The following is a 58,890-nucleotide window of genomic DNA, read 5'->3' as shown; positions in this document are numbered from 1 at the left end:
ATCTACCGTCAAGAAACAGCCATATTTTAACAAAAAACATGAACTAAAAATGACTTCAAACACGAAAATAACCAATTAGAATGTCTCTCACAGACTATTAGAATAAAAAGCACTTACAAATTATGCTGTACTGGACATTTCGGGCCGATCACTGTGGACTACACGCGGACTCGTCGGAGATTCCCGGCCCAGAGTTAGACACGGTTCAGACTCATCGGATCATGACAAAACGTACATTGCGCAGCAAGAACAGATGTCCCCGATGGTCAAGAGGAAGGAGAGGATCCTCTCATTGTCACTCACGTGGAAAAGAAAGCGGTCCGTCGTGTCTTCGGTCCGCCGAAGCTCGTGGTGACATGTATGGTTGGCCACAACAAAGGAAGATCACCGGTGTGTAGGCGGTGATCTTCTTTCGGAAGCTTTTGGAAAATACATACTTCGATATGCGTAAAAATATTTTTCGTTGCGTTAGAGAGTGAAACATGTGAAGTCGTGGAGGCCGGCTTCACGCTCGAGCCGAGATTCGATCGTTTAAGATCAGGAAAAATAAAAAAATAAAAAGAACTACTCGCTTCAGAAGAGTCTCTTTTTTTGTGCTCTTAGCGCATACTTTTTTTAGCGGCACACGAAATTAAGAATACGTATCTACGTCTATTATTACCTTTTTAAACTCAAATCGACCAGCCGCCCTGAGCGCCCGAAAACTAGTTTTGGCTTCCAAGTAAGCGGTTAGATCAAAATATAAAGAGAAATAATTCCGTTTAAATTCAAAAGCTTTTACGCCTATTGTAGAATTTTATTAGCTTTCGGAAAATATATACTTCGATATGCGTATAATTATTTTTGTTGCGTTAGAGAGTGAAACAGGTCCAGCTGTAGAGTCCGGCGCGCGCTCGAGCCGCGATTCGATCGTTTAAGATCAGGCAAAAATAAAAACTAAAAAGAACTACTCGCTTCAGAAGATTCTCTTTTTCTGTGCTCTTAGCGCACACTTTTCTTTAGCAGCACACGAAATTAAGAGTCCTTATTTACGTTTATTATTACCTTTTTTAAACTTCAATCGACCAGCCGCCCTGAGCGCCCGTGAACTAGTTTTGGCTTCCAAGTAAGCGGTTAGATCGAAATATGAAGAATAACTCCGTTTAAATTCAAATGCTTTTTACACCTATTGGAGAAGTTCATTAGTTATCGGAAAATATATACTTCGATATGCGTAAAACTATTTTTCGTTGCGTTAGGGAGTGAAACAGGTAAAAATGTAGAGTCCGGCGCGCGCTCGAGCCGCGATTCGATCGTCTAAGATCAGGCGAAAATAAAAACAAGTACTCGCTTTAAAAGAGTTTTTCTTTCTGTGCTGTTAGTACACACTTTTCTTTCGCGGCACACGAGATTAAGAGCCTGTATCCACGTTTATCATTGCATTTTTTAAACTTAAAATAAGAACACAAGAATTTAAAAGCAAGTTGTTTGAAACAACCGTGGCTCTAAAAACAAAAACGCTGCAACTGGAAAACACAACACTTTGGAGTATGGGCTCCCATAGGCTCAAAACCACGCGAATATATCCTTTACATACGCGAGCGATGTGCAATATTTAGGAAGGTCACTCGTGCCCTCAAAAGCAATGAAATACAATGTATTTTCTTTTTTTCACCGAAACAAAATAAACGACATCCGACTGTGACTACAAGGAGCCAATTTCGACTGCACAACAAGAAAAAAGACATACTCTTTGCAAACATGCGCGATGCAGAAGCACTCGGTACTCACATATTTCTTGAAAAGAGAGACACGGGAGTTGGAAGTCATCGAGAGACGGCCGTTTTGCAGGGATGAGTATGGCCCTCAAACGGGCCGTTTGTACAGCAGGGAGATAGCTCCTGGGTGTTACTTGGAACTGGTGTACTTGGTGACAGCCTTGGTGCCCTCGGACACCGCATGCTTTGCCAGTTCACCCGGCAGCAGGAGCCTCACAGCTGTCTGGATCTCCCGAATCGTGATGGTCGAGCGCTTGTTGTAGTGAGCCAGCCGATACGACTCTGCTGCGATGCGCTCGAAGATGTCGTTCACGAAGCTGTTCATGATCGACATGGCCTTGCTGGACACTCCGGTGTCGGGATGGAACTGTTTGAGCACCTTGTAGATGTAGATGCTGAAGCTCTCCTTCCTCTTGCGCCTCTTCTTCTTCTTGTCGGTGGCACGCACATTTTTCTGTGCCTTGCCCGCCTTCTTCACTGCTTTTCCGCTCGGTGGGGGGCATCCTCGCGCTACTTGTCTTCGGGCGAAGATCGACGCCGTTACTCGCAAAAAGATGGCGAAACAACAACTGGGGCAACCTGAACTCGTCGGCGGGTTTTTTCTTTTTTATAGGTCAGTCAGTCAGAGTATTGGGAGGAGGAACTCAAAGGAAGTGTTGCTGAGCCGGAAGCTCTATATGTCACCTTTCTTTTGGGGTAGGGGATGTGGAGTGAAAGGTAAAGATAGGAGAAGGGTGGTTGCCCCAGAGTCGCGCCGCAAATTCGCGCCGCCGCGCAACGCAAGCCGCACGAAGAAGCCCCCCCGGCCGAGAAGAGCGGCCGGCGAAGTGCGCTTCTTCGTAGAAGTTGAGGCAGAGTCTTCTCTGATTCTTGAGTTAGTCTACTGTTTTCACAGCATTCTGAAAAATGTGCTCCGATTGGCTAGCATTCTAGAGCGCGGGAAACAGTGCACTGTTATTGGAGATCGCCCAAAATAAAGCTTCGCGATTGGTTCCTGCGCGAACCAATGAGCAAGCAGTTGAAAGTTGAAACTACAATTTTTTGGGAGAGGAGTGCTATGAAGCAGAGGCAGTGCAAGGCGAAAACGCGCTCTTGCAGCGCCCCCCAAGCGGAAAGGACTGGCACTTGCTTTGATATTCTGCTTCTCGATGCGCTGACTCCCTCACTCACTCAGTGTTTGTTGGTTTGTTCGGTTGTCCACTTCTCACCTCCACCAAGATGTCTGGGCGCGGAAAAGGAGGCAAGGCAAATGGCAAAAGCAAGAGCCGTTCCAGCCGCGCGGGGCTCCAGTTTCCCGTGGGAAGGATCCACCGACTACTGTGAAAGGGCAACTACGTGGAGCGAGTAGGTGCCGGTGCCCCCGTCTACTTGGCGGCCGTACTCGAGTACCTGGCTGCCGAAGTGCTGGAGCTGGCAGGAAACGCGGCCAGGGACAACAAGAAAACTAGGATCATCCCTCGACACCTGCAGCTGGCCATTCGCAACGACGAAGAGCTCAACAAGCAGCTGTCCGGCGTTACCATCGGGCAAGGAGGTGTCTTGCCCAACATCCAGGCCGTCCTCCTTCCAAAGAAGACCGAGAAGAAGGCGTAAATCATCCCGCGGCATCCGCTACAAAAAAACGATCCTTTTCAGGACCACTCATGACTTGAGTACAGGATACTCATTTCCGTGCGCTAGTCTTCTGTGTCTCTAAACGCTCGGGTTAGTGCATTTCAATTTTGTTTTTGTGGGATGTCGACAATGTTTCTTTTTCATCGCCTAAAGGCCTTGAATGCCACTCTTAGGCAGTCTCCTATGCATAATATTTACGCTGCGTTTAATTCAAAAATTCTTTCACGTGTGCGAATTGCGTCAAGCGACCGAACAAGACTTGCTGTCGGGCGCAAAGGCCAGCATTGCTTGTTATTTGAACTCGTAAAACCACCGCTGCACTGCCTCGCTTTGAGAGGATTTGAAGCTGTTTCTACGAGAGTCAACAATCGCAGCAGCATTTCCCCGAAAACGGCAGAGGGCAATAAATGTTGTGGACATCCCTCAAAAACAGATACTTACTCTGCGGGGTTTTGTTAGTCAAATCTATAATCGTGATATTCGCTGATTGCTAGAAAATTAACCCTGTAATGTCTCGGGAGAGGGTTTTTTCTTGTTTATTTTTTTCATTCAACAACACTTTAGAAAACAAGGAACACATGAAGGAATCGTTGGAAGCAACTGCGAACGGAGGACTTGGCACCATGCAAACTAGTTCGAAATGAGAGAATAAATAGAAAGTACTCACAGCTTTTGAACTCCTGCACTTGGAACAAGTCAGCATCGGAGATTGAGACACTTGAGGACGTCGCTTTACACAGGTCCGAAAAGCATGTCTGATGTGGCCCTGAAGAGGGCCGTTTTTGTGGCTTTGCCTGCCGCTTCCAAAGAAGCGACATTAAGCGCGTTCACCGCGGATGCGACGAGCCAGCTGGATGTCCTTAGGCATGATGGTTACCCGCTTGGCATGGATGGCACAGAGGTTGGTGCCTTCGAAGAGACCGATCAAATAGGCCTCGCTGGCCTCCTGCAGGGCCATTGCAGCCGAGCTCTGGAAGCGGAGGTCCGTTTTGAAAACTTGGGCGATCTCCCGCACGCCTCTGTAAGGGCAGCTTGCGGATGAGCAGCTCAGTCGACTTCTGGTAACGACCAATCTCACGCAGCGCGACCGTGCCCGGCCTGTAGCGATGCGGCTTCTTGACTCCACCGGTTGCAGGAGCACTATTCCGGGCGACCTTCGTAGCCAGCTGCTTGCGCGGCGCTTTTCCTCCCGTGGTCTTGCCGGCAGTCTGCTTCGTACGGGCCATTCCGAAACGTTGGGACAATAAAACGAGAGAGCTAGCAAACAGCAACAACCTCGACTCCTGACGACCAACTGCCAGTAGTAGTAGTAGTGAGCGTTGAAAAATAAAAATTGTGGATAGGAAAAAGAGTCAAAGTTGTACGCGCACGATGCGCATTTGTCACTGACTCTTGGGGATAGGGTGAGGGGAGAATAGTGGGGGTGAGTGGGTGGGACAGGGATAGAAATAGAAAAGGGGTTGGGCATCAGGAACGCTGTCTCACCGTCTCGCAGCTCGCCAGTTCTTCGTCCGATGAACGCGCTCAAACTTATAGTGGGGGAAGGGAAAAGGGTCTCCAGCTCTGGTGGCTGGCACCGCGCGGTGTCCGGAGATCAAGGCGATCTCCGGGGGCGACCGCGCCGTGTGGAGGGAGGCATCGACTTTGCTGCGCCGGCGCCTCGAAGAGACCGTCTCTTCGACGCGCGCCGGAGCTGTTATTCGGTTGTGGGTTGGGAGGGGGTACCGGAGCGCTCCTGACCCCCGCCGTCTGCGGGCGCCCGTAGCGATCCCAGCGGGAGGGAGAAGAACCTCTCAGCCAGCCAACCGCAGCCACCTGGTGGAGGGGTGGACAACTATCCTCGCCAAGGCGCGTCTGGCAACCGAGGGGAAGGAGGTGACCCCAGTTCAGCTCCCGTAAGTGCAAAGTGCTGAAGTGGGGGCCTACAGAGAATGTAGAGGGGGCTTTGGACACACCGCTTGTACTGCAGGGGGAGACTATGCAGTGTGTCACGGACTACAAGTACTTGGGTGTACACCTGTCCACGGGTAGGAACTACATCCAAGCACATGAATCGGCTGTCCGAGCAAAGGCCATGAGGGGAAAGGGAGTGCTGGCAGCAACGTCCATGTGGGCTTTCGACCGCTACGAGGTTGCTCGTAGCCTGTGGAAGATGGTGATGGTGCCCGGACTGACTTTTGCGAATCGGGTGCTGTGCACGTCGTCTCAGACTCGGGAGTTCCTAGAGGTTCGACAGCGGGAGGCGGGACGGATGGCACTCGGGGCACACAGGGGGACTCCAAACGAAGGGGTGCAGGGGGACCTCGGATGGTCTGCTTTTGAGTCGAGGGAAGCGGTGGCTAAGCTGATTTACGAGAGGCGTCTTCGCGGCCTCGGAGAGGAGCGATGGGCCAGGAGGGTGTTTAAGTACCTCGTGTACAGGAGTGTAAACACGCGCCTGACCAAACGGGTGGCCAGGCTCGCGGGGAAATATGAGGTACCACCGACCCTGCTGGACGGCCGGCCGCTCCGAGAGGGGGTTACGGACCTCAAGAAGCACGTGCGGCAGGTCGAGACGCAAAGGTGGACGGAGTCGGCCACACGAAAACCATCAATGACTGTGTATGCTGCCTCGAAGCGGGAGATCGAGCGGGAGCAGCTGTACGATGACTCCAGGGGCAGCAGCTTGCTTTTCGAGGCACGCACGGGAACCCTCAAGACCAGGCTGATGAGATCGCGATTTGACGCTGGGGCCCCAATCGCCTGCGTAGCCTGCGGAGCAGCAGAGGAGACAACCGAACATCTGGTGCTGCAGTGCAAGGCCCTCAGCCCGTGCCCCCAGGTGGACCATCTGCCGGACGCGCTGGGCTTCCGGACGGCGGAGCGGGGGGATAACGGCGAGGAACACGTCGAGACCACCAAGCGCCGACTAGAGCAGTGGTGGGAGATTTCTTGGTGGCTGTGGAAGAGGGAGAGGCGAGCTGGGCCGGACGTGCAAGCGCAAGCCGGACAACCGATTTTTTCCGCCCAAGTCGACCTGCCCCACACCGTGGACCCGACCGAAGCTCCAACACATCAAGAACTCGGCTAGGCTTGGCTAGAAACCAGGCTGAGCAAGCCTTTTTTTTTTTGCAGGCCATCGCCGGAACTTCTGGCGAGCGGCCACCCGTTACAAAGGGGACGCCACTAAATCCAAATCCAAATCCAAATCCAAAACACATCGTGTCGGGGAGGCCGACCGCCGTCGCCCGCTTTCGGCCTCCATCTTCCGCTCTCCTCTGGGTCCGGTTGGGAGAGGAGGTCGCGGTGCAGGCAGCTCGGTCTCTCTCTCCCATCTCTTGCAGCCCGGCTGTGCTTGTTGGGGGCGAGGGGCCTCTTGCTTATCTCCTCTGGAGCCGGGTGCCGTTGTTTCCAGTCTGGCGTGGTCTTTTGTTTCCTCGTCGCCGGCCTGTCAGGTTCGCTCCGCGCTCGGTCGTCCGTGCGGCCGTTCGGGCAGTTTTCGCCGATGGTCGCGCGTCTATAGCACTTCGGTGAGTCCTGTGTTTACCAGGAAATCGATGAGTGCCCTGAGCGCCTTCTTTTTTCCCTCTGCAGGTCCTGTGGGTCTGAGGATTACTTCAAGTGCTTTGGTTGGGAGCCCCAGTGAACGGAATGTCGCCAGCATCGTTTCCCGCTCCTCGGAGTACTGTGTGCTCGGCATCTCCGAGCTCTCCGCAGCTGTCGCAGTCCGGGTCGTCACGTCGTCTAAACGTGTGAAGTTGTTCAGCCGTCCAGGCGCTCCCCGTACGGAGTCTGTGCACGATCGCAGCCACCTGTCTTCCCAGGGAACGTGGAATTTTGGCCGGTCTGTCTCCGGCTGCCAGACGATCGTCCGGTTGCCGTGCCGCGGTGTTCCTTGCGACCAGGAGCTTGGCATCGTCGAACTTTGCGACCCCGATCACCGGAACGCCTTCCCCGTCGTGTGCTCTGTCAGCCAGGGTGTCGGCAGCCTCATTGCCTCCAATCCCGCAGCGCGCCGGCGCCCATTGGAAGTTCAGGCAGTGGCCCCGCTCCGACAGACGTCCTGCCGTCATCGCAACTCTTCTGGCCAGTGGTGGGGCCTATTCCAACTCTGCCAGTCGCGTCAGTGCTGCCCTGAAGTCCGAGCAGATAATCCAGCTCACCGGGTCCTCCACCGTGTCTCCGATGTGGACAAGAGGAGCCACCGGAAGTCCCGGCGCCGCGAGCTCCGCCGTCGTGCTCGACGCATGGAAGTCGAGTTTGCCGCTGAGACTCTGCCTGTCGTCTTCCAGCACCACTGCAGCCGTGGATGATCCGTCGGACGGCCGCACCGAGCCGTCTGTGTAGACTCTTTTGCAGCCCGGGTAGTTGTGCTCTAGACGGTGTTCGGTCAGCTCCCTCGCCACCGCAGCGTTGACCCTTCTTCGGGACGTCATCCCCTCCACCCCGAGGGCAACCCGGAGCGGCTCTGGGCCGTGATGCAGCGCTGGGAGTGGTGGCAGTGGTGGTGGTTTGTATACGATCTCGTCCAGCCTGTGTAGCATCTGTCCCAGCTCCGACTCCGGTATCCCTCGGATGCTCTGCAGCAGTGAAGTGGCCGACGTGCAGCTGCTCATTCGGATGAGGTGTCTCAACGCCCGATGCTCCAGTTGGTGTTCGACTGTGGCCGCGTTCGCCTCGACGAGTGTAGGGAGTGATGGTGCTCCCCTCGGGATCCCGAGGCAGATCCGCAGTTCTACCCTTTGGGCTCTTTCGAGCATCTCCAGATGTCTCGGCAGCAGTGAGGCCAGGGGGAGTGCGTAGAGGGGGCGTGACAGTATCAGACCGTGATACAACTGCAACATCATGGCTTGTGACGTGCCCCACGAGTTGCCGCAGAGCCTCCGGAGGATATTAGTATGCTGCCGCATTCCCCTCAATGCCTGGGTCGCCGCCGGGCCAAAGGATAACCGCGAGTCGAGCTGCATCCCCAGGTAAGTCATGATGTTCTTTCTCTTTACTTGCTTGTTGTTTATGAAGATTTTGGGCTGGAAATGTCTTGTATTTTCCGCGTACTTCATGAAGTTGGTTTTTTCCGCGGATACTTCCAGTCCCAGTTGTTTGAGATGATAGACGACGTTGTTGAGGACTCGCTAGAGCTCCTCAACGGCCTTCTTTCTCTTGTACGGTGTTGAGACCGCCCACAGTGCCACATCGTCCGCGTAGACAGCCATGTGGATCTCGTGTTCCGAGTATTGGTCGCGTTGCATCCCCTGGGGCAGTGAGGAGATTGCAGCGCGGAAAAGGAGGGGGCTCAACACACTGCCCTGAGGGACACCTCCTGTTGTTGTTTTGGGGTGACTGCAGTGACTCCCCACCTTCACTCGCGATGTACGTCCGGCGATAAAGGCCCTAATGTAGTCGAGCGGGCGGCCGACAACTCCCAGTCGCCGCAGAGCCCTGATGATTGTAGCCTGAGGGATGGCGTCAAAGGCTTGCCTGATGTCCAGCAGGACGACCACCGCCGAATCGCCGCGCTCCCTCGCCTCCTCCAGTGAACTGATCAGATCTCCGATGGCATCAGCGGTGCATCTTCCCGGTCTGAAGCCGTTGAAACAGTCGGGCAGGGCGTGGGTTTCCTCGAGGTGGTAGAGGAGCCGTTTGTTTACCATTCTCTCCAACGTCTTGCCGAGGCAAGACGTCAGAGAGATCGGCCGGTTTGACTTCGGGTCCTTGCCCGGCTTGAGGAGTGGTATGATAGTGGCCTCCTTCCAGTCTCCGGGAATGTCCGCTGTGCGCCAGACTTCGTTGTTGATCTTGAAGAGAGAGGCGAGAGAGTCCGCGTCTAGGTTCTTGATTGCCTGCGACGTCACCCTGTCTGGTCCCGGCGCCGTGCGGCGCATGGTCGTTGCATTGATTGCGTGTTTTAGTTCCCTGATGGTGAAGTCCTTGTCTTGGAACCTCATCGGGGGGGGCGTGGTGGTACCTCATTGGTGCCCAGCCTGGTGGCTAGGGACCCAGCACAGGGCGGGCAGGGATGGCCAGAAATATGTCGGCGAGGAGTTCCGCCATCGCTTCTTCTGTGAGCTGCAATTTAGCTGCCATGCATAACACCGGGCGTGTCGGGCCGTCCGTCCTTGCCAGGGCCCTCGCCATCTTCCATGCTCTCCCAGCGCCCTTCGGGTTGCCGAAGGAGGCGCAGACAAGCTGCCATTGCCTTCTTGCCAGTTTTTTCCCCTGTCGCCTAAACTTCGCGTCCAGGTGCCGGTACTCCACGATGTCTTGTGTTGGCGTTGTGCGCCAGGATCTCCTCTGCGCCTGCCTTCTTTGCGCCCATAGTCTCACCCACTTGAGGTCAGGGTGTGGCCTGAAGCAGGGCACCGAGATGGTTTTGGTGGACTCCTCGAGGGCCTCCTTTATCAGCTTGGTGGTGAGGGGTTGTCTCGAGGCGGCCGCTGCCTTTAGCCGACTCCGGTATTCGTCCCAGTTGGTTACTGAGCACCTCTTTTGGGGGGCGCGGCCCGGTTTTCCGATGATAATGGGCCGGTGGTCGCTGCCTCCGCTGTCCGAAGCCGGAGTTGCCGTAATTCTTAGTCCTCTTGTTGCCAGCGTGAGGTCTATGATGCTTTCACTTGCGCTAGGTCCCACGTATGTTGGGGTCCCTTGTGTTAAATTTACGAGGTCCAGGTCGTCGAGGACCGCCTGTAGGGCCGCTCCCCGCTGCGTTGTCCTCCCGTCCCCCCACGACTCACTGTGAGCGTTGAAATCTCCGCAGATTATGCCCTCGCTGTCTGTGTAGATGCGCCTGCGTATCTCCTGCACATCTCGAGGGTTCCATTGCGAGCCGGCGACCCGCGGGGGGACGCAGGCAGACACCACCACGATGGGGCGACCCTGTATAGTCACCGACGCTGCCGCGTATTCTGCCAGCTCTCCGCAGAGATCGTCGAGGGTTATACGGTACTGCGGCAGTTCGTTCTTGATGAGCAGGGCCGCGCGTGGGTGTGCTCCCGGTCTTCCAGCTCTGCTTGTGTACAATGCATAACGCGATAGGTGAATTTTGTGGCCGGGGGCCTTGGGCTCTTGGATGGCGATAATTTGGTAGTTTTTACTGATTCCGGGTCCCTCGTTGAGTAGTTTTAATTCTTGGATGTGCGCCTGTATGCCGTTGATATTCCACTGTAGTATGCTTGGTATGAGCGGTTGGGTTGTTTGGTTGATTCTAATTTTTGTAGGCATGATTGGGTTGGGAGGTTGAATGCTGAGTTGGGTTGATTTAGGTTGACACGAGGCGGCGGATTAATTGGGCAGACTCCTTCACAGCTTGGCCAGTTTCCTCCTCGAGTAGTGACACCAGCGCGTCAACAATCCTCATTAGTTGTGCGACGAGCTCGTGCAGTTTCTCCTGTCGCTCGTCGTGGCCCCTGCCCCCTTGGGTTGGCTTCACCACACGCGGGTGGCTTCCCCTGACACCGTTTCTGTCTCCTTGGTGACGGCGCTCACCTCTCTCTCTCCTCCCTCGCGTCGGGGCTCCTCCTCTCCCGGGGGATTCCCTCGTTTGTTGTTGTACTGGCAGCTGCTGCCTCGTCATCGCCTCTCCGGCCTTGCGCTCGCCGTGGGGCCTTGGGGGAGAGGGCGATGTTGTCAGCGCTGTTGCGCTTGTCACTCCGGCGGTGGGCGTGTCTCCCGGCTGCGTGGGAGAGGGAAGGGGCTCCGCTGGGGTCGATGGCCGGTACCATTGGGTTCTCCGCCGTCTCCGTGGGCGCTGCGGTAGTCCCAGCGGCGGCGGAGTGGGCGGGGCCTCGCAGTTCTCCTCTGGTCGGCATCCCGTGCGGATCTCCTCCTCCGTGTCGTTGTTTTCGCCGGCGTCCCCGCGTCGTCCGCTTTGAGAGCCGTGCCTGTTCGCTCTGCCGCGGAGGGTCGGTGGTGGTCCCCCGCTCCAAGCACTGGCCCGTGGCTCTAGTCCGCTTGCTTCTCTGGAGGCCGCGCTCCAGTCACCCCCGTTCCGGGCCGCGATTTCTGCTGTCGCCTAGGCGTGCTCGTAGGCCGGACAACGTCGGTCGAAGGCTCCGGGGGGGCTACCGCTTTTGGGACAGGTGGGATTCTGTGTGCTTGGACACTGACCATTCCCGTGTCTTGCCTTGCAGGTTGTGCAGGCCGGTTGGTCTGTGCACGCCGCGCGAAGGTGGCCCAGTTGTCCGCACCCTCCGCACTGAGTCGGTCTCGCCGTCGGCTCCAGGACCGGGAGGGGCACGCCCCAAAGTTCCACGTGCCGGGGGCGGGGGCCGTCGAAGTGGAGTTGCAGCTTCCTGCCCTTGTCGAAGACCCGGGCCTCCGTGATGGGTGCTGCTGCCTGTATACCCCCCTGGATATGGTTTTTCCTCGACGGAAAGCGAGGACGGACCACCCCTTGGGTTCCCCGTTGTGGGATGTGCAGGTGAGTGCGGACCGTGATGTTTTGGACGACTGTTGTCCGCAGAAGCTTTTCGATGGCTGCGGGGTCTTGTGTGTCTACTGCCGCTACGTTTTTTCGTGTGTTTACACGTACAGCCGTCGCCTGTCCTTCGGTGGCTAGCGACAGCGCTCTGGCTATCAGTATTTTGTTTCCCATATAGAATTGTCCTGATCCTGGAAGGGGGTGGACTAGTACCGTGTTAGTCTCTCCTCGTTGGAGCCTGGCCATCTTAGCTGCCACTTTCCCCTCCAGTGCCTCTTTCTGTTGAGGGGTCGGTTCGGGGTTTTTCTTCTTTTTCTTCTTTCTTCCTTGAGTTGTCCATGGGCCTTCTTGGTCCAGGGAGTCCTCAGGTGCCTCACTCGGCTTGCGCAGGGCGGGGGGCTGGCCGCCTCGCGGTGACTCCTCGTCGGGAATCTGGCCGGTGCTTTCCTCCGTTGATGTGAGTGGGGGGTCCCCCTCCATGCACTCGCCGGCTCTGGGCTGCTCCTCGGCCGGATCGTCTCTGCACATCTCCGGGTCTGGGTCCCGTTCTGGGGGTTGTCGTTGTGCCTGCTCTTCTCTCGTTTTCCTCATTAGAAGATAGGCGAGCGTGGTGAGAGCCCTCAGATTGGGGCTGTACTGCTGCTGACCTGCTCGTGGAGAGCTTTGATCGATGGGGTTCTCCGGGGCTGCCTGCGGCGTAGGTGCAGTCCGGCTCGGCGACGCCGCCTCGGGTGGCGGCCTGGTGGTGATTTCCCGGCTCCACCTCCCCGCTTCTGCCGAGTGCGGGCCGCAGCGGGCGACTCTCCTGGTTGCATCCTGTCGGCTTTCGCCGCGCCTGTCTATACTGTCAGCTACCGCCTCGTAAAGGCGAGGTAGCTGCCAGTGTGCTTGATAGGTTGTAGTCTCAGTATTTTACAGTTGGAATTAGTAAATACTGGATTTTCTGGGGCTTTGGTTCCCGTGGTGATTTGGTTCATGGAGCTTACGATTGCACGTCTGCTCACCTTGGCTCCTCAAACCGAACTGACCAACTGCCACAGCGCGAGAGTGACCAACTGCCACAGCGCGAGTGGCGAAACGTCTTCCCGACGAGGCCTCTCGGCCAATCAGAGAGCTTGTTCATTCTGGATGCTGTTTTGGCAAGTTTCTTGCGAGGGACAGCGCGCGTGGCTCGCTAGGACAATATTTCACGATTGAAGTGATCTAAACTTGTGGGATAATGTGGAACCCACGTTAGAGCACAGAATCGAGCAAAAATTAGACTCCCAACCTTGTTATTTTAGAAACGGCACGGTTATAAACATTCGTTACCTTCTCCGGTGGGCCGCGCTCGCCTCTCGCCCAATCAGCGCGCTTGTTCATTCTTGGATTCTGTTTTGGGCGACTTTCTTCTGAGGGCCTATGCGCGTGGCTCCGTAAAAAAATTTTTCTCGACCGAAGCAACTCAGACTTGTGAGGATAGTGTAGAACCTATATTAGAGCACAGAATCGAGCAAAAACTAGACTCCCAACTATGTTATTTTAGAAACGGCATGGTTACAAACATTCGTCACCTTCGAAGGGCTTCTCCCGGAGGTTCGCGCTCACCTCTCTCGGCCAATGAGCGCTTGTTCTAGACGGTTTTTTTCAGTCTCTCTCTGCTTATGATTAGAGTGGGTCATGTCCGAAGAAGAGTCTGCTCCTGCAGGGGTCGCGGCCCCCGCTGCCCTCAAGAGCCCCAAAAAGGCTTCCACGAAAGTGTGCAAAGGAAAGGCAAAGGCCGTGCCAACGCATCCCAAGGTGTCCGCAATGGTGACAGCATCCATCAGTGCGCTTAAGGAACGTGGTGGTTCATCTCTACAAGCCATCAAGAAATACATGTCTGCCAACTACAAGGTGGACGTCGAGAAGCTGTCTCCTTTCATCCGCAAGTACCTCAAGTCTGCCGTGACTGCGGGAGCATTGGTGCAGACCAAGGGCAAGGGAGCTACCGGATCGTTCAAGCTGTCAGCCAAGTCCGACAAGCCCTCACCTGCCGCTTGAGAGCCCAAAAAGGAGGCTGGTGCTGCAAAGAAGCGCCCAGCCTCGGCAACTGCCAGTGCAGCCAGGAAGAAGAAGCCCGGGACTGCCAAGAAGTCGCCCGGAAAGAGGGCCAAGTCGGCCAAGCCCAAGTCGGCCAAGCCGAAAAAGCCAGAGGTAGAGAAGGATGCTGCAGCACCCAAGAGCCCCAAGAAACCCAAGGCAGCAAAAAAGACCCCTGCCAAGAAGCCTGCTGCAAAGAAGGCTTCCTCCAAGAAATAGGTCTTCTCCTGGATACCCAGAGCGAAAAACAAAACGGCCCTCGTCAGGGCCATAATTCGTTTGCATATCGGGGGATATGCACTTGCGTGGCATGCAGCTCCCGTGTCTCTCGCCACCTCTCTGTTCCAGCCTCGGTAAACTGATTCCTGCTCTTTTTCAATTTGCACAAGGCATTCTTGGTGTTATATTATTGTTAACATATTGTGTGTTTACCTGTTAGCAGCATTTTATCTTTGTGTGTGGTACTAGTGAAGTCGTGGAGGCCCGCTTCACGCTCGAGTCGCGATTCGATCGCCTAAGATCAGGCAAAAATAAAAAAAAACTACTTGCTTCAGAACAGTCTCTTTTTCTGTCCTCTTAGCGCACACCTTTTTTTAGCGGCACACGAAATTAAGAATTTGTATCTACGTTTATTATTACCTTTCTTAAACTTAAATCGACCAGCCACCCAGAGCGCCCGAAAACTAGTTTGGGCTTCCAAGTAAGCGGTTAGATCAAAATATGAACTAGAATAACTCAGTATTAATTTAAAATACTTTTACACCTACTGGAGAAGTTTATTAGCTTTCGGAAAATATATACTTCAATATGCGTAAAAATATTTTTCGTTGCGTTAGAGAGTGAAACATGTGAAGCCGTGGAGGCCGGCTTTGCACTCGAGCCGCGATTCGATTGTCTATGGTCAGGCAAAAATAAAAAATAAAAGGAAAATAAAAATATGAAGAAGAATAACTCCGTATAAATTCAAATTTTTTTACACCTATTGGAGACGTTAATTAGCTTTCGAAAAATGTATACTTCGATATGGGTAAAAATATTTTTTGTTTCGTTAGAGAGTGAAACAGGTGAAGTCGTGGAGGCCGGCTTCGCGCTTGAGCCTCGATTCGATCGTCTAAGATCAGGCAAAAAGAAAAAGAACTACTCGCTTCACAAAAGTCTCTTTTTCTGTGCTCTTAGCGCACACTTTTCTCTAGAGGCACACAAGATTAAGAGTCTATCTACGTTCATTATTACCTTTTTTAAACTTAAATCCACTGAGCCATCCAGAGCGCCCGAAAACTAGTTTGCCTTCCAAGTAAGCGGTTAGATCAAAATATGAAGAAGAATAACTCCGTTTAAAATCAAATGCTTTTCACACCTATTGTAGAATTTTATGAGCTTTCAGAAAATATATACTTCGATATGCGTAAAAAATTGTTTCGTTGCGTTAGAGAGTGAAACAGGTCAAGCTCTGGAGTCCGGTGCGCGCTCGAGCCGCGATTCGATCGTCTAAGATAAGGCAAAAATTAAAAATAAAAAGAACTACTCGCTTCAGAAGAGTCTCTTTTTCTGTGCTTTTACCGCACACTTTTTTTTAGCGGCGCACGAAATTAAAAATCTGTATCTACGTTTATTATTACCTTTTATAAACTTAAATCGACCAGCCACCCAGTGCGCCCGAAAACTAGTTTCGCCTTCCAAGTAAGGTTGAGATAAAAATATGAAGAAGAATAATTCCGTTTAAAATCAAATGCCTTTTACACCTATTGGAGAATTTCATTAGCTTTCGGAAAATATATACTTCGATATGCGTAAAAATATTTTTTGTTGCGTTAGAGAGTGAAACATTTGAAGTCGTAGAGGCCGGCTTCGCGCTCAAGCCGCGATTCGACCGTTTAAGATCAGGCAAAAATTAAAAATAAAAATAACTACTCGCTTTAGAAAAGTCTCTTTTTCTGTGCTTTTAGCGCACACTGCTTTTTAGCGGCACACGAATTTAGGAGTCTTTATTTACGTTTATTATTACCTTTTTTAAACTTAAATCGACCAGCCACCCAGAGCGCCCGAAAACTAGTTTTGCCTTCCAAGTAAGCGCTTAGATCAAAATATAAAGAAAAAGATTTCCGTTTAAATTTAAATGATTTTTACACCTATTGTAGAATTTCATTAGGTTACGGAAAATATATACTTCGATATGCGTAAAAATATTTTTTGTTGCGTTAGAGAGTGAAACAGGTGAAGCCGTGGAGGCCTGCTTTGCGCTCGAGCCGCGATTCGATCGTCTAAGATCAGGCAAAAATAAAAACTAAAAAGAACTACTCGCTACAGAAGATTCTCTTTTTTTGTGCTCTTAGCGCACACTTTTTTTAGCGGCACACGAAATTAAGTCTTTATCTACGTTTATTACTACCTTTTTAAACTTAAATCGACCAGCCGCCCTGAGCGCCCGAAAACTACAGTCTAAAAAAAAGGGAGTAATACTTCCTCCCTTAAAGGAGGAACTCGCGTGTATCATATATTGCTCTACAAAGGGAGGAAATTTCCTTCCCTAGGAGGGAGGAAAATCGCGATATTTTTTTCTTCCAATGGAGGAAACTATCTCCCCTCGTGTAATTCATATAGCTTCCACAGATGGCGCTCAAAACAGAAAAAAAATGTTGGTGAAGTGCCTTTCCATTGTCCCTCGCCCTTGAACGCTACATGGTAAATACACATACAACACCGAACACACACACATACACAGAATACACGAAACACAAGCAGAATAGCTCAGAACAACAACAACGCAGCGACTCCGAACCCCCACCCCTCTCCACGTACGCTAAGTTTGCACTCTCTCTATATATGGCAGTCATATTTTTGAACCCGACTTGGCCGGTGACTGCCATCATTTGTCGCATGAACACGGAGAGACAGAGCAAATATTTCTCGTACTTCATATATTATTTAACTCGTCTCTTGGAATAGCCGCCATCTCTTAATTCAACAGCCTGATAAAAGCGAATGTAGGTCATTAGGATAATTAACTAAAATTTAATAATTAATCATTTAATAAGTTTGAAGAATCATGTTGGCAATGCAGTCTTGAAATGCTGTACACTGGTGCTGAAATTTGCCACCAAGCTATTGCTTGATTGGAGTGTTCAGTGCCAGTGTAATCTATTTTAAGTTTCGGTGGGGGATTAATTAATTTTAATTGTTGCACGAGGAGTTCAATGAATTTTGCAAACAAAAATATTACTGGTTTTAACAAGACTCGTTGCAAGAGCAGAGGACATATCTTGGGTCATGCTTTGTCACCCTTAATAAAAAGTTTAATATTGTTTTAATTTTCTAACCTGGAGGCGTTTTTCCTATCAAAAGTAAGTGCCGGGAGCGATAAGGACCCACGAACTATGATTTTGGTATCGCAACCGCTTGAAAACATCACGTTGCCCAAGTCAAAAGTTAAAAAAAAAGGTGTTGAGAGTTTTAGATGATTAAAAACCTGAGACTGGGGTTTGAAAAACAGAAATTCGTGAAGTAGAAAGAAAAAGAAACAGAAAATCGTGAAATAGAAAGAAGATCGTTCAGAAAGAAGATCAAAAGATCATTCAGTCACTTCCGCAACTCTAGAAGCAATTCGTCATGGGTATGACCTCCACTATATTGTCACGGGCGGTGACCAATAAACAAGAAATAAAGAGGAATAAATAAACGTTTAATGTGGCGAACTTGTGCCAAAAACGAAGAAGGAAACAGAAGAAAACAGCAGAGCGTCGTGGGCGTCGAAGTCGGCTTGTCAGCAGAATCGAGCGCTGGGGCGAGACTGACTCGACAAGGTCGCGAGCGGCATCTTATCTAGAAGAAGTCACTATCTCGAAGATTCGGCGGAGAAGGTTCGAGCGTAGCGCGCTCGGGGCGAGAATGAACACGCACTTTCTAGAACAACATAAGCGGGATAAACGATAGAAGTTATCTCCGGAGCAAGAATAAACGAGAAAGTTCTAGAAGTCCGTGACCCCTGCGCGCGGCATTACTCCCCCCTTTAAAAGTGCATCGCCCCGATGCAACACAAAACAAAACAAAGCACATAAAAAGAACGCCAAACTAAAGAGTCATTTGAAACACAAAAGATCCACAGTTCTATCGAGCGTAGTACGGCTTCAGGCGCACGACGTGGACGACCTCAGGTCGTGGTGGGCGGCGTGACGATGTTCGTGTTCCGTCGGGCATCACCTCGTAGTTCAGATCCCCGAGTCGACGTAGCACTTTGTAGGGTCCAAAGTATCGTTTCAGCAATTTCTCACTGAGGCCGCGGCGACGGATGGGCGTCCATACCCACACCCTATCTCCGGGCTGGAAGTGGACGTCCCTGCGACGAAGGTTGTAGCGGCCAGCGTCGACGCGTTGCTGGTCTTGAATACGGTGTCTGGCGAGCTGGCGGACCTGTTCTGCCCGTTGGGCAACCACCTGGGCGTTGTCGCTTCCGTCGACAGCCGGTTCGTGGGGTAACATCGCGTCCAGCATTGTCGTACTTTGCGACCATGAACCAGTTGGAAGGGTGTCACCCCGGTGGTCTCTTGCACGGCCGAGTTGTAGGCGAACGTGACGTAGGGCAACACCTCGTCTCACGTCTTGTGCTCTACGTCGACGTACATAGAGATCATATCGGCGATTGTCTTGTTGAGCCGTTCGGTCAGCCCGTTGGTCTGCGGGTGGTATGCAGTGGTTCGACGAAGGCCGGTGCCACTGAGACGAAGGATCTCTTGCGTCAGCTGTGCCATGAACGAAGATCCACGGTCTGTGATGAGGACTTCAGGGGCGCCGTGCCAGAGGACAATGGACTCGATGAAAAACTTGGCGACTTCAACAGCCGTGCCTGCTGGAAGGGCTTTCGTCTCGGCGTACAGTGTGAGATAATCGGTGGCGACGATAATAAAGCGGTTTCCCGATGTTGACGGCGGGAAAGGGCCAAGTGAATCCATTCCGATCTGCTGGAAGGGTATAGACGGGGGAGAAATCGGATGAAGAAGTCCTGACGGCTTCGTTGGCGGTTTCTTGCGTCGCTGACACTCGTGGCATGATCGAACGTATAGGTGAACGGTCTTCGGTAGCCCCGGCCAGTAGTACTTTTCTCGAATCCTGGCGAGCGTCCTGCTGTAGCCAAGGTGTCCAGCCGTTAAGTCGTCATGGCATCCTTGGAATATTTCGTCTCGAAGGCTGGCAGGAACAACCAACAGCCATGCTCTGTTGTTGTTGACGAAGTTCTCCTTGTACAGCACCCCTTGCCGCATGGAGAATGTATGCAGGATTCTTAAGAAAGCACGGGGAACCGAACTCGCTTGTCCCTCTAAGTGCTCGATGAGCGCTCGCAGTTCAGGGTCGTCCCGTTGGAGTGCTGCCATGTCACTGACGTCCAAAGCGCCGAGGAAACACTCATCGTCGTCGTCTTCGATACACTCAGGTCCGGCCTCGACAGGAGCTCTTGACAGGCAGTCGGCGTCATTGTGCTTCCGGCCGGACTTGTAGACAACAGTCATGTCGAACTCCTGCAGTCGTAGGCTCCACCGGGCGAGGCGTCCGGAGGGGTCTTTCAGATTCGCGAGCCAGCAGAGCGAGTGGTGGTCCGTGACCACGCGAAAAGGACTTCCATACAGATAAGGGCGAAACTTTGTTATTGCCCAGATGACAGCGAGGCACTCCTTTTCAGTTGTAGAGTAGTTCCTCTCCGCCTTAGACAGCGTCCGACTCGCGTATGCGATGACTCGCTCTGCCCCGTCCTGTCTTTGAACAAGCACCGCGCCAAGTCCGGTGTTACTGGCGTCCGTGTGGATCTCTGTATCTGCGAACTGGTCGAAATGGCCAATAATCGGGGGCGTCTGGAGTCTTCGTTTCAGCTCATCGAATGACCGCTGCTGTTCGTCTGCCCATTCGAACTTTACGGCGTCCTTCGTGAGGTGCGTCAGCGGTGCGGACAGCTTGGCGAAGTCCCGAACAAATCGTCTGTAGTAGGCACAAAGACCGAGGAATCTTCTCACGGCCTTCTTGTCAGACGGCGGCGTAAATGCAGCTACGGCACGGGTCTTCTCGGGGTCCGGTAGAACACCTTTGTTGCTCACGACGTGGCCAAGGAACTTAACTTCACCATAGGCGAATCGACACTTTCTCGGCTTGAGTGACAGGCCGGCGGTCTTGATGGCTTGAAGCACGGCTCGAAGTCGTTTCAAGTGCTCGTCGAAATCTCGTGAAAATACCACGACGTCGTCGAGGTAGACGAGGCAGCTCTGCCATTTCAGACCTGCCAGCACGGTGTCCATGACACGCTGGAAGGTGGCTGGCGCAGTACAGAGCCCGAACGGCATCACTTTGAATTCGTACAGTCCGTCGGGAGTGACGAAGGCAGTTTTCTCCCGATCGCGTTCGTCGACTTCAATCTGCCAGTAGCCACTCTTCAGATCCATCGATGAAAAATATCGGGAGTGGCGCAGTCGGTCTAACGTATCGTCGATGCGGGGGAGCGGATAGACGTCCTTCTTTGTCGCAGCGTTCAGTCGACGATAGTCCACGCAGAACCGCAGGGTTCCGTCCTTCTTCTTTACAAGGACGACGGGGAACGCCCATGGACTTCTTGAGGGTTGAATGATGTCGTCGTCAAGCATTTCTTGGACTTGATCCTGAATTACCTTCCTTTCCTTTAAGGAGACTCGATACGGCGACTGGTGGACAGGGAGCGCGTCGTCATCGGTAATAACGCGATGTTTCGCCATTGGTGTTTGGCGAACCTTCGACGACGTGGCAAAACAGTCACGGTATTCAGCGAGGAGATCAACCAGTTGCCGGCGCTTAGGAGCGGGGAGCTCGGGGTCAATGTCGATCGGCGGCGGCGGCGTGCTGTTCTGCTGTGACGATGAGGTTTCTTCGGAGATTGCGGTGACCACGGCTGGCGTATGAAGCTTCTCAATGTGGCCCACAGTGGTACCCTTCGTTAGGTGATGCGGCTCCTCTCGGAAGTTTGTCACATGAACAGTTGCACGTGCTTCTTGGAGATCCGTTACGCCTCGTGCGACGCCAATTCCTTTCTCAAGGAGCAGTTGGACGCTGCCTTCCAGAAGAGCTTCACCGTGAGTGGCTGCGTCGGTTATGACGGTTACGAAAACACTCGACCGCGGCGGTAAGTTCACATGGTCGGCGATAACTCGGATCGCGGTTGACGTCGTGTTGGTCTCCACCGGCGGTAAAACAGGCTTTCGCAGCGTCAGCTGGTTTGCCCCGAGGTCGATGACGGCGCCATACTCGCAGAGAAAGTCCATTCCGAGGATAACGTCCCTTGAACAGTCTTGCAGTACGACGAACTTCACAGGGCACGTCTCACCGTGGATCTCGACGCGAGCAGTGCATCTCCCGACTGGTGTGATAAGGTGCCCTCCGGCGGTTCGTATTTGTGGTCCATCCCACGGCGTGGTGGCTTTTCGAAGGCGGCGGGAGAGCCTCCCACTCAAGACCGAGTAGTCTGCTCCGGTGTCCACGAGTGCTGATGCGTCGTGCCCGTCAATGACGACGTTTAGGTTATTGGACACCGCTGCCGGGGCGTCGTTTCGGTCTCTGGTAGCGTTCGAGTGGGGGCCCTCCGACGTTCGTGGAGGATCTTGGCGTCGGTCGTCTTCGGCAACTCCACCTCCAGGGGTTGCCGCGCCTAGTTTCCCCGGCGTGGAGCGAGGGGCGACAGGCTTTCACGTCGGCGTCGGTGCATCGGCGAGGCTGGACGTCGTGGCGACGGTGACCGGAACTCTCGGCGGGACGCTGGCTCAGGGGACTGAGGTCGTCGCAGGTACTCGTCGATTTCCCGAGGGCGTTCACCATAACGTGGCCGCGGGTCGTTCGGGTGGAACCCGCGCAACCCGAGTCGTCGGTATGGGCATCGGCGGTACACATGGTCAGCTTCTCCGCAGTGGTAACACAGCGGGCGTCGGTCGGCCGTCCTCCAGACGTCTGTCTTCCTCGGCGCAGGTCGCTCTGGGGGAACATGCGCCTGATCTTCCTGTCGTCGCGGGTACTGCGGCGTTGGGGCGTCTCTTGGGGGCGGCGCCGTGGCTTGACGGGAAGCTTGCGGCGGTCGTCGGGCCATGGCGGCTTAGCTCAACGTCGGTGGTTCAGGAGCGGCGCTGGTGAGGACTTCTGGCTGCAGCGCCTGTTGAAGTTCTTCCCGGACAATCTCAGCGACTGAGGGCGTAGCCGGGCTTGTGGCAGCAGGTAGCAGCTTCCTAATTTCCTCCCGCACGACGTCCCGGATTATCTCGCGGATGTCCGTGGGGTTGTAGCCGGAAGATGAAAAGTCAGCGACGCCGGGAACTCGGTGATAGTGGGCGGCGCGTGCTTGAAGGGCACGTTCGATGTTGGTGGCCTCTGTGATGAAACCTTCGACGGTGGTAGGCGGGCTCCGAACAAGGCCTCCAAAAATGTTTTCCTTGACGCCGCGCATCAAGACCCGGAGCTTTTTTTCTTCGGGGGCGTTTGGGTCGGCCCGATTCATCATGTGGAGAACGTCTTCGACGAAGCTCGTGACTCTTTCGGTCGGCCCTTGGGTTCTCGCTCGCAGGAGTTCTTCGGCACGCTGTCGTCGGTGCTGGTGGGCAAAGGTGCGTCGCAGCTCGGCCTGGAATTCTTCCCACGACGAAATCGACGCTTCGTGGTTCTCGAACCAGGTGCGTGCCGTGCCTTCCAGAGCGAAGTAGACGTTCTGAAGGCACTGCTCCGGAGTCCATGTGTTATGGCGAGCAACTCGTTCGTAATGTTGCAGCCAATCTTCAACGTCCTCGTGGACCTCCCCGTGGAATGGCGTCGGAGTCCGGGGTGCGACGGGAAGGTATACGACGGCGGCGGCGGACGGGTTCTTTGACGACTGGTTGTCCATCGTCGGCCTCGTTGGCTGCCTGGTCCGGGGTGGCAGAAGTCCGTATTCCGGGTGTAGACCTTGGGTGCGGCGACTGGTCCGAGTTTCAGGTTCCGCGTTGAGTGGTCTTCTCACCGGGCTTGGAATTGGGCTTGCACTGCGGGTCCTGGGAGGGGAACGCTGCACGGGCATGCGGTACCCCGCACCTCCACCAAAATGTCACGGGCGGTGACCAATAAACAAGAAATAAAGAGGAATAAATAAGCGTTTAATGTGGCGAACTTGTGCCAAAAACAAAGAAGGAAACAGAAGAAAACAGCAGAGCGTCGCGGGCGTCGAAGTCAGCGTGTCAGCAGAATCGAGCGCTGGGGCGAGACTGACTCGACAAGGTCGCGAGCGGCGTCTTATCTAGAGTAAGTCACTATCTCGAAGATTCGGCGGAGAAGGTTCGAGCGTAGCGCGCTCGGGGCGAGAATGAACACGCACTTTCTAGAACAACATAAGCGGGGATAAACGATAGAAGTTATTTCCGGAGCAAGAATAAACGAGAAAGTTCTAGAAGTCCGCGACCCCTGCGCGCGGCAATATACACCGTAGCGAAGCCGTGTTTTCATGTATTAGAGAACGTTTGCAACCCGTTGCAGAATATATATCTTTACGAGAGCTAACGCAATGCAACTATTTCGGACTCTAAAGCTAAAATAAAAGGTTGTACAGCAATAGTTAGTAATATTCTATTCATGTCGCTATCTAAATAGAAAGTTAATAGTAAGTTTTTGTTCATCTTTGCTTCTTTTAAAAGTATGTGCAGTATATTTACGACGAGCAGACTTGTGATCCACGTTGTTGACGCCGGGTCGGCTTGGTCGTGTATTGCAGCCGGCCAGTGCTCGTTTTGCGACACGAGAGAAACCGCGCGATAAGGAACTAAGTGGGCCGGATAAAAGGAAACAAAAGTGCGACGGAATTGTTTGTTCACTTTACTTTTTTTGCTGTTGTTGCGAGTGCGTTATTTGATATGTAGCACACAGTAGCAGGAGATGCCGCACAAACTGAAAAAGCGGCGGTGAACCGTCCGCTGTGGTGAATCATCCGTTCCTTCAAGACCGCGGATCCGGCCTCCCTCCCCCCCCCCCTTCACCCCGCAACCAGAATGGAATGTTTGAACTACCCTTTGTTCCAAGTGGACTCTTCCCCAATGAATAGTTGACCTTGTCTCCCGGATTTTTTGGCTTCGTTCCTTCGCCGAATTGTCATTTCAGTGTCCTTTCTTGTGCGGGGCTCAGGTTTCTGAAAAAAAAATCGCGTGTTCCCGCAAGTTGGTCGTGGTCCCGACGTTGACGGACTACAGAGTGTGTCGAACGCAGTCGCTCGCCGCAACGCAGTGCTCGCTCCTATCGACTGGATTAGGGTTCAAAGCGCACATGAAGGCTCCCTAGACTGGATGTGCTTTTCTGTTTTACACAGAACAAAAATAAACGCCGCACGGATTACCTTTCGCTGTATGGTACGTACGCTTTATTTTAAGACTTTATGTTTGTCGCGGAGGTGACGGGCTAGGAACGTATAGACGTGTCCACTCGAATAGAGCAGTGATTTTAGCAACTACGTGATCAAGGAAAAAAAATTCCACGCTTATGACGATTATTGCTTGTGCGCCCTACTTGTTACTAAAGTTAAAGCAAATAGGCAGGCGTTTCGTGTCTCTCCGTCGTTTTTTTGTTCCTTCGCTCCAGGGTCACTATGTCTACTTGTCATGTAGCAAGTAACGCTACGAAAGCGGTCGTACTTGCCATGCCAGTGATAAGTCGCCACCTGTACTTATCGCAGCTGCAAGGTTTCATCCACAATGAATAAGCGCGATCTCGAAGCGGATGCGGCGTGATTCTTCCGAGAGGCACGCCGCACAATGCGCCTCGCTCTTTTTTTTGTTGTTGTTGTTGAACTAGTGCACCTCCGCTACCCCCGAAGCTCCGCTTTTTCTCTCCTAGCACCCCCCATGGGCAGTAGTGGGATTGCTCTAGGTGACGGTAACCAATCCCTCAAGTTGCCGTCAATGCCATAGAACAAGTTCGCGGCGGCAGCGTCGGTTCGACCACCGCTGCCGCTGCGAACATAGGGGAGGAATTTTCGTCCCTTTTTCAAGCGCCACCAGGTTGCGCTGCATCTAAATTGGTGAAATGAAGGGACGGGCGCGATTTCCTCCCTTCCGTAGGCGACAGGGAGGAACCATCGCTTTTTCCTCCCTTTCTCCTCCCTTTTTTTTAAAGTGTAGTTTTGGCTTCCAAGTAAGCGGTTAGATCGAAATATGAAGAAGAATAACTCTGTTTAAATTCAAGCGCGTTTTACACCTATTAGAGAAGTTCATTAGCTTTCGGAAAATATGTACTTCGATATGCGTAAAAATATTTTTCGTTGCGTTAGATAGTGAAACAGGTGAAGCTGTAGAGTCCGGCGCGCGCTCGAGCCGCGATTCGATCGTCTAAGATCAGGCAAAAATTAAAAATAAAAAGAACTACTCGCTTCAGAAAAGTCTCTTTTTCTGTGCTCTTAGCGCACACTTTTTTTAGCAGCACACGAAATTAAGAATCTGCATCTGCGTTTATTATTACCTTTTTAAACTCAAATCGACCATCCACCCAGAGCGCCCGAAAACTTGTTTTGCCTTCCAAGTAAGTGGTTAGATCAAAATATGAAGAAGAATAACTCCGTTTAAATTCAAATAATTTTTACACCTATTAGAGAAGTTCATTAGCTTTCAGAAAATATAAGAACTGGTACAAAAGGACACAACCCTCCAAGAGAGCAGAAAAAAAAAAAGAAAAATGCCATCAGCACTCCGTGTTCCCAGGTGGTCACCCTCCCAAGTACTGACGGAGCCCGATGCTGCTTAGCTTCGGTGATCGGACGAGAACCGGCGTATTCAGCATGGTATGGCCGATGGCAGGTACTAGGGCAACGAATGTTCGACTGCTGCCTGAGAAGATTGGTACACTCGGCTGTGGCGCACAAAATGGTAGAGACCCGCGGCAAAACAACACTCATGACAAAAGAGGAATCACTCACCCAAAGCAGTGCTTGTTTTCAGGATTACAGAGAGACACGGGAGGGAGGCGTTGGAATGAAAACCCGTTTCCAAGGTAGATCGGTACTGGTTTGGCCCTGAAAAGGGCCGTTTTCGATGTGTGTCCGACGGCGAGACGGCTGTTAACCACCGAAACCATAGAGGGTACGGCCTTGCCTCTTGAGGGCGTACACCACATCCATGACCGTCACGGTCTTCCTCTTGGCGTGCTCGGTGTAGGTGACGGCATCGCGAATGACGTTCTCCAGGAAGACCTTGAGGACGCCGCGGGTCTCTTCATAGATGAGGCCGGAAATGCGCTTGACACCACCGCGGCGGGCTAGGCGACGGATTGCAGGCTTGGTGATCCCCTGGATGTTATCGCGAAGAACCTTGCGATGGCGCTTGGCACCACCCTTGCCCAGGCCCTTGCCGCCCTTGCCTCTTCCAGACATGTTTGCTGCAAAAACAGGGACGGAAAACACGACCGCACCGTTCGCCTACTTCAACAAAGACTGGCGGCAATGCTCTACGGGTCCGACCAAGTGAACCCACGACGGCCTCCTCCTCTCCCGCCGATGAATGGGAGCAGTCCTGCAGCTTCGTATTGTGGCCGACAGGTGGCTGCGCACTGGAAGCAAGCGTGTGTTGATGAAATGCATGGCTTTAGCAAAGGCATTCATACACCTCGCCCATTTTGAGTCTTCATAGTTGTATGTGCAAAACATTGTTTTTTCTAGGTTCCAGGAGATATATATTTTAGCGGGATTAAGATTCGTTTTCGCTAAGTCAATGGGAGAAACATGTCAACTCAGGAGTGCCGAGCTTCGCACCGATGCAGCTAGTCAAGGGCCCGTTTTCACATGCGAATAAAAAAGAGTTTTATAAACGTTCGAGCAATCTATTTATCGGAACTTGTACAAGACACACTCTTCTCACGGCACACAAAAATTAAAGTTTCTTATCACTGGCGTTTTTAAGCGCGCAGTGCAATTCACCGCCATGGTGAGCCGGGTCGACAGCAAGTTGGGTCACCCAAGAACACAGTTTGATCAAAATATTGACTTATATAAAAGGGTCCGGTTTTAAGTGCTCATTACACGGGACGAAAAGTCTTTTTGGCTGGCAGAAAATTTGATACTGAAAAACTTTTTACCAAGCCTTCGGTCTGTTAAGAAGCAAAACCTGCCACCCGAAAGCGGCCAGTTCGTGCCGCTGCCGCGAATCGCGCAAATGAAGTAAAGTAATAAAACAATTTCGTCTAAATTCAAATGCTTTTTACACCTACCGAAGAATTTCATTAGCTTTCAGAAAATATACACTTCGGTAAGCGTAAAGATATTTTTCGTTGCGTTAGAGAGCGAAACAGGCGAAGCCGTAGGGCCGGCTTCGCGCTCGGGCCGGAATTCGATCGTCCAAGATCAGGCAAAAATTAAAAATAAAAAAAAAACTACTCGCTTTAGAAGAGTCTCTCTTTCTGTGCTCTTAGCGCACACCTTTTTTTAGCGGCACACGAAATTAAGAATCTGTAGCTACGTTTTTTATTACCTTTTTTAAGCTTAAATCGACCAGCCGCTCTTAGCGCCCGAAAACTAGTTTCGGCTTCCAAGTAAGCGGTTAGATCGAAATATGAAGAAGAATAACTCCGTTTCAATTCAAATGCTTTTTACACCTATTGAAGAAGTTTATTAGCTTTCAAAAAATATATACTTCGATATGCGTAAAAATATTTTTCGTTGCGTTAGAGAGTGAAACAGGTGAAGTTGTAGAGTCCGGCGCGCGCTCGAGCCGCGATTCGATCGTCTAGGATCAGGCAAAAATTAGAAATAAAAAGAACTACTCGCTTTAGAAAAATCTCTTTTTCTGTGCTTTTAGCGCACACTTTTCTCTAGCGGCACACAAAATTAAGAGTCTTTATCTAGCTTTTTTTAAACTTAAATCGACCAGCCACCCAGAGCGCCCGAAAACTAGATTTGGCTTCCAAGTAAGTGGTTAGATCAATATATGAACAAAAATAACTCTGTTTAAAATCAAACGCTTCCTACACCTATTGGAGAAGTTCATTAGCTTTCGGAAAATATATATTTCGATATGCGTAAAAATATTTTTCGTTGCGTTAGAGAGGGAAACATGTGAAGCTGTAGAGTCCGGCGCGCGCTCGTGCCGCGATTCGATCGTCTAAGATCAGGCAAAAATAAAAATAAAAGTACTCGCCTTAAAAGAGTTTCTCTTTTTTGTGCTGTTAGTACACACTTTTCTTTCGCGGCACACGAGATTAAAAGCCTGTATCTACGTTTATCATTGCATTTTTTAAACTTAAAATAAGAACACTCGAATTTAAAAGCAAGTTATTTGATACAACCGTGGCTCTAAAAAGAAAAACGCTGCAACTCGAAAACACAACACTTTGGAGTATGGGCTCCCAACGGCTAAAAACCACGCGAATATATCCTTTACATACGCGAGCGATGTGCAATATTTAGGAAGGTCACTCGTGCCCTCAAAAGCAATGAAATACAATGTTTTTTTTCACCGAAACAAAATAAACGACATCCGACTGTGGCTACAAGAAGCCAAGTTCGACTGCACAACAAGAAAAAAGACATACTCTTTGCAAACATGCGCGATGCAGAAGCACTGGGTACTCACATATTTCTTGAAAAGAGAGACACGGGAGTTGGAAGTCATCGAGAGACGGCCGTTTTGCAGGGATGAGTATGGCCCTCAAAAGGGCCGTTTGTACATACAGCAGGGAGATAGCTCCTGGGTGTTACTTGGAACTGGTGTACTTGGTGACAGCCTTGGTGCCCTCGGACACCGCATGCTTTGCCAGTTCACCCGGCAGCAGGAGCCTCACAGCTGTCTGGATCTCCCGACTCGTGATGGTCGAGCGCTTGTTGTAGTGAGCCAGCCGAGACGACTCTGCTGCGATGCGCTCGAAGATGTCGTTCACGAAGCTGTTCATGATCGACATGGCCTTGCTGGACACTCCGGTGTCGGGATGGACCTGTTTGAGCACCTTGTAGATGTAGATGCTGAAGCTCTCCTTCCTCTTGCGCCTCTTCTTCTTCTTGTCGGTGGCACGCACATTTTTCTGTGCCTTGCCCGCCTTCTTCACTGCTTTTCCGCTCGGTTGGGGGGGCATCCTCGCGCGACTTGTCTTCGGGAGAAGATCGACGTTGTTACTCGCAAAAAGATGGCGAAACAACAACTGGGGCAACCTGAAATTTTCGTTTTCTTTGCTCTTTTTATAGGTTTTCACAGCATTCTGAAAAATTTGCTCCGATTGGCCAGCATTCTAGAGCGCGGGAAACAGTGCGCTGTGATTGGAGTACGCCCAAAATAAAGCTTCGCGATTGGTTGCTGCGCGAACCAATGAGCAAGCAGTTGAAACTACAATTTTTTGGGAGAGGGTTTTGGGAGAGGAGTGCTATGAAGCAGAGGCAGTGCAAGGCGAAAACGCGCTCTTGCAGCGCCCCCAAAGCGGAGAGGACTGGCACTTCCTTTGATTTTCTGCTTCTCGATGCGCTGACTCCCTCACTCACTCAGTGTTCGTTGGTTTGTTCGGTTGTCCACTTCTCACCTCCACCAAGATGTCTGGGCGCAGAAAAGGAGGCAAGGCAAAGGGCAAGAGCAAGACCCGTTCCAGCCGCGCGGGGCTCCAGTTTCCCGTGGGAAGGATCCACCGACTACTGCGAAAGGGCAACTACGCGGAGCGAGTAGGTGCCGGTGCCCCCGTCTACTTGGCGGCCGTACTCGAGTACCTGGCTGCCGAAGTGCTCGAGCTGGCAGGAAACGCGGCCAGGGACAACAAGAAAACTAGGATCATCCCTCGACACCTGCAGCTGGCCATTCGCAACGACGAAGAGCTCAACAAGCTGCTGTCCGGCGTTACCATCGCGCAAGGAGGTGTCCTGCCCAACATCCAGGCCGTCCTCCTTCCCAAGAAGACCGAGAAGAAGGCCTAAACCATCCCGCGGCATCCGCTACAGAAAAACGGTCCTTTTCAGGACCACTCATGACTTGAGTACAGGATACTCATTTCCGTGCGCTAGTCTTCCGTGTCTCTAAACGCTCGGGTATGTGCATTTCAATTTCCTTTTTGTGCAATGCCGACAGTGTTTCTCTTTCATCACCTACAGGCCTTGAATGCCACTCTTAGGCATTCTCCCATGCATAATATTTACGCTGCGTTTAATGCCAAATTCTTTCACGTGTGCGAATTGCCCGAACAAGACTTGCTGTCGGGTGCAAAGGCCAGCATTGCTTGTTATTTGAACTCGTAAAACCACCGCTGCACTGCCTCGCTTTGAGAGGATTTGAAGCTGTTTCTACGAGAGTCAACAATCGGAGCAGCATTTCCCCGAAACCGGCAGAGGGCAATAAATGTTGTGGACATCCCTCAAAAACAGATAATTACTCCACGGGTTTTTGTTGGTCGAATCTATAATCGTGATATTCGCTGATTGCTAGAAAATGAACCCTGTAATGTCTCGGGAAAGGTTTTTTTCTTCTTTATTTATTTCATTCAACAACACTTTAGAAAACAAGGAACACATGAAGGAATCGTTGGAAGCAACTGCGAACGGAGCACTTGGCACAATGCAAACTAGTTCAAAATGGGAGAATAAATAGAAAGTACTCACAGCTTTTGAACTCCTGCACTTGGAACAAGTCAGCATCGGAGATTGAGACACGGGAGGACGTCGCTTTACACATGTCCGAAAAGCATGTCTGATGTGGCCCTGAAGAGGGCCGCTTTTGTGGCGTTGCCTGCCGCTTCCAAAAAAGCGACATTAAGCGCGTTCACCGCGGATGCGACGAGCCAGCTGGATGTCCTTAGGCATGATGGTTACCCGCTTGGCGTGGATGGCACAGAGGTTGGTGTCTTCGAAGAGACCGACCAAGTAGGCCTCGCTGGCCTCCTGCAGGGCCATTACAGCCGAGCTCTGGAAGCGGAGGTCCGTCTTGAAATCTTGCGCGATCTCCCGCACTAGCCTCTGGAAGGGCAGCTTGCGGATGAGCAGCTCAGTCGACTTCTGGTAACGACGAATCTCACGCAGCGCGACCGTGCCCGGCCTGTAGCGATGCGGCTTCTTGACTCCACCGGTTGCAGGAGCACTCTTCCGGGCGGCCTTCGTAGCCAGCTGCTTGCGCGGTGCTTTTCCTCCCGTGCTCTTGCGGGCGGTCTGCTTCGTACGGGCCATTCCGAAACGTTGGGACAATAAAACGAGAGAGCTAGCAAACAGCAACACACCTCGACTCCTGACGACCAACTGCCTCGTTCGTTCGTAAGCGTTGAAAAGGAAATTGTGTATAGGAAAAAGAGTCAAAGTTGTACGCGCACGAGGCGCATTTGTCACTGACTCTTGGGGGTGGGGTGAGGGGAGAATAGTGGGGGGTGAGTGGGTAGGACAGGGATAGAAATAGAAAAGGGGTTGGGCGTCAGGAAGGCTGTCTTACCGTCTCGCAGCTCGCCAGTTCTTTGTCCGATGAACGCGCTCAACTAATAGTGGGGGAAGGGAATAGGGGCTCCAGCTCTGGTGGCTGGCACCGCGCGGTGTCCGGAGATCAAGGCGATCTCCGGGGGCGACCGCGCCGTGGAGGGAGGCATCAACTTTGCTGCGCCGGCGCCTCGAAGAGACCGTCTCTTCGACGCGCGCCGGAGCTGTTATTCGGTTGTGGGGGGGGGGTACCGGAGCGCTCCCGACCCCCGCCGCCTGCGGGCGTCCTCAGCGCTCCCAGCGGGAGGGAGAAGAACCTCTCGGCCAGCCAGCCGCAGCCACCTGGTGGAGGGGCGGACAACTATCCTCTCCATGGCGCGTCTGGCAACCGAGGGGGGGAAAGGAGGTGCCCCCATCGTGTCGGGGAGGCCGACGCCGGTCGTCCGCCCGCGGCCTCCATCTTGCGCTCTCCTCTGGGTCCGGTTGGGAGAGGAGGTCGCTGTGCAGGCAGCTCGGTCTCTCCCTCCCATCTCCTGCAGCCCGGCTGTGCTTGTTCGTGTCGGGGAGGCCGGCCGCCGTCGTCCGCCCTCGGCCTCCATCTTGCGCTCTCCTCTGGGTCCGGTTGGGAGAGGAGGTCGCGGTGCAGGCAGCTCGGTCTCTCTCTCCCATCTCCTGCAGCCTGGCTGTGCTTGTTGGGGGCGAGGGGGCTCTTGCTTATCGCCTCTGCGGCCGGGTGCCGTTGTTCTCTGTCTAGCGTGGTCTTTTGTTTCCTCGTCGCCGGCCTGTCAAGTTCGCTCCGCGCCCGGTCGCCCGTGCGGCCGTCCGGTGCAGATTTCGCCGATGGTCGCTCTCCTACAGCACCGCGGTGAGTCCTGTGTTTACCAGGAAATCTATGAGTGCCCTGAGCGCCTTCTTTTTCCCTTGTGCAGGTCCTGTGGGTCTGAGGATTTCTTCCAGTGCTTCGGTTGGGAGCCCCAGTGAGCGGAAAGTCTCCAGCATCGTTTCCCGATCCTCGGAGTATTCCCGGCATTCCAGGATTGTGTGCTCGGCATCCCCGAGCTCTCCGCAGCTGTCGCAGTTCGGGTCGTCACGCCGTCTGAGCCTGTGCAGTTGTTCAGCTGTCCAGGCGCTCCCCGTGCGGAGTCTGTGCAAGATCGCCGCCGTCTGTCTTCCCAGAGAGCGGGGGATTTTGGCCGGTCTGTCTCCGGCTGCCAGGCGATCGTCCGGGTGCCGTGCCGCGATGTTCCTTGCGACCAGGAGCTTGGCATCGTCGAACTTTGCGACCCCGATCACCGGAACGCCTTCCCCGTCGTGTGCCCTGTCAGCCAGGGTGTCGGCCGCCTCGTTGCCTCCAATCCCGCAGTGCGCCGGCACCCATTGGAAGTTCAGGCAGTGGCCCTGCTCCGACAGACGTCCCGCCGTCATCGCAACTTTTCTGGCCAGTGGTGGGGCCCTCTCCAGCTCTGCCAGACGCGTCAGCGCTGCCCTCGAGTCCGAGCAGACAACGCAGCTCACTGGGTCCTCCGCCGTGTCTCCGATGTGGACGAGGGCAGCCACCGCAAGTCCCAGTGCCGCGAGCTCCGCCGTCGTGCTCGACGCGTGGAAGCCGAGCTTGCCGCTGAGACTCCGCCTGCCGTCTTCCAGCACCACTGCAGCCGTGGATGATCCGTCGGACGGCCGTACCGAGCCGTCTGTGTAGACTCCTTTGAAGCCCGGGTAGCTGTGCTCCAGATGGTGTTCGGTCAGCTGCCTCGCCACCGCAGCGTTTACTCTTCTTCGGGACGTCATCCCCTCTACTCCGAGGGCAACCCGGAGCGGCTCCGGGCCGTGATGCAGCGCTGGGAGTGGTGGCAGTGGTGGTGGTTTGCCTACGATCTCGTCCAGCCTGTGTAGCATCTGCCCCAGCTCCGACTCCGGTCTCCCTCGGATGCTCTGCAACAGTGACTTGGTTGACGTGCAGCCGCTCATTCGGATGAGGTGTCTCAACGCTCGATGCTCTAGCTGGTGCTCGACTGTGGCCGCGTTCGCCTCGACGAGTGTCGGCTGTGATGGTGCTCCCCTTGGGATCCCGAGGCAGATCCGCAGTGCCACCCTTTGGGCTCTTTCAAGCATCTCCAGGTGTCTCGGCATCAGTGAGGCCAGGGGGAGTGCGTAGAGGGGGCGTGACAGTACCAGGCCGTGATACAACTGCAACATCATGGTCTGTGATGTGCCCCACGAGTTGCCGCAGAGCCTCCGAAGGATATTAGTATGCTGCCGCATACCCCTCACCGCCTGGGTCGCCGCCGGTCCGAAGGATAACCGCGAGTCGAGCTGCATCCCCAGGTAAGTCATGATGTTCTTCTTGTTTACTTGCTTGTTGTTTATGAAGATTTTGGGCTGGAACCGTCTTGTTTTTTCCGCGTACTTCATGAAGTTAGTTTTTTCCGCGGATACTTCCAGTCCCAGCTGTTTGAGATGATAGACGACGTTGTTGAGGACTCGCTGGAGCTCCTCAACGGCCTTCTTTCTCTTGTACGGTGTTGAGACCGTCCACAGTGCCACATCGTCCGCGTAGACAGCCATGTTGATCTCGTGTTCCGAGTATTGGTCGCGTTGCATCCCCTGGGGTAGCGAGGAGACTGCCGCGCAGAAAAGGAGGGGGCTCAACACACTGCCCTGAGGGACACCTCCTGTTGTTGTTTTGGGTTGACTGCAGTGACCCCCCACCTTCACTCGCGATGTACGTCCGGCGAGAAAGGCCTTGATGTATTTGAGCGGCCGGCCGACAACTCCCAGCCGTCGCAGAGCTCCGGTGATTGTAGCGTGAGGGATGGCGTCAAAGGCTTGCTTGATGTCCAGCAGGATGACTACCGCCGACTCGCCGCACTCCCTCGCCTCCTCCAGTGAACTGATCAGATCCCCGATGGCGTCAGCTGTGCACCTTCCCGGTCTGAAGCCGGAGAAACAATCGGGCAGGGCGTGCGTTTCCTCGAGGTGGTAGAGGAGCCGTTTGTTTACCATTCTCTCCAACGTCTTGCCGAGGCAAGACGTCAGAGAGATCGGCCGGTACGATTTCGGGTCCTCGCCCGGCTTGCCCGGCTTGAGGAGTGGTATGATGGTGGCCTCCTTCCAGTCGTCGGGAATGTCCGCTGTGCGCCAGACTTCGTTGTAGATCTTGAGGAGAGAGGCGAGGGAGTCCGCGTCTAGGTTCTTGATTGCCTGCGACGTCACCCTGTCTGGTCCCGGCGCCGTGCGGCGCCTGGTCGTTGCATTGATTGCGTGTTTGAGTTCCCTGATGGTGAAGTCCTCGTCTGGGAACCTCATCGGGGGGGCGTGGTGGTACCTCATAGGTGCCCAGCCTGGTGGCTTGGGACCCAGCACAGGGCGGGCAGGGGTAGCCAGAAATATGTCGGCGAGGAGTTCTGCCATTTCTTCTTCTGTGAGCTGTAGTTTGGCTGCCATGCACAACACCGGGCGCGTCGGGCCGTCCGTCCTTGCCAGGGCCCTCGCCATCCTCCATGCTCTTCCAGAACCCTTCGGGTCGCCGAAGGAGGCGCAGAGGAGCTGCCATTGCCTTCTTGCCAGTTTTTTCCCGTGTCGCCTGAACTTCGCGTCCAGGCGCCGGTACTCCACGATGTCTCGTGTTGACTTTGTGCGCCAGGATCTCCTCTGCGCCTGCCTTCTTTGGGCTCGTAGTCTCACCCACTTGAGGTCAGGGTTTGGTCTGAAGCAGGGCACCGAGATGGATTTGGTAGACTCCTCGAGGGCCTCCTTTATCAGCTTGGTGGTGAGGGGTTGTCCCGAGGCGGCCGCTGCCTTTAGCCGACTCCGGTATTCGTCCCAGTTCGTTACTGAGCATCTCTTTTGGGGGGCGCGGCCTGGTTTTCCGATGATGATGGGTCGGTGGTCGCTGCCTCCGCTGTCCGGAGCCGGAGTTGCCGTAATCCTTAGTCCTCTTGTTGCCAGCGTGAGGTCTATGACGCTTTCATTCGCGCTAGGTCCCACGTATGTTGGGGTTCCTTGTGTTAAATTTACAAGGTCCAGATCGTCGAGGATCGCCTGTAGGGCCGCACCCCGCTGCGTCGTCCTCCCGTCCCCCCACGACTCACTGTGAGCGTTGAAATCCCCGCAGATTATGCCCTCGCTGTCCGTGGGGATGTATCTGCGTATCTCCTGCAATTCTCGAGGGTTCCATTGCGAGCCGGTGACCCGCGGGGGGACGTAGGCGGACACCACCACGATGGGGCGACCCTGTATGGTCACCGCCGCCGCCGCGTATTCTGCAAGCTCTCCGCAGAGATCGTCGAGGTTTATCCGGTACTGCGGTAGTTCGTTCTTGATGAGCAGGGCCGCGCGTGGGTGTGCTCCCGGTCTTGCAGCTCTGCTTGTGTACAGTGCATAACCCGATAGGTGAATTTTCTGGGCGGGGGCCTTGGGCTCTTGAATGGCGATAATTTGGTAGTTTTTGCTGATTCCGGGTCCCTCGTTGAGTAGTTTTAGCTCTTGGATGTGCGCCTGTATGCCGTTGATGTTCCACTGTAGTATGCTTGGTAGGAGTTGTTGGGTTTGGTTGATTCTAATTTTTTTAGGCATGATTGGGTTGGGGGTTTGAATGCTGGATTTGGGTGGATTTAGGTTGACACGAGGCGGCGGATTAATCGGGCTGACTCCTTCACGGCTTGGCCAGTTCCTTCCTCGAGTAGCGGTACCAGCGCGTCAACAATCTTCATTAGCTGTGCGACGAGCTCGTGCATTTTCTCCTGTCGCTCGTCGTGGCCCTTGCCCCCTTGAGTTGGCTTCTCCCCGCGCGGGTGGCTTCCCCTGTCGCTGTCTCCTTGGTGACGGCGCTCACCTCTCTCTCTCCTCCCTCGCGTCGGGGCTCCTCCTCTCCCGGGGGATTCCCTCGTTTGTTGTTGTTCTGGCAGCTGCTGCCTCGTCATCGCCTCTCCGGCCTTGCGCTCGCCGTCCGACCTTGGGGGAGAGGGTGTAGTTGTCTGCGCTGCTGCGCTTGTCACTCCGGTTGTGGGCGTGTCTCCCAGCTGCGTGGGAGAGGGAAGAGGTTCCGCTGGGGTCGATGGCCGGTCCCATCGGGTTCTCCGCCGTCTCGGTGGGCGCTGCGGTAGTCCCAGCGGGGGCGAAGTGGGCGGGGCCTCACAGTTCTCCCTCGGTCGGCGTCCCGTGCGGATCTCCTCCTCCGTGTCGTTGCTTTCGCCGGCGTCCCCGCGTCGTCCGCTTTGAGAGCCGTGCCTGTTCGCTCTGCCGCGGAGGGTCGGTGGGGGTCCTTTGCTCCAGACACTGGCCCGTGGCTGTAGTCCGCTTGCTTCTCTGGAGGCCGCGCTCCAGTCCCCTCCGTTCCGGGCCGCGATTTCTGCTGTCGCCTTGGCGTGCTGGTAGGCCGGACAGCTTCGGTCGAAGGCTCCGTGGGGGCTGCCGCAGTTTGGACAGGTGGGGTTCTGTGTGCTCGGCACCTCTCCCGTGCCTTGCTTTGCAGGTTGTGCAGGCCAGTTGGTCTGTGCACGCCGCGCGAAGGTGGCCCAGTCGCCCGCATCCTCCGCACTGAGTCGGCCTCGCCCTCGGCTCCAGGACCGGGAGGCGCATGCCCCAAAGTTCCACGTGCCGGGGGCGGGGGCCGTCGAAGTGCAGTTGCAGTTTCCTGCCCTTGTTGAAGACCCGGGTCTGCGTGATGGGTGCTGCCGCCTGCAGACCCCCCTGGATGTGGTTTTTCCTCGACGGGAAGCGAGGACGGACCACCCCCTGGGTTCCCCGTTGTGGGATGTGCAGGTGAGTGCGGACCGTGATGTTTTGGACGACTGTTGTCCGCAGAAGCTTTTCGATGGCCGCTGGTTCTTGTATGTCTACTGCCGCCACGTTTTTTCGTGTGTTTACACGAACAGCCGTCGCCTGTCCCTCGCTGGCGAGCGACAGTGCTCTGGCTATCAGTATTTTGTTTCCCATATGGAATTGTCCAGATCCTGGGAGGGGGTGGACTAATACCGTGGTAGTCTCTCCTCGTTGGAGCCTGGCCATCTGGGCTGCCACTTTCCCCTCCAGTGCCTCTTTCTGTTGAGGGGTCAGTTCGGGGTTTTTCTTCTTTTTCTTTTTTCCTCCTTGAGTTATCCATGGGCCTTCTTGGTCCAGGGAGTCCTCAGGTGCCTCGCTCGGCCTGCGCAGACCGGGGGGCTGGCCGTCTCGCGGTGACTCCTCATCGGGAATCTGGCCAGTGCTTTCCTCCGTCGGCGCAAGTGGGAGGTCCCCTTCCGTGCACTCGCTGACTCTGGGCTGCTCCTCGGCCTGATCGTCTCTGCACACCTCCAGGTCTCGGTCCAGTTCTGGGGGTTGTTGTTGTGCCTGCTCTTCTCTTGTTTTCCTCATTAGAAGATAGGCGATCGTGGTGAGGGCCCTCAGGCTGGGGCTGTACTGCTGCTGACCTGCTCGTGGAGAGCTTTGGTCGATGGGGTTCTCCGGGGCTGCCTGCGGCGTAGGTGCAGTCCGGCTCGGCGACGCTTCCTCGGGTGGCGGCCTGGTGGTGGTTTTCCCGGCTCCGCCTCCCCGCTTCTGCCGAGTGCGAGCCGCAACGGGCGACTCGCCTGGTTGCATCCTGTCGGCTTTCGCCGCGCCTGTCTATACTGTCAGCTACCGCCTCGTAAAGGCGAGGTAGCTGCCAGAGTGCTTGAGAGGTTGTGTTCTCAGTATTTTACAGGTGGAATTAGTAAATACTGGATTTTCTGGGGCTTTTGTTCCCGTGGTGATTTGGTTTATGGAGCTTAGGATCGTACGTCTGCTCACCTTGGCTCCTCAAACCGAACTCGACCAACTGCCTCAGCGCGAGTGGCGAAACTTCCTTCCCGACAAGGCCTCTCGGCCAATCAGAGAGCTTGTTCATTCTGGATGCTGTTTTGGGCAAGTTTCTTGCGAGGGACAGCGCACGTGGCTCGCTAGGACAATATTTCACGATTGAAGTGATCTAAACTTGTGGGGATAATGTGGAACCAACGTTAGAGCACAGAATCGAGCAAAAATTAGACTCCCAACCTTGTTATTTTAGAAACGGCACGGTTATAAACATTCGTTACCTTCTCCAGTGGGCCGCGCTCGCCTCTCGTCCAATCAGCGCGCTTGTTCATTCTTGGATGCTGTTTTGGGCGACTTTCTTGTGAGGGCCTATGCGCTTGGCTCCGTAAAATAATTTTTCTCGATCGAAGTAACTCAGACTTGTGAGGATAATGTGGAACCTATATTAGAGCACAGAATCGAGCAAAAATTAGACTCCAAACTTTGTTATTTTAGAAACGGCATGGTTACAAACATTCGTCACCTTCGAAGGGCTTCTCCCGGAGGTTCGCGCTCGCCTCTCTCGGCCAATGAGCGCTTGTTCTAGACGGTTTTTTTTTCAGTCTCTCTCTGCTTACGATTAGAGTGGGTCATGTCCGAAGAAGTGTCCGCTCCTGCTGGGGTCGCGGCCCCCGCTGCCCTCAAGAGCCCCAAAAAGGCTTCCACGAAAGTGTCCAAGGGAAAGGCAAAGGCCGTGCCAACGCATCCCAAGGTGTCCGCAATGGTGACAGCATCCATCAGTGCGCTTAAGGAACGTGGTGGTTCATCTCTACAAGCCATCAAGAAATACATGTCTGCCAACTACAAGGTGGACGTCGAGAAGCTGTCTCCTTTCATCCGCAAGTATCTCAAGTCTGCCGTGGCTGCGGGAGCATTGGTGCAGACCAAGGGCAAGGGAGCTACCGGATCGTTCAAGCTGTCAGCCAAGTCCGACAAGCCCTCACCTGCTGCTAGGAAGCCCAAAAAGGAGGCCGGTGCTGCAAAGAAGCGCCCAGCCTCGGCAACTGCCGGTGCGGCCAGGAAGAAGAAGCCCGGGACTGCCAAGAAGTCGCCCGCAAAGAGGGCCAAGTCGGCCAAGCCCAAGTCGGCCAAGCCGAAAAAGCCAAAGGCAGAGAAGAAGGCTGCAGCACCTAAGAGCCCCAAGAAACCCAAGGCAGCAAAAAAGACCCCTGCCAAGAAGCCGGCTGCAAAGAAGGCTTCCTCCAAGAAATAGGTCTTCTCCTGGATATCCAGAGCGAAAAACAAAACGGCCCTCATCAGGGCCATAATTCGTTTGCATATCGGGGGATATGCACTTGCGTGGCATGCAGCTCCCGTGTCTCTCGCCACCTCTCTGTTCCAGCCTCGGTAAGCTGATTCCTGCTCTTTTTCAATGTGCACGAGGCATACTTGGTGTTATATTATTGTTTGTTCCCCTGTTAGCAGCATTTTATCTTTGTGTGTGGTACTCGTGAAGTCGTGGAGGCCCGCTTCACGCTCGAGCCGCGATTCGATCGCCTAAGATCAGGCGAAAATAAAAACAAAAAAAAAACTACTCGCTTTAGAACAGTCTTTTTTTCTGTCCTCTTAGCGCACACCTTTTTTTTCGCGGCACACGAAATTAAGAATCTGTATCTACGTTTATTACTACCTCTTTTAAACTTAAATCGACCAGCCGCCCTGACCGCTTGAAAACTAGTTTTGGCTTCCAAGTAAGAGGTTAGATCGAAATATGAAGAAAAATAACTCCGTTTAAATTCAAATAATTTTTACACCTATTAGAGAAGTTCATTAGCTTTCGGAAAATATATACTTCGCTATGCGTAAAAATATTTTTCGTTGCGTTAGAGAGTGAAACAGGTCAAGCTGTAGAGTCCGGCGCGCGCTCGAGCCGCGATTCGATCGTCCAAGATCAGGCAAAAATTAAAGATAAAAAGAACTACTCGCTTCAGAAGAGTCTCTTTTTCTGTGCTCTTAGCGCACACGTTTTTTGAGCGGCACACAAAATTAAGAATCTGCATCTGCGTTTATTATTACCTTTTTAAACTCAAATCGACCATCCACCCAGAGCGCCCGAAAACTTGTTTTGCCTTCCAAGTAAGTGGTTAGATCAAAATATGAAGAAGAATAACTCCGTTTAAATTCAAATAATTTTGACACCTATTAGAGAAGTTCATTAGCTTTCGGAAAATATATACTTCGCTATGCGTAAAAATATTTTTCGTTGCGTTAGAGAGTGAAACAGGTCAAGCTGTAGAGTCCGGCGCGCGCTCGAGCCGCGATTCGATCGTCCAAGATCAGGCAAAAATTAAAGATAAAAAGAACTACTCGCTTCAGAAGAGTCTCTTTTTCTGTGCTCTTAGCGCACACGTTTTTTGAGCGGCACACAAAATTAAGAATCTGCATCTGCGTTTATTATTACCTTTTTAAACTCAAATCGACCATCCATCCAGAGCGCCCGAAAACTTGTTTTGCCTTCCAAGTAAGTGGTTAGATCAAAATATGAAGAATAACTCCGTTTAAATTCAAATAATTTTGACACCTATTAGAGAAGTTCATTAGCTTTCGGAAAATATATACTTCGCTATGCGTAAAAATATTTTTCGTTGCGTTAGAGAGTGAAACAGGTCAAGCTGTAGAGTCCGGCGCGCGCTCGAGCCGCGATTCGATCGTCCAAGATCAGGCAAAAATTAAAGATAAAAAGAACTACTCGCTTCAGAAGAGTCTCTTTTTCTGTGCTCTTAGCGCACACGTTTTTTGAGCGGCACACAAAATTAAGAATCTGCATCTGCGTTTATTATTACCTTCTTAAACTCAAATCGACCATCCACCCAGAGCGCCCGAAAACTTGTTTTGCCTTCCAAGTAAGTGGTTAGATCAAAATATGAAGAATAACTCCGTTTAAATTCAAATAATTTTGACACCTATTAGAGAAGTTCATTAGCTTTCGGAAAATATATACTTCGCTATGCGTAAAAATATTTTTCGTTGCGTTAGAGAGTGAAACAGGTCAAGCTGTAGAGTCCGGCGCGCGCTCGAGCCGCGATTCGATCGTCCAAGATCAGGCAAAAATTAAAGATAAAAAGAACTACTCGCTTCAGAAGAGTCTCTTTTTCTGTGCTCTTAGCGCACACGTTTTTTGAGCGGCACACAAAATTAAGAATCTGCATCTGCGTTTATTATTACCTTTTTAAACTCAAATCGACCATCCACCCAGAGCGCCCGAAAACTTGTTTTGCCTTCCAAGTAAGTGGTTAGATCGAAATATGAAGAAGAATAACTCCGTTTAAATTCAAATAATTTTGACACCTATTAGAGAAGTTCATTAGCTTTCGGAAAATATATACTTCGCTATGCGTAAAAATATTTTTCGTTGCGTTAGAGAGTGAAACAGGTCAAGCTGTAGAGTCCGGCGCGCGCTCGAGCCGCGATTCGATCGTCCAAGATCAGGCAAAAATTAAAGATAAAAAGAACTACTCGCTTCAGAAGAGTCTCTTTTTCTGTGCTCTTAGCGCACACGTTTTTTGAGCGGCACACAAAATTAAGAATCTGCATCTGCGTTTATTATTACCTTTTTAAACTCAAATCGACCATCCACCCAGAGCGCCCGAAAACTTGTTTTGCCTTCCAAGTAAGTGGTTAGATCAAAATATGAAGAAGAATAACTCCGTTTAAATTCAAATAATTTTGACACCTATTAGAGAAGTTCATTAGCTTTCGGAAAATATATACTTCGCTATGCGTAAAAATATTTTTCGTTGCGTTAGAGAGTGAAACAGGTCAAGCTGTAGAGTCCGGCGCGCGCTCGAGCCGCGATTCGATCGTCCAAGATCAGGCAAAAATTAAAGATAAAAAGAACTACTCGCTTCAGAAGAGTCTCTTTTTCTGTGCTCTTAGCGCACACGTTTTTTGAGCGGCACACAAAATTAAGAATCTGCATCTGCGTTTATTATTACCTTTTTAAACTCAAATCGACCATCCATCCAGAGCGCCCGAAAACTTGTTTTGCCTTCCAAGTAAGTGGTTAGATCAAAATATGAAAAATAACTCCGTTTAAATTCAAATAATTTTGACACCTATTAGAGAAGTTCATTAGCTTTCGGAAAATATATACTTCGCTATGCGTAAAAATATTTTTCGTTGCGTTAGAGAGTGAAACAGGTCAAGCTGTAGAGTCCGGCGCGCGCTCGAGCCGCGATTCGATCGTCCAAGATCAGGCAAAAATTAAAGATAAAAAGAACTACTCGCTTCAGAAGAGTCTCTTTTTCTGTGCTCTTAGCGCACACGTTTTTTGAGCGGCACACAAAATTAAGAATCTGCATCTGCGTTTATTATTACCTTTTTAAACTCAAATCGACCATCCACCCAGAGCGCCCGAAAACTTGTTTTGCCTTCCAAGTAAGTGGTTAGATCAAAATATGAAGAAGAATAACTCCGTTTAAATTCAAATAATTTTGACACCTATTAGAGAAGTTCATTAGCTTTCGGAAAATATATACTTCGCTATGCGTAAAAATATTTTTCGTTGCGTTAGAGAGTGAAACAGGTCAAGCTGTAGAGTCCGGCGCGCGCTCGAGCCGCGATTCGATCGTCCAAGATCAGGCAAAAATTAAAGATAAAAAGAACTACTCGCTTCAGAAGAGTCTCTTTTTCTGTGCTCTTAGCGCACACGTTTTTTGAGCGGCACACAAAATTAAGAATCTGCATCTGCGTTTATTATTACCTTTTTAAACTCAAATCGACCATCCATCCAGAGCGCCCGAAAACTTGTTTTGCCTTCCAAGTAAGTGGTTAGATCAAAATATGAAGAATAACTCCGTTTAAATTCAAATAATTTTGACACCTATTAGAGAAGTTCATTAGCTTTCGGAAAATATATACTTCGCTATGCGTAAAAATATTTTTCGTTGCGTTAGAGAGTGAAACAGGTCAAGCTGTAGAGTCCGGCGCGCGCTCGAGCCGCGATTCGATCGTCCAAGATCAGGCAAAAATTAAAGATAAAAAGAACTACTCGCTTCAGAAGAGTCTCTTTTTCTGTGCTCTTAGCGCACACGTTTTTTGAGCGGCACACAAAATTAAGAATCTGCATCTGCGTTTATTATTACCTTTTTAAACTCAAATCGACCATCCACCCAGAGCGCCCGAAAACTTGTTTTGCCTTCCAAGTAAGTGGTTAGATCGAAATATGAAGAAGAATAACTCCGTTTAAATTCAAATAATTTTGACACCTATTAGAGAAGTTCATTAGCTTTCGGAAAATATATACTTCGCTATGCGTAAAAATATTTTTCGTTGCGTTAGAGAGTGAAACAGGTCAAGCTGTAGAGTCCGGCGCGCGCTCGAGCCGCGATTCGATCGTCCAAGATCAGGCAAAAATTAAAGATAAAAAGAACTACTCGCTTCAGAAGAGTCTCTTTTTCTGTGCTCTTAGCGCACACGTTTTTTGAGCGGCACACAAAATTAAGAATCTGCATCTGCGTTTATTATTACCTTTTTAAACTCAAATCGACCATCCATCCAGAGCGCCCGAAAACTTGTTTTGCCTTCCAAGTAAGTGGTTAGATCAAAATATGAAGAATAACTCCGTTTAAATTCAAATAATTTTGACACCTATTAGAGAAGTTCATTAGCTTTCGGAAAATATATACTTCGCTATGCGTAAAAATATTTTTCGTTGCGTTAGAGAGTGAAACAGGTCAAGCTGTAGAGTCCGGCGCGCGCTCGAGCCGCGATTCGATCGTCCAAGATCAGGCAAAAATTAAAGATAAAAAGAACTACTCGCTTCAGAAGAGTCTCTTTTTCTGTGCTCTTAGCGCACACGTTTTTTGAGCGGCACACAAAATTAAGAATCTGCATCTGCGTTTATTATTACCTTTTTAAACTCAAATCGACCATCCACCCAGAGCGCCCGAAAACTTGTTTTGCCTTCCAAGTAAGTGGTTAGATCAAAATATGAAGAAGAATAACTCCGTTTAAATTCAAATAATTTTGACACCTATTAGAGAAGTTCATTAGCTTTCGGAAAATATATACTTCGCTATGCGTAAAAATATTTTTCGTTGCGTTAGAGAGTGAAACAGGTCAAGCTGTAGAGTCCGGCGCGCGCTCGAGCCGCGATTCGATCGTCCAAGATCAGGCAAAAATTAAAGATAAAAAGAACTACTCGCTTCAGAAGAGTCTCTTTTTCTGTGCTCTTAGCGCACACGTTTTTTGAGCGGCACACAAAATTAAGAATCTGCATCTGCGTTTATTATTACCTTTTTAAACTCAAATCGACCATCCATCCAGAGCGCCCGAAAACTTGTTTTGCCTTCCAAGTAAGTGGTTAGATCAAAATATGAAGAATAACTCCGTTTAAATTCAAATAATTTTGACACCTATTAGAGAAGTTCATTAGCTTTCGGAAAATATATACTTCGCTATGCGTAAAAATATTTTTCGTTGCGTTAGAGAGTGAAACAGGTCAAGCTGTAGAGTCCGGCGCGCGCTCGAGCCGCGATTCGATCGTCCAAGATCAGGCAAAAATTAACGATAAAAAGAACTACTCGCTTCAGAAGAGTCTCTTTTTCTGTGCTCTTAGCGCACACGTTTTTTGAGCGGCACACAAAATTAAGAATCTGCATCTGCGTTTATTATTACCTTTTTAAACTCAAATCGACCATCCACCCAGAGCGCCCGAAAACTTGTTTTGCCTTCCAAGTAAGTGGTTAGATCAAAATATGAAGAAGAATAACTCCGTTTAAATTCAAATAATTTTGACACCTATTAGAGAAGTTCATTAGCTTTCGGAAAATATATACTTCGCTATGCGTAAAAATATTTTTCGTTGCGTTAGAGAGTGAAACAGGTCAAGCTGTAGAGTCCGGCGCGCGCTCGAGCCGCGATTCGATCGTCCAAGATCAGGCAAAAATTAAAGATAAAAAGAACTACTCGCTTCAGAAGAGTCTCTTTTTCTGTGCTCTTAGCGCACACGTTTTTTGAGCGGCACACAAAATTAAGAATCTGCATCTGCGTTTATTATTACCTTTTTAAACTCAAATCGACCATCCACCCAGAGCGCCCGAAAACTTGTTTTGCCTTCCAAGTAAGTGGTTAGATCGAAATATGAAGAAGAATAACTCCGTTTAAATTCAAATAATTTTGACACCTATTAGAGAAGTTCATTAGCTTTCGGAAAATATATACTTCGCTATGCGTAAAAATATTTTTCGTTGCGTTAGAGAGTGAAACAGGTCAAGCTGTAGAGTCCGGCGCGCGCTCGAGCCGCGATTCGATCGTCCAAGATCAGGCAAAAATTAAAGATAAAAAGAACTACTCGCTTCAGAAGAGTCGCTTTTTCTGTGCTCTTAGCGCACACGTTTTTTGAGCGGCACACAAAATTAAGAATCTGCATCTGCGTTTATTATTACCTTTTTAAACTCAAATCGACCATCCATCCAGAGCGCCCGAAAACTTGTTTTGCCTTCCAAGTAAGTGGTTAGATCAAAATATGAAGAATAACTCCGTTTAAATTCAAATAATTTTGACACCTATTAGAGAAGTTCATTAGCTTTCGGAAAATATATACTTCGCTATGCGTAAAAATATTTTTCGTTGCGTTAGAGAGTGAAACAGGTCAAGCTGTAGAGTCCGGCGCGCGCTCGAGCCGCGATTCGATCGTCCAAGATCAGGCAAAAATTAAAGATAAAAAGAACTACTCGCTTCAGAAGAGTCTCTTTTTCTGTGCTCTTAGCGCACACGTTTTTTGAGCGGCACACAAAATTAAGAATCTGCATCTGCGTTTATTATTACCTTTTTAAACTCAAATCGACCATCCACCCAGAGCGCCCGAAAACTTGTTTTGCCTTCCAAGTAAGTGGTTAGATCGAAATATGAAGAAGAATAACTCCGTTTAAATTCAAATAATTTTGACACCTATTAGAGAAGTTCATTAGCTTTCGGAAAATATATACTTCGCTATGCGTAAAAATATTTTTCGTTGCGTTAGAGAGTGAAACAGGTCAAGCTGTAGAGTCCGGCGCGCGCTCGAGCCGCGATTCGATCGTCCAAGATCAGGCAAAAATTAAAGATAAAAAGAACTACTCGCTTCAGAAGAGTCTCTTTTTCTGTGCTCTTAGCGCACACGTTTTTTGAGCGGCACACAAAATTAAGAATCTGCATCTGCGTTTATTATTACCTTTTTAAACTCAAATCGACCATCCACCCAGAGCGCCCGAAAACTTGTTTTGCCTTCCAAGTAAGTGGTTAGATCGAAATATGAAGAAGAATAACTCCGTTTAAATTCAAATAATTTTGACACCTATTAGAGAAGTTCATTAGCTTTCGGAAAATATATACTTCGCTATGCGTAAAAATATTTTTCGTTGCGTTAGAGAGTGAAACAGGTCAAGCTGTAGAGTCCGGCGCGCGCTCGAGCCGCGATTCGATCGTCCAAGATCAGGCAAAAATTAAAGATAAAAAGAACTACTCGCTTCAGAAGAGTCTCTTTTTCTGTGCTCTTAGCGCACACGTTTTTTTAGCGGCACACAAAATTAAGAATCTGCATCTGCGTTTATTATTACCTTTTTAAACTCAAATCGACCATCCACCCAGAGCGCCCGAAAACTTGTTTTGCCTTCCAAGTAAGTGGTTAGATCAAAATATGAAGAAGAATAACTCCGTTTAAATTCAAATAATTTTGACACCTATTAGAGAAGTTCATTAGCTTTCGGAAAATATATACTTCGCTATGCGTAAAAATATTTTTCGTTGCGTTAGAGAGTGAAACAGGTCAAGCTGTAGAGTCCGGCGCGCGCTCGAGCCGCGATTCGATCGTCCAAGATCAGGCAAAAATTAAAGATAAAAAGAACTACTCGCTTCAGAAGAGTCTCTTTTTCTGTGCTCTTAGCGCACACGTTTTTTGAGCGGCACACAAAATTAAGAATCTGCATCTGCGTTTATTATTACCTTTTTAAACTCAAATCGACCATCCACCCAGAGCGCCCGAAAACTTGTTTTGCCTTCCAAGTAAGTGGTTAGATCGAAATATGAAGAAGAATAACTCCGTTTAAATTCAAATAATTTTGACACCTATTAGAGAAGTTCATTAGCTTTCGGAAAATATATACTTCGCTATGCGTAAAAATATTTTTCGTTGCGTTAGAGAGTGAAACAGGTCAAGCTGTAGAGTCCGGCGCGCGCTCGAGCCGCGATTCGATCGTCCAAGATCAGGCAAAAATTAAAGATAAAAAGAACTACTCGCTTCAGAAGAGTCTCTTTTTCTGTGCTCTTAGCGCACACGTTTTTTGACCAGCACACAAAATTAAGATTCTGCATCTGCGTTTATTATTACCTTTTTAAACTCAAATCGACCATCCACCCAGAGCGCCCGAAAACTTGTTTTGCCTTCCAAGTAAGTGGTTAGATCGAAATATGAAGAAGAATAACTCCGTTTAAATTCAAATAATTTTGACACCTATTAGAGAAGTTCATTAGCTTTCGGAAAATATATACTTCGCTATGCGTAAAAATATTTTTCGTTGCGTTAGAGAGTGAAACAGGTCAAGCTGTAGAGTCCGGCGCGCGCTCGAGCCGCGATTCGATCGTCCAAGATCAGGCAAAAATTAAAGATAAAAAGAACTACTCGCTTCAGAAGAGTCTCTTTTTCTGTGCTCTTAGCGCACACGTTTTTTTAGCGGCACACAAAATTAAGAATCTGCATCTGCGTTTATTATTACCTTTTTAAACTCAAATCGACCATCCACCCAGAGCGCCCGAAAACTTGTTTTGCCTTCCAAGTAAGTGGTTAGATCAAAATATGAAGAAGAATAACTCCGTTTAAATTCAAATAATTTTTACACCTATTAGAGAAGTTCATTAGCTTTCAGAAAATATAAGAACTGGTACAAAAGGACACAACCCTCCAAGAGAGCAGAAAAAAAAATGAAAAATGCCATCAGCACTCCGTGTTCCCAGGTGGTCACCCTCCCAAGTACTGACGGAGCCCGATGCTGCTTAGCTTCGGTGATCGGACGAGAACCGGCGTATTCAGCATGGTATGGCCGATGGCAGGTACTAGGGCAACGAATGTTCGACTGCTGCCTGAGAAGATTGGTACACTCGGCTGTGGCGCACAAAATGGTAGAGACCCGCGGCAAAACAACACTCATGACAAAAGAGGAATCACTCACCCAAAGCAGTGCTTGTTTTCAGGATTACAGAGAGACACGGGAGGGAGGCGTTGGAATGAAAACCCGTTTCCAAGATAGATCGGTACTGGTTTGGCCCTGAAAAGGGCCGTTTTCGATGTGTGTCCGACGGCGAGACGGCTGTTAACCACCGAAACCATAGAGGGTACGGCCTTGCCTCTTGAGGGCGTACACCACATCCATGGCCGTCACGGTCTTCCTCTTGGCGTGCTCGGTGTAGGTGACGGCATCGCGAATGACGTTCTCCAGGAAGACCTTGAGGACGCCGCGGGTCTCTTCATAGATGAGGCCGGAAATGCGCTTGACACCACCGCGGCGGGCTAGGCGACGGATTGCAGGCTTGGTGATCCCCTGGATGTTATCGCGAAGAACCTTGCGATGGCGCTTGGCACCACCCTTGCCCAGGCCCTTGCCGCCCTTGCCTCTTCCAGACATGTTTGCTGCAAAAACAGGGACGGAAAACACGACCGCACCGTTCGCCTACTTCAACAAAGACTGGCGGCAATGCTCTACGGGTCCGACCAAGTGAACCCACGACGGCCTCCTCCTCTCCCGCCGACGAATGGGAGCAGTCCTGCAGCTTCGTATTGTGGCCGACAGGTGGCTGCGCACTGGAAGCAAGCGTGTGTTGATGAAATGCATGGCTTTAGCAAAGGCATTCATACACCTCGCCCGTTTTGAGTCTTCATAGTTGTATGTGCAAAACATTGTTTTTTCTAGGTTCCAGGAGATATATATTTTAGCGGGATTAAGATTCGTTTTCGCTAAGTCAATGGGAGAAACATGTCAACTCAGGAGTGCCGAGCTTTGCACCGATGCAGCTAGTCAAGGGCCCGTTTTCACATGCGAATAAAAAAGAGTTTTATAAACGTTCGAGCAATCTATTCATCGGAACTTGTACAAGACACACTCTTCTCACGGCACACAAAAATTAAAGTTTCTTATCACTGGCGTTTTTAAGCGCGCAGTGCAATTCACCGCCATGGTGAGCCGGGTCGACAGCAAGTTGGGTCACCCAAGAACACAGTTTGATCAAAATATTGACTTATATAAAAGGGTCCGGTTTTAAGTGCTCATTACACGGGACGAAAAGTCTTTTTGGCTGGCAGAAAATTTGATACTGAAAAACTTTTTACCAAGCCTTCGGTCTGTTAAGAAGCAAAACCTGCCACCCGAAAGCGGCCAGTTCGTGCCGCTGCCGCGAATCGCGCAAATGAAGTAAAGTAATAAAACAATTTCGTCTAAATTCAAATGCTTTTTACACCTACCGAAGAATTTCATTAGCTTTCAGAAAATATACACTTCGGTAAGCGTAAAGATATTTTTCGTTGCGTTAGAGAGCGAAACAGGCGAAGCCGTAGGGCCGGCTTCGCGCTCGGGCCGGAATTCGATCGTCCAAGATCAGGCAAAAATTAAAAATAAAAAAAAAACTACTCGCTTTAGAAGAGTCTCTCTTTCTGTGCTCTTAGCGCACACCTTTTTTTAGCGGCACACGAAATTAAGAATCTGTAGCTACGTTTTTTATTACCTTTTTTAAGCTTAAATCGACCAGCCGCTCTTAGCGCCCGAAAACTAGTTTCGGCTTCCAAGTAAGCGGTTAGATCGAAATATGAAGAAGAATAACTCCGTTTCAATTCAAATGCTTTTTACACCTATTGAAGAAGTTTATTAGCTTTCAGAAAATATATACTTCGATATGCGTAAAAATATTTTTCGTTGCGTTAGAGAGTGAAACAGGTGAAGTTGTAGAGTCCGGCGCGCGCTCGAGCCGCGATTCGATCGTCTAGGATCAGGCAAAAATTAGAAATAAAAAGAACTACTCGCTTTAGAAAAATCTCTTTTTCTGTGCTTTTAACGCACACTTTTCTCTAGCGGCACACAAAATTAAGAGTCTTTATCTAGCTTTTTTTAAACTTAAATCGACCAGCCACCCAGAGCGCCCGAAAACTAGATTTGGCTTCCAAGTAAGTGGTTAGATCAATATATGAACAAAAATAACTCTGTTTAAAATCAAACGCTTCCTACACCTATTGGAGAAGTTCATTAGCTTTCGGAAAATATATATTTCGATATGCGTAAAAATATTTTTCGTTGCGTTAGAGAGGGAAACATGTGAAGCTGTAGAGTCCGGCGCGCGCTCGTGCCGCGATTCGATCGTCTAAGATCAGGCAAAAATAAAAATAAAAGTACTCGCCTTAAAAGAGTTTCTCTTTTTTCTGCTGTTAGTACACACTTTTCTTTCGCGGCACACGAGATTAAAAGCCTGTATCTACGTTTATCATTGCATTTTTTAAACTTAAAATAAGAACACTCGAATTTAAAAGCAAGTTATTTGATACAACCGTGGCTCTAAAAAGAAAAACGCTGCAACTCGAAAACACAACACTTTGGAGTATGGGCTCCCAACGGCTAAAAACCACGCGAATATATCCTTTACATACGCGAGCGATGTGCAATATTTAGGAAGGTCACTCGTGCCCTCAAAAGCAATGAAATACAATGTTTTTTTTCACCGAAACAAAATTAACGACATCCGACTGTGGCTACAAGAAGCCAAGTTCGACTGCACAACAAGAAAAAAGACATACTCTTTGCAAACATGCGCGATGCAGAAGCACTGGGTACTCACATATTTCTTGAAAAGAGAGACACGGGAGTTGGAAGTCATCGAGAGACGGCCGTTTTGCAGGGATGAGTATGGCCCTCAAAAGGGCCGTTTGTACATACAGCAGGGAGATAGCTCCTGGGTGTTATTTGGAACTGGTGTACTTGGTGACAGCCTTGGTGCCCTCGGACACCGCATGCTTTGCCAGTTCACCCGGCAGCAGGAGCCTCACAGCTGTCTGGATCTCCCGACTCGTGATGGTCGAGCGCTTGTTGTAGTGAGCCAGCCGAGACGACTCTGCTGCGATGCGCTCGAAGATGTCGTTCACGAAGCTGTTCATGATCGACATGGCCTTGCTGGACACTCCGGTGTCGGGATGGACCTGTTTGAGCACCTTGTAGATGTAGATGCTGAAGCTCTCCTTCCTCTTGCGCCTCTTCTTCTTCTTGTCGGTGGCACGCACATTTTTCTGTGCCTTGCCCGCCTTCTTCACTGCTTTTCCGCTCGGTTGGGGGGGCATCCTCGCGCGACTTGTCTTCGGGAGAAGATCGACGTTGTTACTCGCAAAAAGATGGCGAAACAACAACTGGGGCAACCTGAAATTTTGAGAGAGAGAGAGAGAGAAGTCTTGCAAAAGAGGAAAAACCATCGTTGGAGTTACAGCCATGGGCCGAACGGTCATCGTTGGATTGGGAGGAAGGGAAGGGGATAAAAGCTGATAGAAGAAAAAAATTGTGAAAAAAAGAGAGAGGGGGGTTGTTTCGCCAAAGCCGACAAGCGGGGCGCGAGGAGCCACAGAAAGTGGCTGGCAGAAAAGGGGGCGGAGCCGAGGAAGGAAGGAGATCCTTTAAATGTCCGAGTGTCTTGTCCAGAAGCCTGTAGCACATCTTCACAGAGTCCAGGGTGAACGAATCGGGTTCGGCACGCGGTGTCCGAATTTCCAAGCACTGTCACCAGTCACACCAACACCAAGTTTCCCAGTATTCCGAGCCAAAGTGCAATGGGTCGGCGAGCATCTCTCTGCGGCATGTATACACAACACGGCGTTGCGAAAGGATTGGGGGGAACATTAATAGATTCCGTTCCCTCAACAGGGGCGGTCGAGCCTATTGTATGCATAAGGGACATTCCGCAGAGTGCTACGGAATGACATTCTCTGCCTGTGTTTGGCTGAGTGACCCACGCGATTTAACGCGTGGCTCACCAAACGCAAAGGTAGAAATTACTTGTATGGCATTTTCTGACAATGCCTGACCCTTGGCATGCCTAGGGTTTACTAGCTTCCGAATCTATCATTCGAAACCTTTTCACGGCTGGGCGAGGTTAGTTCCTGCCCATTAAAAAGAAAAAAAAAAGAATTCCGAATTTATTATTCGAAACCCTGACTCAGTAAGGTTATTCCTTGCCAGCGAGAGAAGAATCAACATAAATATAAAAAAAAAAAATGGCACGGCGCCAGAGCGGGACAGCGCGCGGGGAGACTGTTTTGCCAAAGCAGAAGGGGCCCCGCGCGAGGGGCAGACCTGGCGAGAATAAAGAATAGAAAAACAAAACGCCGGAGGGAAGCTATCAGTTAGGATTTGCACAAAGAGCAGTCCCTGCTGCGAGGCAGGAAAGAAGAGATCAAAAATAAAAGCTAAAAGCAGACAAAGAACGCGAGAGAGAGGCTGTCAATCAAGTCGTGCGCGAAGGACGCACCCGACAAGAAGCGAAGCCAAAGAAAGAAAAGATAACCAATACAGTCTAAAAGTGTTAAGGCTGCGGTCCCACGGCGGCCATGACATATGACGCTTTCCGCACGTTTTCAAAATGCGATTGTGGCGTGTTCAAGCTTTCTAAAATTATGTGTTATATATCACCTTGTCCTGTACAACATTATCTTTCCTCTGATGTAGGATTTGTTTCCCTAGTGCAAAACGCTAATTCAGTGGGCACCCGCGAAAATTGGCCTTTTCGGCAAAACATGGTTTCGTAGTACAGTGGTACAGGGTGCACAATTGGAGAAATTTATTTCAAATTTTAGAATGTTATAGAAGAAGAGTGCGTTCATTGTCAACGGAGGCCCTTTTTTCGTTTTTTATTTTATTTTGACAGATATTTACTTTAGAAAAATTGACTTTGCGGAAGCACTTCAGTCGCGAAGTTTTGGGCGCCTACTCGGTCATTTTATTTGAAACTTTTTACATCAGTTTGTAATTATGGTAGAAAGAGTTACGCTAAATTTCATTGTAATATGGCTTAAACTTTTTTCGGAATGCTCACGTGAAAAGTGACAAAAACCGTTAATTTTGGCAAACTTCATTTGGTAGTACAGTGGTACAGCACTTAGGGATTGGCACACATGAATAAAATTGTAGGCCCGCAAAGAAAAACATATTCTGCTTTGCAAAGCGAGGCCCTTTTTCTAAATTTCACCTTTGAGTTTCCATAAAAAAAGTTTGAATATAGGCGAAATCACGAATTTGTTGATAGTCAAAACCGAGTATTTTGACCCTTTTTGGCAGACATTTAGGCCGATATTTTTAGTATTAAATGGAGATTACTGTTCCAGGTCCTGATTATTAGCCCACATTTTCACCAATCGAGCCTATTTATTAAAAAAAAATCATAAAACATACAGAAAACACAAATTGGATGTCTGGTTGCGCCCTCTATGTGGCGGTGGCTGAAATGTGACTACGCGAGGTTCAGGAAACTGCCAAGGATGGCGCTGATTCCAGCTGTGGTTGCCAGCTTCGGAAACTGGTTGTACACTTGGCTTCTTCCGTTTCTTGCAAAATAACGTGCTGGAAAACTTGCTCGAAACTCTTGAGGTCCTTTATAACACGGTACTTTCTGCTAATATAGGTTTTAGGAAGAATTTCAGTCGCTTTCATATTGTCAGACGATTTTTTTTTTATGCGAGGCTCCACCGGTTCAGTTTGCTGAATAAATTGTTCACGCAATCGATATCGAAGTTTCAAATTACCGAAATGCCAAAATCGCCAGTTCCGCGTAGATACGCAGCGTGACGCACGTGCTTCTGGTGCGTGTGCACGTACGTGTTTGCTGCGTGGTTCTTCGGTTGCTGCGAGTTTTCGCGTATTTATTGTGCACTGCTTACCTCCGTCTGCGCACGCCTCTCATCCTTGTAACTACCCCTGCTCTGTTTGCCTAGAGTGAAGTTTGTGTCTGTCTTTTCGTTCGCTGACTAAGCTCGTGTCGGTGTCCTTCCTACTGGCTGCTGTTCGTGTTTGCGTACCGTGTGTGTCGCTTTGATTACTAGGTCCCCTGCTTATGGGGTGGAGCAAGCGGTGGGCGTCGCGCCAGGGGTGGGTCGTGATTGGGGAAACAGCTTAGCAGCCGACGCCGACTTGGTCGCGTTTCTTCTGCGCACGCGCGTACTGTCATTGATATGGCTACTTCGCGCCGTGACGATGCGCTGATCTACAGGCCGGTCGGCGCTCGCGTGATATTGTTGAAAATTCTCGAGCGTGTATTTACGTTTCGAAAGCCATAATAGAATTAAAGTGACTATTTGGCCGGCAGCCGGCATACCGTGGCTCTGAAAACAAATTGCCAGGAGTGTCCTCCCATTCGGGTGCGCGCAGTCCGTGTTTCTGGCCGCCCCGGCCGCCCAAATGCGTTTTTCTGATGCTTGTTTTGTTTTCAGTAAACAGACAATAGATTCCTGCTGATATTCTCCTTTATAATCTTCACTCTTGACAACTCTTTAGTGTTGGAAGGAACTCCGTCAAATTTGACGATAATGCATGTGTAAGTACAACTGGAACTTCATAGTTGCAAGAATACTTTTCCTGGATTGTCAGCATTAGAGTGCCTCCATGTGCGCTTCGCGCACATGAAGGCTCCCTAGTCTGCACCTTTCTGATAATATGATCGGTCTCCATAAATTGCACTTCCCCGCTTCGGGAGCACGGCCAGCGGTGGTTCTCTGTCGGTCATCGAACCTCACACACGTGAAGCGTTGTCAAAGCTGTAATATACCGGGCGTTTTATTATTATGTTTTGTTTTGTTTTGTTTTTTTTGCTGAAAGAAATTATACTTTTGGTATTCCCGGGGATAACATTGTCGGCTGCGGCGGACGTAAACGAACGAACGTCAATTGACAGTTAATGGCCTAATAAACTAAAATTCGCCATTTGCGAACGCTGGAGAGGGGGCGACCTCCTCTCCCCCGTTCGCTCCGCTGAAGTGGAACAGGCTGGGAGGAGCTCCCACTTCGTTCTTGACCTGTCACCGACTACAGTTGCGAATTCCACTTGTCATTTTGGAGCGATGACGAGATAGAGCTGAGTCATGTATTGCGTTCTCTGAGATGAAGAACGCAATGCGCGCGGAGTTGCTCCACGTATGCACCAGTCACCAGTAAAAACGACCTGTCCTCCGAGGAGGTCGAGCGAGACGCCGGCTGACATGGGGGTCGGTCACCTCACCGTCACCACCGTCTACCTTGCCTTCAAAAACACGGGGCGCAATGTGTTTCTGCAGTATAACAAAAAATTTAACAAACAAGGTGCAAACTTTCATTTTTTTCTTAAGTGTGGTTTGCAGGGCTGGACCGAATACAAAAACAATACGCCGTGCTGGGATGACGTCGACTACAATGGTACACGATCATAACAAGAGCACAAATCCTGCCACATTATTTTGCTACAGTGATAAGATATATCTTTGTTCGCGATGCGGCAACAACGACATTATTTCCAAATTAGAGTTCGAAGTTAGCCTTGGATGCTAGCACTGACCAACTCACTTCACTCACAGGGTGAAAACGTGAAACTTTGTATCATTCGGACAGAGATCGAAAAATAACACGCACCGCTTCAACTTGGACACCCCAAAAATAATTAACTTTAGTGGATCGCACGCAAAAGCTTCATGTACGCAATAAAATTGCCGGTCAGAAGTACGGTTCCGCAAACGAAATCAACATATGAGTCATCAAATTATGAAGAAAAACCAGGTGTGAGCCTGCCAAAAATATTCGACATTTATTGTTGTCAATATTTGTTTTTCTATCCACGTGCTTATGTCGCAGTGGAAAGCCGTGAAACTCCCTATAAAATTATTTTGGGCAGTGTTTCCGACTGTGCTCGCTCGATCGTAAAATGCCGCTTTGTTGCTACTTTGGCGAATCAAACAAGGAAGCCACGTTCACCTACAATGCCCTGTCCACAAGAAGGGAAATCAAAATTTTCGCTTCGTTTTCTTTTCTTTTTTTTTATATTCTTCTCTTCTGCACGATATAGGGTATGAATTATTGGGATGAGGACGATTCGTCACATGCGCACTCGTCACAGGACGATTTGTCACAGGACGATTCGTTACATAGGAACATTCGTCACAGGATGACTCGTCATGCGGGCAATTGGTCACATCGACCGAGTCTGCCCACATTCCCTGATGAGGAGTTTCACGATTTTCTACTGTCACATAAACCAATGGTTAGAAAAACTGATCTCAAATACTCATCCTCCTTTCCTCTCATTATATTACGGGTCTTCAGCAGGTTGATCTCAGTTGCTGGTTTGAACGAGTAATAATCCGACTGGCAGCCAAATCAGTAGTTTTGCCTTGCATACACATATTTGACTGGGTCCGGACATTTCGTCGAACGCCGTTTTATCAAACGTCGTTTCATCGAAGCCGTTTCATCGAACGCCGTTTCATCGAACGCCATTTCATCGAACGCCTTTTCATCGAACGCTGTTACAGCCTGCAATATTTTTGCAATTTATTTTTATTTTTATACACAATGTCATTTAATTCTTCCTTTTTTTAAATCACAGTATGCAGTGACGAGATAAGTTCCATTGTGAACATGTCCTGCTTCGAAAAGAAAGCGTCCATGAAACAATGACCCCTCTCCATGTTACATAAAACAATTAAAAATGAGACAAAAAAAAAAAACAGAAAGCACGATGTGCTTTCTGGGAAGCGGGTGTGTTTTATTGTTTGACAGCCTGTACCTGTAACATTGGGTTATGTGAGGATCCGAAAGGGTTCTGTCTTCTTGGGTGACAGAGTACACCCAGGGCTTTACTATTGTCTGGCGCGGGTTGGCTTTCCTAAGAAAGCGTCCTGAAGATGATTCATAGGCAAAAGGGTCGGTAATAAAGTTGACAGTGAAGGGGAGGTGGTTCCAGTCCAGGTGTAGCCCGAAACCATGATCGCTGACACTGTTCAGCTTTTGACTCTGTAGAGTTTGAAAAGTAAAAAAAAAACAGAAACGTTTAATCTGAGCATAAAGCTGATAATCAGAGTACCATTATATTTTATTTCGTGTGCTCTCCTGGCAGAGTATCGTTTTACTATAAGCGTGCTGCCCTGGCAGTTAAATGCTTTTCGTGAATAAACCTTCAACTAAGCGTAAGTGTGCAAATGAGCTGGTGTGAATGGCACATTACCAAAACCCCCGGACAGCCGGTAAAAAAAAAAAAACGACACAGACATTCAAAAGTGTTTTAAGTGTCGGTTCTTTACCTCCAGTGTCATGCTTTCTGACAGGTACTTGAGTAAAACTTTTCAGTAAGTCGCATACCCATTTGTTTTTATACCAATGGTTTTTATTTCTAGTAATTTGGCTCCACCCTAAAGACAGTTTTACAAGTGACTACCTTAGTCTTAACAAATGTAAGGTAAAACATCTATAAAGCACTGTTATGCCCCAAAGCTCGATACAGAAAAATTCGATGAAACGGCCCTTAGCGATTCGATGAAACGGCGTTCGATGAAATGGCGTTTGATGAAATGTCCATTCATTCGATGAAACGGCGTTCGATGAAACGGCGTTCGATGAAATGTCCGCTACCTCTATTTGACAAAACCAATAAGTATCGGAATTCTTTCTGCTGAATGTGTACGAGTACCGCTCGTGCAGCATCATGACACTACCTCTCTCTGTTGCGATCACCTCTATCCTTTTGAATGCAGTCTCAGTTTCGTTCCGGACGGACCCAGTAGCTAAAACGTCTGTTATAAATTCTTTGACTTTGAGAAGTGAAAGACATGCTAAGATAAGAGGTGACCCACTTTGTCATGCCGAACCAACATTCAATGTTCGGGACCGAACGAGAAGCTGAAACGTTTGTTACAAATTCTTCGCCTTTCAGAAGTCAAAGACATACTAAGATATGAGGTTAGCCACTTTGTCCGCCCGAACCAAACTGAACAATACACTTTTGGGGGGACGAACTGTTGTGGGACCGGTTGGCCGCGTGACGAGTCATCCTATGACGAATGTTCCTGTGTGACGAATCGTCCTGTGACCAATCGTCCTGTGACGAGTGTGCATGTGACGAATGGACCGTATCCCGAATTATTATCCTTCCCTGTACTCTCGCTGCGACGAACAGTCCGATAAACGAGTCACCCTATGACAAAGATGGGGGTCCCGAAAATCTCCTAAAATCGTGTTTGTTCTCAGAGACACGTCCGTGTGTAAGAAAAACCGCGGCCCTCTCCACGAAGTACAGATATATTTGATAAATAGCGTTGACTTGAGGTTGAACTTTTCATTTGCTTTGTAAACACAAGCGTGACGTCACGTGCGCATCCCACGCGACCCGACTGAAGTCTGAACTGGTGTACTATGTGTGGACAATAGGGCATTATTTTGACTTCCCGGCCGCGACGACCTTGGCGAGGGAGGACAGATGGGGGTCCCGAAAACTCCTAGAATCGTGGTTTGTTCGCAGGGACACACACATCCGTGTGTAACAAAAAACGCGGCCCTCTCCACGAAGCTTACACAGGCATTGTTGTGTAACTACTGAAGATGCCTCCCGCAAGGGAGGCAAAACGTCTAGTGAAATTGTTTTTTCCTGTTCTGTGAAGTCGGTGCTTTTATTTTAATTATGTTACCAGTCGGCCTGTGTGACCAGTGCTCATTTGAAGAATCGCCTTTGTCTTTCCTGAACTCTAACAAAAACACCCTCATAACATTTTTTTTTACTGTTCGGCTACGTTGGCATAGCCTATAATCGACATAATTTTTGCGAAAGCCTACTTTTATTTTATAATTATCTGTAACCATTTCTAATTGAAGAAGTGACAAGTATAATAATTATATTATGATTTCATATAAAAATTCGACGAATTGGGAGATGCGAAATTC

At 50.1% G+C, this 58,890-nt stretch overlaps 10 protein-coding genes, 1 long non-coding RNA gene, 2 other non-coding genes and 2 pseudogenes across 13 annotated transcripts; 6 read left to right on the top strand and 9 right to left on the bottom strand.

Moving 5' to 3' along the window:
* Window positions 1-2,975: 2,975 nt before the first annotated feature.
* LOC115327906 (histone H2A-like) lies at window positions 2,976-3,350 on the top strand. Its single transcript, XM_040206430.1, has 2 exons — window positions 2,976-3,002; window positions 3,084-3,350. Exons 1-2 carry the CDS (start codon window positions 2,976-2,978, stop codon window positions 3,348-3,350), a joined length of 294 nt encoding a protein of 97 aa, XP_040062364.1.
* An 807-nt stretch (window positions 3,351-4,157) lies between these two features.
* LOC115327898 lies at window positions 4,158-4,597 on the bottom strand (annotated as a pseudogene).
* A 672-nt stretch (window positions 4,598-5,269) lies between these two features.
* On the top strand, window positions 5,270-6,441 carry LOC120837239. The gene has a single exon (XM_040206479.1). It carries the CDS (start codon window positions 5,350-5,352, stop codon window positions 6,439-6,441), a length of 1,092 nt encoding a protein of 363 aa, XP_040062413.1. The 5' UTR covers window positions 5,270-5,349.
* A 526-nt stretch (window positions 6,442-6,967) lies between these two features.
* On the bottom strand, window positions 6,968-8,332 carry LOC120837194 (annotated as a pseudogene).
* Window positions 8,333-13,425: 5,093 nt separating this feature from the next.
* LOC8039777 (histone H1-III-like) lies at window positions 13,426-13,788 on the top strand. The gene has a single exon (XM_042291153.1). It carries the CDS (start codon window positions 13,426-13,428, stop codon window positions 13,786-13,788), a length of 363 nt encoding a protein of 120 aa, XP_042147087.1.
* An 11,716-nt stretch (window positions 13,789-25,504) lies between these two features.
* Window positions 25,505-25,623, bottom strand: LOC8044071. Its single transcript, XR_003918797.1, has one exon. It is a non-coding gene; the product is annotated as a 5S ribosomal RNA (ribosomal RNA).
* Window positions 25,624-25,873: 250 nt separating this feature from the next.
* Window positions 25,874-26,280, bottom strand: LOC121836287 (histone H4-like). Its single transcript, XM_042291150.1, has one exon. It carries the CDS (start codon window positions 26,195-26,197, stop codon window positions 25,886-25,888), a length of 312 nt encoding a protein of 103 aa, XP_042147084.1. The 5' UTR covers window positions 26,198-26,280; the 3' UTR covers window positions 25,874-25,885.
* Window positions 26,281-28,454: 2,174 nt separating this feature from the next.
* Window positions 28,455-28,959, bottom strand: LOC121836286 (histone H2B). The gene has a single exon (XM_042291149.1). It carries the CDS (start codon window positions 28,885-28,887, stop codon window positions 28,513-28,515), a length of 375 nt encoding a protein of 124 aa, XP_042147083.1. The 5' UTR covers window positions 28,888-28,959; the 3' UTR covers window positions 28,455-28,512.
* A 354-nt stretch (window positions 28,960-29,313) lies between these two features.
* LOC120839048 (histone H2A-like) lies at window positions 29,314-29,974 on the top strand. Its single transcript, XM_040209254.3, has one exon. It carries the CDS (start codon window positions 29,336-29,338, stop codon window positions 29,708-29,710), a length of 375 nt encoding a protein of 124 aa, XP_040065188.2. The 5' UTR covers window positions 29,314-29,335; the 3' UTR covers window positions 29,711-29,974.
* A 563-nt stretch (window positions 29,975-30,537) lies between these two features.
* LOC120839047 (histone H3-like) lies at window positions 30,538-38,209 on the bottom strand. Its single transcript, XM_040209253.3, has 2 exons — window positions 37,987-38,209; window positions 30,538-31,022 (listed from the first exon to the last, which is right to left on the bottom strand). The coding sequence occupies exons 1-2, from the start codon at window positions 38,049-38,051 to the stop codon at window positions 30,539-30,541; spliced, it is 549 nt and encodes a 182-aa protein (XP_040065187.1). The 5' UTR covers window positions 38,052-38,209; the 3' UTR covers window position 30,538.
* On the top strand, window positions 31,667-32,208 carry LOC120839054. Its single transcript, XR_005715230.2, has 3 exons — window positions 31,667-31,681; window positions 31,821-32,051; window positions 32,116-32,208. It is a non-coding gene; the product is annotated as an uncharacterized LOC120839054 (long non-coding RNA).
* A 121-nt stretch (window positions 38,210-38,330) lies between the features above and the next one.
* LOC115321495 (histone H1-III) lies at window positions 38,331-39,269 on the top strand. The gene has a single exon (XM_029981715.3). The coding sequence runs from the start codon at window positions 38,592-38,594 to the stop codon at window positions 39,210-39,212; it is 621 nt and encodes a 206-aa protein (XP_029837575.1). The 5' UTR covers window positions 38,331-38,591; the 3' UTR covers window positions 39,213-39,269.
* An 8,638-nt stretch (window positions 39,270-47,907) lies between these two features.
* LOC120837274 lies at window positions 47,908-48,026 on the bottom strand. Its single transcript, XR_005714838.1, has one exon. It is a non-coding gene; the product is annotated as a 5S ribosomal RNA (ribosomal RNA).
* Window positions 48,027-48,231: 205 nt separating this feature from the next.
* On the bottom strand, window positions 48,232-48,800 carry LOC120847618 (histone H4). Its single transcript, XM_042291151.1, has one exon. It carries the CDS (start codon window positions 48,598-48,600, stop codon window positions 48,289-48,291), a length of 312 nt encoding a protein of 103 aa, XP_042147085.1. The 5' UTR covers window positions 48,601-48,800; the 3' UTR covers window positions 48,232-48,288.
* Window positions 48,801-50,915: 2,115 nt separating this feature from the next.
* LOC120837248 (histone H2B) lies at window positions 50,916-51,363 on the bottom strand. Its single transcript, XM_040206493.2, has one exon. It carries the CDS (start codon window positions 51,288-51,290, stop codon window positions 50,916-50,918), a length of 375 nt encoding a protein of 124 aa, XP_040062427.1. The 5' UTR covers window positions 51,291-51,363.
* Between the last annotated feature and the right edge of the window lie 7,527 nt (window positions 51,364-58,890).

This window comes from Ixodes scapularis, unplaced genomic scaffold (genome assembly GCF_016920785.2).
Source record: "Ixodes scapularis isolate PalLabHiFi unplaced genomic scaffold, ASM1692078v2 PGA_scaffold22__2_contigs__length_789307, whole genome shotgun sequence".
NCBI lineage: Eukaryota > Metazoa > Arthropoda > Arachnida > Ixodida > Ixodidae > Ixodes > Ixodes scapularis.
Note: the sequence above shows the minus strand (reverse complement) of the source record. Positions and strands in the feature narration are given on the sequence as shown.

Coding starts and splice junctions, on each gene's coding strand:
- LOC115327906 (XM_040206430.1), top strand. CDS start 2,976: ATGTCTGGGCGCGGAAAAGGAGGCAAG. Junction 3,003..3,083: donor GGCGCGGAAAAGGAGGCAAG/GCAAATGGCAAA, acceptor CTACTGTGAAAG/GGCAACTACGTGGAGCGAGT.
- LOC120837239 (XM_040206479.1), top strand. CDS start 5,350: ATGCAGTGTGTCACGGACTACAAGTACTTGGGTGTACACCTGTCCACG.
- LOC8039777 (XM_042291153.1), top strand. CDS start 13,426: ATGTCCGAAGAAGAGTCTGCTCCTGCAGGGGTCGCGGCCCCCGCTGCC.
- LOC121836287 (XM_042291150.1), bottom strand. CDS start 26,197: ATGTCTGGAAGAGGCAAGGGCGGCAAGGGCCTGGGCAAGGGTGGTGCC.
- LOC121836286 (XM_042291149.1), bottom strand. CDS start 28,887: ATGCCCCCCCAACCGAGCGGAAAAGCAGTGAAGAAGGCGGGCAAGGCA.
- LOC120839048 (XM_040209254.3), top strand. CDS start 29,336: ATGTCTGGGCGCAGAAAAGGAGGCAAGGCAAAGGGCAAGAGCAAGACC.
- LOC120839047 (XM_040209253.3), bottom strand. CDS start 38,051: ATGAACAAGCTCTCTGATTGGCCGAGAGGCCTTGTCGGGAAGGAAGTT. Junction 31,023..37,986: donor GTTTCGCCACTCGCGCTGAG/GCAGTTGGTCGA, acceptor CGAACGAACGAG/GCAGTTGGTCGTCAGGAGTC.
- LOC115321495 (XM_029981715.3), top strand. CDS start 38,592: ATGTCCGAAGAAGTGTCCGCTCCTGCTGGGGTCGCGGCCCCCGCTGCC.
- LOC120847618 (XM_042291151.1), bottom strand. CDS start 48,600: ATGTCTGGAAGAGGCAAGGGCGGCAAGGGCCTGGGCAAGGGTGGTGCC.
- LOC120837248 (XM_040206493.2), bottom strand. CDS start 51,290: ATGCCCCCCCAACCGAGCGGAAAAGCAGTGAAGAAGGCGGGCAAGGCA.